General features: G+C 37.2%; 1 long non-coding RNA gene across 1 annotated transcript; it reads right to left on the bottom strand.

Annotated features, from left to right (window-relative positions):
* Positions 1-22,084: 22,084 nt before the first annotated feature.
* On the bottom strand, positions 22,085-50,361 carry LOC116714890 (uncharacterized). Its single transcript, XR_004338145.1, has 3 exons — positions 49,991-50,361; positions 37,855-37,860; positions 22,085-22,101 (listed from the first exon to the last, which is right to left on the bottom strand). It is a non-coding gene; the product is annotated as an uncharacterized LOC116714890 (long non-coding RNA).
* Between the last annotated feature and the right edge of the window lie 21,728 nt (positions 50,362-72,089).

Here is a 72,089-nt window from a genome sequence, read left to right as displayed (position 1 = left end):
CTCTTTGTAAAAGTATCTATATCTCTTAAACAATTTTTACATTTCGTCAGATTACAGCTACAAACTTAAGTGATTTGATTTAAATCTAGACTTTAAAATACTTTCAGTTCTACATGATTCCATTTTACCTCTGGTTTGGTTTGTGTTGCTGTGCTGCTGAAAGCTGAACATGGACACTCTTGCAACCTCTTAAAGGGTTTCTACCTGTGTACACACAGGTAAAGTCAACTTGTCAAAGTTTAGAGTGCATGGATTACTTATATCTAACTTCAATCATTTACCCATAAACTCTTGACCAGCCTGCTGAAGAAGACATCACAGCCTGATGTTGCCACCGCTACATGTCCCATTGTGGCAATGATGTTCAGCGCAAAGCGCTTGCTGAACAAAGCGATGTTCAGCAAGGTTTCCCCCAGAAAACTTGATAAGCCCGGTGGTTGGGTGCTACAGCAGTCATTCATCCAGCGGCCTGTTGTGATTTTAAGTTTAAAAATGTTTGAAGTTGACAGGAAATTTGAAAATATCACTTGATAATTGTGTGTTATTAAAAGATTGGGAATGTAATACCTGAGCACTAACTATAAAGTCTTAAAAAATGCAAACATTTTAAAAAGACTTAAATAAATAAGCAATGCTTAGCCTGGTGGGGGCACAAGTAAAGCCTGATGGCCCACCAGGCTTATGATACACTGGGGAAACCCTGTGCAGTTTTAGTATTCAGTCACACAGTGTTTTGCTTGTTGGCTAAAAACTTCAGGTCCACTAGAGTGGCAGATTTGGATAGCCATCTATCATTTTCCTTTTATGTTACAACTACAAGTACTTTTGTGTTTGTCTATTACATAAAATTTCCACAAATCACAATGAAAACGTGGAATAGTTCTAAAGGTATAGAACTATTACTTTGCAAGGAACTGTAAACCGTAAATAGTTTGAGTCTTCAGTTCATGCTTTAACCTGCCACTAGGGCAATTTTTGACACATTCCCATAAAAAATGGACTCAAGAGATGCAGAAAGAAGACAGTAGAAGAAGGACCTCATGGAAAGAAATTTAAGCGGTCGAGATCAAGGCTTCATGTTTGGTTGACATAGAAGTGTAAACACCCTTAGAGCTGGATGTGCTGAGCTGAAGACTTTTCATTAAAGAAGAAATTCCCCACAGGAGTATATTTCATATTAAATAAAATCTGTTTTTGAAGATCTCTGTTGCAGGTGTTATTTCCTGATGAAACAAACAGCTTCACTATAAATTACTAATACTCTTCTATAGTTAGATGTGGCAGAGTTTCCAAATAAAATGAGCAACATTCAGGACAGACTGTACTGTGGATAGAAAAAGGGATGAAGAAGAAAAGCAGTGGTCTGTGCTCTTTGTGTAATCTTTTGAATAACACAGTTGGACAAAGAATCTTGTTGTTATAGGCTGTCTGGTGGACAGGTGCAGAGATAAGCATATTTTTGATGATACAAACACATTACCTCATTTACCTCTTTCATTGTGAAGCTTTTCAATATGTAGAATATGCTATCTTTTTATACTGATTAAGCAGATTTGAACCTTTATGTTTGTAATTTCTTGCATTGTAATTCACATTTTTTTCAGGAACAACAACTTACTAGTATACTGTATGTTTGCTCCCCAAAGTTATGGAGCAAATCCATGCTTACTTTTAGAATACAAGAATGTAAAAGTAAGTAAAGGAGCAAAGATGGCAACTTTATTGAAAATAGGCGTGATCATTTTTTGCAGAAAAAAATTCTTAAAACTTAAAACTACCTAAATTTATACTGTTGTCAAATGAGGTCAGCAGTTAGCTGTAATTGGACACACTTTGTTCATCTATTCATAATTTATTAGAGCCTTACTCTTTCTCTCAGACTTTATGATCATCTGATCAGAAGATGGTTAGTGATTCTACAGACTCATTTTAAAACGAGTGGAAATCAGGCTTATCAGGTTGTGGCCTCAAGGCTCTGGAACTCTGTCCCTGCGCTCCATGAACTCCACCCTACTCCTTTAAGGAGCAGTTAAAGACTTTGCTATACTCACAGTTTCAACTAAACTGCCATTTTTAATGTCAACATTTACATTAGTGTTTTTATGTTTGTGATTTTAATATCTGAATAGGTGCTATTTAAATACATTTTACTTTCAGAAAAAGAAATTAAAGCTGCTGGAATGGCTCAGTCACTCTTTTGACCTGAATTCAATGGAAAGTCAATGGGAAAAAAAGTTAAGTTCATACTAGAAGCTCCCAGAATCTTCAAGATTTGGAGAAAATTTAAGTAAAAAGAATGGATCAAATTACCTGACCAATAAAATGGACAAGTTTGGTCATGGAGGAGCCATGTTGGAGGTATCCTTACCAACCAATCTGGTCATAAATATCGTGTAATAGCATGCTCTGTCTAAATGTTGGCTGCACTAGGTTCATGAACTAACTAAATATTTTATTGTTTATTTCAAATATTTACTATTCAGTTAAGGGTCAATCTGACTCCCCGAAAAGGCGAGGACGGCATATTGAAATCGATGGTACATTTTATTATTCATACATTGCTGTTTGAGTTTACTTTCTAAAGTTTGAGGCAAAACTTTTTAAAAGGGCGACATGAAGCACCTTATTTTGCCCTTAATAGTTCAGCACAGATAACAGGTTTGAATGTTGAAGTAAGCACTTCATGAACTACTATTGCTCATATTCACTCTTGTTGATTTTTTTTTTTGAAGCGTTCACACTGTTGTCAGTGAGGAGAAAAATCAATTTCTAAAGAAAAATCAATGTCAATTCCCTTCCCTCTCGGCTTGTCTCTGGCTTACAGTGTATGGAACAAGTGCAATGGAAATAATGATCTTGTTCTTCTGGTTACACTACCACAGTTTTTTGACCATCTGAAAGTGCTGTTGAGGTCTCCTGTGGAATAGGCTCTGAGATTTGAGTTCGCTCAAATTAGTGCAAATTACCCCAACTCTTTCCTTTCTTTGCAGAGTCTACAATCCCTCCATTCTGAAACTAGTATGAAGTTCTGCAGTCAGGGAGAACAAGACAACAATCTCACAACCTTGCAATGTGAACATTTCTTAGTGTTTATTGAGTTTAGTTGAAGATTATATTGAGCATTTTGCAACATAACTGGTTTCCAACTATGTGTACTGTGTTGAATCATTATTATTGTTATTTTCAGAATACTTTAACTCCTTAGCCATTTATTGTGCCACTATGCTAATTGAGGGGAAAGGTGATCTTTAGTGTCTTAATCATGTAAGATAGTAGCTGAAGTAAATTTATAATAAATATTCAGAGTTGTTGCTTGTGTTAATACTTGCTGGGTAATGGTAGGAGGTTGAGTCCTGTATGGAAATAAATTCCTCATGTGGATGTTTTTGAGACAACAGGGGGATAGAGGTCCCAGTTAAATAAAATTATATTTCATGTTTTCTTCCTGAACCTCCCAACAAATTAATAGATAATACGCATATGTTTTAATATGGGCTCTTGCCTGTGTCAAGCATTGTGGATAAAGCACATTGTTTCTGCAAAGGGCAGCTGTGAAAGCCGCAGGGAGCAAATAAACAGACTCGTGAACACAATGCATTCTCAAACAAATAACACCATCTTCTGAATACCAAAAACAGTGCCAACTATCTCCTACTTTGATTTACTACCACGATATATATAAATATATTTTTTTTATCATCCATTTGAAATCAGTTGCTTTGTACTCACTGCTGAGATATTTTTGTGCATCTTTTTCTAGTGTCAAATTACTGTTTTTGTTTTTTCTTGAAGTAATATACGTTATCTAGCTTGCAGCAGTATTTGAGTATTTTTGTTTGACAGCTTACAGATTGGACAAATCTAGAGATCGTTTAGGTTTAATTGAGATGAACACCTTTTGAAGGTTTGGTCACACTTATCTACCATGTTTTGAAGCAACAGTTGATATGTATCTTTATCCCAGCTTCTTCCGCTTGCTCTCCATGTATTCTTTCTCCCTCTCTCTCTCTCTTTTGGCCTCTTACTCCTTTAATCACAAGGGAAGCCGAAGGCAGAATCTGGTGTGCCATGGTTGTATTGCTGTCACACTGTCCCTTCTTCTACCCCGCACATTGGTGGCTCGGCCAAAGCAAGGACACAACTCCTTCAGGCAACCGCCCCCACCTACCCCCAAAACTGAGGGGATGAAGCACATGTTGCCACAGATAAACCACTGTGATCAATCTCATGGATGCACAGCGAATCAGTGAAGCGAAAGGCTTTGAAAATCAAGCCTTGTCCCTGATGTGCCCAGCAATGATTATGTGGTCAGTGGAGCCAAAGGCAACCAGCAAACATCAAGGAACTTGGAGCAGAAGGCCTGTCAGCTCTCAACACTAATTAAACATACACTAGTAAACCAGTGATATTACGCCAGAAGGGCAAAGGCAGACATCCCTGAGGTTTAATAAGTTAAAAATCTCAGTTGCCCATGACGTTATTTTGTTTGGTTATAAATTTAGAAAAAATTTCAATGTGGGAAGTGGAGGTTAGAAAATAGGTCAACTATGTAGGCTTTTGGGTTTTTATCATTTCAGTGATTTTTTTTCTTCCTGTTTTTATTCAAACTTTAGCCAGCATCTTTTTGGCATGTTTTGGTAGCTTAAGAAAACAGTGAATGTCCGAATGATGCAATAAAGGAACAAAAAATGTACTCTTTGATGACACGTGAGATTAAAAACTATTGTAATAAAACCAGTCAGCATTTTTGCTTTATAAAAATAACAAAGGGTTTTTGGCAATACTTAAAAATAATTTCACCAAAAGAATGCTATTAAGGGTGGAGGGAATATTTTTATTTTGTTTTGGTTCTTCTGAAAATATTACAACAATGTAAAAAAGTTCAATATTCGTTCTCATGTCAGAAAGTTAAATTCATGAATTATATGTATTCATTACACATCAAATGGAATATCTCAAACCTTTACCAGAAATTCTGTCTCTGACAAAAATTATTACATTAAGGTCAGTAAAAAAAGCTTTCTATGTCAGGCTTACGTGTTCATTTCTACGCACTCAATACATGGATGAGGCTCTTTTTGCATTAATTAGTTCATCAATGCAGCATGTTCATGTAGGCGATCAGTCTGTGGCATCACTGAGGTGTAAAAGAAGCTTCAGGTTCCTTTATATTGGCCCTCATGATATCCTGCAGTTGTTTCTGGTGTCTCTCATCTTCCCTTTGACAATACCTTATAGATACTCTCTGAGGTTCTGGTCAAATCAAGTTGCTAGCCAATCAAGCACAAAAGCACCATGTTTACTGAACCGGCTTTTGGTACCTTTGGCAGTGTGAGCAGGTCCCAAGCTAGAAAATGAAAAATTATTATTTTTTTATCATTATTATTTCATGTCACAAATTACATTAATCAAAACTATAGTTTATTCACTTTCTGCATTGACTTACTATAAAAACTCCAAGGGACCGACAATTTATTTAGTATTCTACAGCCTTTAATACTCACTGGAAGCCATCATTCAAACAGCAATGAGAAGTTGAGAGGCAATTGAAACAGTGTGAAAATTACCAGAACATTTATCCAAGAGGCTGTTGAATCCTTTAACAGTCTTCAAATCCCACTTAGATATTACAAAATGCTAATGGATCACTAATACTGGGCTAGACTGAAAATTTTGTGGAGAGACAAAAATCAAATTGTGTCTCCCTCTTTTAGGTTTTGAAAATCAACCATTGAAATCTTACTGTGTAAACCAGGCATAACAAACAAAAGGCAGACAGTAAATAGTGTTATGTAGTATAAAACAGTTGTACTGATACCAATCAGCATATCATATAACTATCTGAGCTCTTCACAACTTTGTGAGATTTACTTGATGAAAACAATCCCAAAATCAGAGAATGTTGACTCTGATACAAGCTATTATACCACATGGCTTTCAGTCTGTGCTGGTTCTTCTAAATACTGTTTTTCTCTGATATTTGAAACCTTCAGGTACTTTGAGTAAAGCTCTGTATGCTAATTCTATTTAAATTGCTCCTAACCTGTCAAAACTGGGTTTAGGTTTCTTTGGTCATTCTACCTTTCAACTTGGAGCCCCCTCAGAGGCAATAATAACTTGGACTCTACCATTATTATGATCCAATTTCATAATAATAGTCATAAAAATCATTATTAAATTACCCACATTTCCAGCGATTCAGTATAACCTACTCAGTACAACTACACAAGTTAAGACATTTACAGCACAATGATCAGAATTTAATTTTTTCATATTTTTTGACTTCAATTAAACTTATTTCATTTTTATTTGGGGTGACATTTGTTCTTCACATTTCCTGAACAGTTTTGCATGTCACTCAAAATCATTTAATGTGTGCACTAAGGTGACGCAAGGAAATCAAATTTAGAGACGAGTATTGCTTTAAGCAAAGTGACGCAATGTCATCAATCATCTTCATTTGCATTTTATCAGATGCTCACCTGTGCTGTGAACGAACCATTGTTAGAAGATGATGCTGACTTGGTGGTTAAGTAAAGCTAACATTTTTAGAAGTGTGTGTGGATTTTTTGGTTGTGCTACTGGCATAAATTAAGACTGTGTAGCATGACTCCTTCCAAGGCTCTAACGCTGGCAGACCTCCAACTCAATCACATTGATTTTCCATAACAATATGAAGAACACTGTTCACTGCTAAGGATTAATGAATTGCATCTTCAGAGTCACTTTGGCATTTCTAATGAAAGTAGATGAATGTCCCTGAGCAGGGCAGCTGTGTTTGAATTGGAGCCGAGTGTGCCAGGGCACATTTATGGTGAAGCAAAAGAAAAAAAAAAAAACAGAAATAACCCACAGACTCATAAATCTTCCCTTTGTCTGTCAGATAATTTTAGTAAAAACATATGATTCAAACTGTGAGATTTATCATCATCAAGCCCTGGGTTCTTGTTTCTTTTTCTTTCCTCCCCCATCTTAACCTGAAACGAACATCTTTGCATCTGTAGTCAATTCAGAAAACAATTTACATTTTTTTCTGTTCAGTCAGAGACAGGAAAACCTAATAATGAGGGGAAAAAATATATATATATACAGTATATATACTGTATATGTATATATGATTTTTTTATATTTTTTTTATTTACCGCAATTATTTGTTTAATTTATTTTATTACTCTAGCTTCGAGGTCACTAAAATGCACCTAACAGGAGATGTCCTATTATGTGACTTTATCTGATAATCTGATATTAAGTGATATAAATAGATATAGATTGTCAATGCCAACAAAAATGCATATAATTAATGTTTGTGTGTTTTTCCACAAGTACAATAAAGGTTTCATAAATTTCAAATCTGTTCACTATAGAATGTACACTAATTACATGAAATGTATGATGATGTGTTTTAGTCTTAAATATCCATGCGTTTCTCTAGTTTTTTATTTTATCACTACATTATCGTAATTAGCTAGTAGTTTGTCTATAATGTTGTACAGCTACAAATATTTTTTTTTCTTTTTTTTTGTCTGTTTGCAGCTGATGTTTGGTCTCAGTCTCTATTATTCACTGGCTGTCAGCAACATGTGTTTGTGGTTGGTTGCTAATCCTCTCACACACTTTCAGACTGTAGCCTTCACCCCACAATTTTTTCCCTGCATCTAGGTCAAAAATGTCTGCTTCTACAATTTAACACAACCAGAACTTCCAAACCATAATTTCAAATCACCAATAATAAAGAGATAATTTAACTGTTGGATACTGATAAGAAATACAGAATGTTTCCTTTGTTCTCCAGAATTTCTGTTTTTAATCAGTGGTAAGACACACTGTAGGGGTATTTTCATTTGCAGCATAATAGACATTCATTCCCCTTTCAGAATTAAAAATTTTTTTGACTTCAACTTTGGTGTTCATAGCATCCATCTTTTGATTCAGACTACCACAGTTTCAGAACATTTAACTGAGCAACCTATTACCAAGGGGTTCATGCATTTTTCTTTGTGATGAATAGATTAATGAAATGGAAATGAGAAAACTTTCAGTGGCAAGTTTTTATAATAAATTACCAAGAACTGGCAAGAAACTATTTTTTTTGTCTTGGTATCAAAGTACAAATTCATCCGACATATCAAATACTTTTCAAAGAGGCAGATATTAATCTATTTCTATATCTTAAGATATGTTCTCCACTCCTCCTCATTTCTTGCTGTAGCCCACATTTCAGCAGAGTGTTCTGGGTCCCCAACATCTGACATGCTAGTCTGGGCAACATCTCAGTCACTGTGATCTTATTATTATGTATCCTTCTATTTGTTTCTTAGTAAACATTGCTCGTTAGTAACCTTAGTAGGTTTTGAATTCATAACCTCCCAGGCCAAAGAAAGTACCTTTTAGCCAGTGCTCCAACTTGAGAACAAGGATGAAATAAAGCCTGACAAGGTTACAACAACAGTATCCAAGAATGCATGCTACGCAGAGATACCCCTGAACCAAAACATGATAGAGGGTAAAGTATTGGCAGGCAAACTGTATGCTAAACATCAAAACCCCGCAACTGCAACAATGTGCATGAACATTTTTGCTGAGCTCTATGTGGAAGCCCAAGTTAAAGACAGTGCCAAGAATGGTTGAGATGAATAGTAGATCTAAGATCCTGTACCATGAGCACATACCACTATGACATTGTGGTGAAGGAAAAGATAAAATAGGGGTCAGTAGGGAGAGACAAAGCAATACCTAGCAACATCAATATTACAAATAAGAAAAATGGCAAGCTGGAAATATACCAAGAGCTCAAAGACAAAATAGTAAGGTTGTGAAAAGTCAAGGTCTCTCATTTGTGCCAGGGGTCTTTGGTGCACTGGAAGCTGTGAGCACCAAAATGGAAGAGTGACAGTAGTTTATTTTTCAGAAGCAAACTCTGTTCTTAGGCTTTGTATGGACACTTTCCCTTTATTAGGTGTAATATTCAATTACTTGCTAACACAAATGGCAAATTCCCCATTTATTGCAGAAGCTCAAATTATTTAGGCATTCAGACATAATGAAAAAAACTTTCTGATATTCAAGCTGAGCATTAGAATTAGAAAGAAATAATATTTGACTAGCTTTGCATTAAGCATCATTAAGGGGGTCAGATGAGCTGGTCTGTGTATAAATTTCTGGTTCTGGTCAGAATTTTATGCACAAGTACTTTTTGGGTTTACAGAGGATGGCTGAATAACAGAAACTATCAGCAGCAGTTGAGCTGACTGGTTTGAGATGACTGAAGTAGCTCAAATAAGCTATTGTATATCTGTAGATATACAGATATATTGAGTTCTGTATATCTTGAAATGTATTTTCATTGAATACTTTGAGCCCCTATGGTACCGACTGAATACTTTAAATGCCACAGTCCACTTGTTGACCATGTCTGTCTCTTTATGCCTGCAGGTCTGTATGTGATCTGATGGCAACAGCAGATCTCAATCCAATAGAGCATCTTTGGGATGTGGTAAAATGGGAGATTTGTATCATGGATGGACAACTGATAAACCTGCAGGAATTGTGTGATGCTAACTTTTCAACATGGAGAAAAATCTCCAAGGAAAAATTAAAACACCCTGTTGAATATATACCATGAAGAAGGAAGTCAGCTTTAAAAACAAAAGGGTGTCCACCCTGACATCTACCAAGGTGTGGAGTAAAGTGACCGGTGAGTGCACGCCAACACTGTCTATGCTTGAAGGTCCTGTGGGAAGATTGAATTTCTGTACTACAAGACACTGATAAAATATATACTCTGAATCTACATCTCTGCCTCGACATCCTTTCCCATTTCCAACCGGCAGCTATGTGAACATTGACTCAGAAAAAAAAATCATTTGTTGAACTTTAACACTGGTCTTCCTGATAAGCAAACCTTTGAATTATTTTTCTGCTTGGCTGTACCTGTGAAATAGCTCTTGGCTAATGTAAGCCTGTTTCCAGATGCACAGAACTGGATCTGTTGCTACAGCTGCAACACTGGTTTGGAGACTTATATTGCAGTGCATTTCTTTTTACATCTTCAGAACTGTTATGAAAACAACCCTCACATTTGTTTTCTTAACAAAAAAAACATCACCAGTCACACAACCTTTTAGATGAGGCAGCAACACCGAGCATGGTTCAATCAAAACTCAAAATAGAAAAAGAACAGCAACTATTTAATGCATGGACCATATCAGTGTCTTGTCAGTGCTAAAAAATCCACAGGGCACTAATCTAACTCCCCCCCCCCCCCAAAAAAAAAAACAACAAACACATTTATAGTTATAACAGTCACACAAATAAAATTCAAAGAATATCCCCCCTAAATCTTGGTGTACTCATGTCTCAGTATGGATCAGATTATCCATGCAATGGGTGTTATATTGCACCCATTGCAATATAACTGTGTTGCTATCTATCTAACCTTCTTTTTGTTTTCTTCTGCTTGAAGGCAACCCTCCTTATGATTTCAAATTCTGTAGCAGAGGAGCTGAGAGTACAAGACAAAAAGAATCCAACTTTTAATCACACTTTTCTTGGAAAAAAATTGAAAGCCGGAAAAATGTGAAAATGGGTCTTGTTTGGGTGTGAATATAATTTTAATCCTAACAAGCATGACATCACTTGCAAACAGCTGAAATAAAATGGAGCAAATATGGAGGGGACCTGCACAGAAGCTATATCCCCAGACACCCAAGTCAGCTGCAAGCAGCGTGACACATCGCTCACAGGCAAACAACATGAGGCACTGTTGGAACTGAATGCAAACAAATTAACTTTCCACACTTGCATATGGTTTGTTTCTCTGCAGCAGACGTGGCATGCTCACGTGCACAAAATGTAGACAACAAGAAAGGAAACAAAGGGGCCCAGCGCTGCCTCAGGGCAACTACATGATACTCTGAGCCATGCAGAGCTCTTTGCGCCAACTTTGAAATGTCTAACATTCAGGTCAGAATGGGGAAGTGCATGCATGTTGTGAGTGTTGGGGGGGGGGGCAGCGTTGATGGATGACCCGGCCTGTTGAGTTGTGGTGGCCAGGTGACAGATCTCATTAATAAACAGATTGCAGGACTCTGCTCCTTTGTGTGCCATCATCAAGAGGTGCTGTTCTTTATTATTTCCACGCTGCAGACAATAAATACTCATAAACCTAATGATGCCTGATTACTGCTGCAATCTTTGGCTCATTAGGCTGATTAGCTGGAATCATGTAACTCTGTTGATGCAGGATGTTTAAATATACACTTCTGGAGCTTTGTGAGGATGCGTGTTTTGGGGGTTAATGGCAGATATGCTCTGAGGCCTGCCTGTCAGAACACTTGACATGCTTGTTTATTATGGTGGATATGACACCATTGTGTCAGAGTAGCTTTTTACAAAAGTTTGACCTTTTTAACCCTATGCTGGCTCTGCTAAGTACTTTACATGGGATTTTACTCTCCCATTTACACAAACACAAGACACTGTAGGTTTACTATATTGCCTGAAATTTATGCATTGCCTTGTTCTCTCAATCATCTACCTATAATTGTGTCATAGGCAGTGTGGGGCTCTGTATCATGCCCAAGGACATTTAGACATGTGGTAGGTCAGGAGATTAAACCTCACAATCTTTTCTTTGTAAGATGTCCCCTTTACCACACAGCACAAACACCCAGGGTAAATACCATTACAGTGTTTTTTTTATTTGTGTGTTTTGCATCAACAAGGGGGGTTATAGTTAAACACCTCAATCATGCTGCCGTCGCCTAAGCGACTCTGGTCCAGGCACGTCTCTAAATTTACAGTCCTTGGAAGTGGAAAAATGTCCTTCAATGTCAGTGTGAGCCTTCTGTGTCCACGGACAAATCAACAGAGCCGGTGCAGTCACTGACCCCAATAATTTAGAGCATTACTCTAGACATTTTCAGATGCTGTGAAAGTGCCCATTTTCCCCAAATCGAGCCTTGGCCCCTCCTGTTTATCACAGGTTTGTGACCCATGCTGGGCCCCGCTGAGCAGGGGTGGAGGGGGGAGGTAGTGTTACAGCAAACAGGGGTCGTAGCAATGACACTGTGCTCCTTCACATCAACCAAAATGGCATGAGAGCAGTTAAGGAAAGTAAAACTTCCTGAAGTCTCTCAGGGAAAGAGCTTTAGAATCAGTACATTTGTTTAGTATAACCAGGTGTTAGGTAAAAAAAGAATAAATTCAACAAGAAATAGTCCACCAGCAAAATGTATATTTAATTTTCTATTTAATAGCCTTTCTCTGTACTCACTGATCGAAATGGATTTCTGAAGGGAAATGTTACCTCCAGCTATTAAACATAAATATAAAAGACAGTTCAATCACACTGAACTGCGAACAGATTGTCAAATCTTTGACAATCTGTTCTTAAAGGTGCTGCCGTACTGTGTCCTATTTTACCATCTATGCTGAAGCATCTGAAAATTCATCTTACGTCAATCTAAATGTAAAGTAATGAAGCACACTTAAGCACCAGGTTCTAAAGGCAAAGTGTCTGAAAGAGTAGGAGCTTCTTAAAGAGATAGAGACCAATTTTATGGCATCAAAATTGCAAAGTCAAACTACGTTCACGTTATGCTTGATATATACAGCATTTTATATCAACTGAGGGTAGCATAGTTATTTGTGCTATAAAGTAGCACTATGAACCTTGAAAATACATACACTGCCCCTTATGGAAAATCCAATTTCCTACATATATTTATGTTTTGCTAAAAAGGAAAAATGACTAGCCAACTCTTTGCTAGCGTTGCAAAGCAATTTCATGGACAACAGCGGCTTTTTATTGTATGTTTCAGTGACAATGCTTTGGACATTTGTATTCGTCTATAGCAGAAGAGGAGAGCGAGTAGGGGATGGCAACATTGATCTAGGACCTCAAGGCTTCATTTTCCCGTGGAGACAGCATGGCTAATTAGGCTAGCATGTTGCCTGTTCCAGCACAGCTGCAGTGAGAGATTAGACAGACAGAAGCTGCCAGCTGTTACTCAGATGCAGTATCACTGACTAATTGAGACCAGAGAACGATTGTGGAGCAAGGCCCATTCCAGTCGTTCCCATCCTGTCGTTCATAATGCGTCTAAAGTATATCATCTGGTGATAAGGTTAATCAACGTGAAGGATGTGAAACACAGGACCTGATTAAAATGTAAATACTTTAAATGTTAATGATTCAGTTGTATCAGAAAATTACATCTGTTCTGGAGAGATCTGTCAGACTTACTGTGCCTTGCAAAAGTATTCACAATCCTTCTTTTTTTTTCCTCAAACACTTTCTCAAAGAATTATGAGTTACAAATTCTGTGAGTCTTTTTTTTTTTTTAGTTTAAAATTGAAATAAACACAATTTTGAAATCTAAACAATATCCACTTTAGTATTTTTTTAATAATATTGTGAAGTGGACCTAAGCAGAGTTTTGCTGTGATTTTAATACTATATTCATCCTTTTCTGAGTCTTGTTTGTGAGAAGTAATGGAACTATCAAATCCAAATCTTATTTAAAGCTTTTTGTACACTTTCTCCATAGCAGACTCAGGTAGAAAAGCCACACAGAAAGCAGAAACCTGAACTGGAGAACTTCAATCAACAGTTCTAACTAATGCACCTCTGTACCACTCAGGTTTTTCTTTTCTTTGATATAAAAAAGAGACGCAACACTACCTACAGTGTTTATTTTATATTCTGATGCACACAGAGACTCTGAACCCTGCACAATACATCATGAGGACAGCAGAAAGCTCAGCTGTTATTTAGCTCCCTGTTGGATAAATGATCCTTCATACTATAGCCACATGTAGCGAGCACTCCAGTCAGTAGAACACGTGTGTACACACATACACATTTAGATCAAACCTCTCCAAGCAAACGTCCCTGTCTCAGGAAAAACATTTTTGCACAATCCTGCAACTGTATAGTACTGTCAGAAACCTGCCAAAATAATCTCTTCTGAAGGAGAATTTAACTCCATACCTTCTGGCACAGTTCAGTGATGCAAGTTAATGCCTCCTGTGATAACTAATGGGAGAAACTCTTAAAACTTCTGAGCTTATAATAAGCTTGTCAGCTTATCATATTAGGCATGTGAGCTTATAACATTAGCATTTAAATGTTCTCGGGTTTACAGTAATGTGATTGGAGGCTTTGCCATTCTGACTTTTGCATTGAGACGAGGCGGGTGGAGAGAGACATACAAAAAGACTATTGATAGCGTTTTAAGAAATAGATAAAGATTGTTGGCTCAAGTGTCACCTTTGGATATGAGTCTTAGTGTGAGATTCACAACTGTTTGAATGAGCATTGAATTGGTTAAGACACAAACACCGACAACACTTTTGTTCTTGTGCCCTTACCACCACAAAGTCTTAGCAATTTCTACCTCTCCAGTTCTACCATATTAAAAAGGTACTTCAGATAACTTGTAGTATGTGAGTTCTATGGAGTTGTTATCAGGAGTGAAAAAAATTCACTGAAAACTTAAATGTTGAGGTCAGACAGTCCACCTAACATCTAGTCAGTCAGGAAATTTTTAAACCAGTCCCTAAAAGTAATCAAATCTCAGAACTTAAATAGTGGTTCAAGCAAGCATTGGTTCCTAATCTTTTACACGGTGACAGTTGCCTTTAACATTATTAAATCCCAAGATGCCTTTCCACCATTTGTCTCTAAACATGTAGAAATAAACATTTTAACCGCGGCATAGTGAGAAACCTCAGTTTAAAAGTAGAGTAGGACACGGCCGTCATAAGTTCGAGTTACAGTCCGATGACCTTTGCTGCATGTCTTCCCTCTCCCTCACAACACACTTTCCTGTCTGGCCACTGTCACATGAACGCCACTAGAGCCAGAAAAAGTTTATAAAATAATAAAATTAAAAAAAAACAACAAAAAAAACAGTAGGAGAAACAATAACCCCTTCAAGAGGAACTAACATGGAAATATACGCTTAGGAACAGGCTCAACAGGCTCGCAGGAAATAGTTAAAAATGAAAAATGGCTAAATCTGAAATAACAGCCCATATGAAAAAGAAAATTCAAATTGAAAGGAAAATATTGCACACTATTGCAACACAGTTGAATTTCAAATCTTTGATTAAATTAAACAGATTAAATATAGCTTCTAATTTGTATAATCTATAACCAAATGATTCTGAATTCAATGTAGAATAACTTGTTTTAAATGGGACTGTATTTAACTGGCTTTGTATTTGATTGAATTAAATTCAAATAATTCTGATCAAGTTGGTTTTGAAAATGAATGGAATTAAAATTTCTTGAGACAATATTTGACTTTATTCCTCCTTTCACAAATTTTTTTTTTCGTATAAACCTTTTTCTGAACTGAAGTGACTATGTGGAGTTTCTAATTTTGTGCGTAGCCTGTGAGTTTAAACTTTACAAAAGCAAAACACCACAATAGAGCTTCTTACAAAATTATACTTTTATGTAGTTGATAATACTCTGTATATATACGTAAGTGGATTGGAATTACTTTTAATAGATTTATTGATTCTGCTAGTGATTCCTTCCTGCATATTCATTCATTTTCCACTAAACAGGCCCGTTTTGTGAATCTCAAAAGAAAGAAATTTCCACAATAATTTACTGTTGTTCATGTGTGCAATCACAATTACCTGGTTGATTAAAGGAATTTACACTAGAGGTTTATTTTTATTGATATGCAACTGATCAATTTTAGTTCATGGGATTATCAAGTGTCAATGCTAAAATGTAATTCACCGGACTTATCGGTTGCTACAATGTTTTTTAGAGCCTCTGACATGAATGCTGCACTCAGATTATTATCTTAACCCCATGATACCACAAATGTAATGCCTGTTTTGCTAGGAGTAAACAGGAGGAACATAAGAAAACAAATTAACATTGAAATGACAGACCCAGATGAGTTTTTCATGATATTCCTGTCTCTCCTCAAACTCTAAACTTAAAACGACTTCTTTGTAGTTTTAATCTGCTTTTTTAAAAGTGAACCAATCCTTGATGAAACCAGTAGAGAAACAGATTTAATTTTTAATTAAATGACAAAGAGGAAAAAGTAAATCAATCAATTGCTCATGATTTTTTATTTCAAAGGAGTCCGATTTCTAGCCCTCATTATACCACTGCATGTAGCTTGTTAAAAAGAAACATGCAAAGTGCATGTTTATTTTCTCTCACACGTAACTAGCTAATCACTTAACCTGTTCATGGGCAGTTTTCATCCCACCCTGCTGTGAAGACTGTAAATTAATGACCCTCCATGCAAAAAGCAAGTGAGCAATTTTAGGATTGACAGAGATTATTAAACAAAACTAATTATAGTCATTGGTACAGAACAATAATATCCTGCATACTAAAGTATTAATATGGGAGATTAAAATAGGCCTATCCATTAAAAGACATAATATTTTATTCCATCTACAAGAGGGAAATAGGTCGACCAGACCTTTTTATCTGCACGGAAATGGGAACCAGTAGTGGGGAATCAGTTAATCACTGAACATGCTTTCCCATCAGATAGAGAACCAATTGTGTGCTTTCCACCGAGCAAAAACAACTGATACAATGCTATGGTGGTTTTATTTTTGGGTGTCAGACAGATTGAAATGTGCAGTTTCAAGATTTAGTTCAACATTTTCTTGATAAAAGCCTAATTGCAAAATAAAATTAATAATTATGAGTCATGACTTAATAAGATTAATTACCTGATTCCAAGAGTAGATCAATCTATCTTCTCCAGCAATTATCAAAAAATGATAACAAGCTTTCCCCATAGCCCTGCAAGTTTCATAAAAAAACATCACTTGTTATATAAAAACCCACATTGCTGTAAATAAATAGATCAATATAAATGTAATTATTCCAAAGAAAAAAAAAATCTTAAACAGAATACACACTTTTAATAAACAGTCGTGTTTATTACAAGTGTTTATTCTGTTTAACAATTTTGTATAACACTTAAATATAAAATGTAACATGTTTTGTCTCCCGATGGTACTGTTTTGTCAACTAAAAAAATTAAACAGTGATTAGTCACATTAAGAACTAAAAATATAAAAAGGAAATATTATTTCAATAAGTTGTCAATTAATTTTTGTCAAATTAATTTGACAAAATTAATTGTCAAATTAATTTTGTCAAATAATTAGATCATTTTCTTCTTGTACAATGATCTAAGAGAACACAAATTACCTTTGAGAATATGAGCACATATTTGGCTGTCATTATTAATCAAAACTTTAAGTCCATGAACACAGATGAATATTTTACTTTAAGTCCAAAAGCAAAACAAACCAGGTTTGTAGATCTATGACTAAAAATGTAAATGATTTAGCTTTAGTCTTCTTAAATATAGGACTGGAGATATATGATGAAAAGAAAGAGAGAACTAAATGTAACATTTGTGGAGCGTAGTTTTGATGAACTGAAAGTCAGTTTCCCTGCAGCAGCATTAGCAGGCGTCAGCTGCATCTCTGCACACAGCGCGCAAAGATGAAGATGAATGAAGCCACTTTACCTCCAACCAGCAACAACTTTTTTGACATGTTCAGGTAATTAGTTAACAAGATAGATAATTTGCTGTTGACGCTAGGGAAGCACTTCATGCGTATTAGCTGACATTTGGATGCGGGCTGCCTGAAAACATGCATACCAGACTTACATGACTCTGTCATGTAAATCATAATAAGTTTTTCTTATAACAGAGAGGCTACCAGTTTGGTATTAAACTGTAAACTAAGAAATGCTATTGTCTTTAAGAACCTAAAAACAACTGCAAACCAATTATACAACTGGTACAAAGACAGAGTTATTATACTTTCAAAATTCAGGGGATAATCCGAACTCCCAAAAATTGTGTTGTTCAGCCTTGAATGTAGGTCATTCTTTGCACTCATTAATAAGATGGCTGCACAATTAAGATGAAAAATCACTTCTTAATATAATATTGAATAGGTTGTTTTTGAACCCTAATCCCTTATGCTACATTAAAGTGTTAATTTAATGTGCCCATTCAATCAGGTTCAACTAATTTTCAGGCACTATTGTTCAGTAAGTACCAATTAGGTCATTAATTAGCTGGACTTAATGAGTATTCACTTGCATACTGTGTTGAATGTAATTTTTAGGTTTGGAAAAAAAATGCTTTTAAAATAGCTTTAAATTATAATTCAACTTCAGATGGCAGATTTATATAACAGTGTCTTATTATAGATGTGTCTAAAGTTGGCAGAGGCAAATAAATATGTAATTCTGTCTGACTTTTTAACTGTACTTGAATGTACTACGGGGGTATAGATAATAGCATTTGTTGACAGTTTCTGTTCTCTGTCCTACAACCTGCAGTTTAAATTGTGATGTCCGGGTGCTCCTGGCCAGCTGCTTTTATCAACTGTTGATAAAAATCAAGCAAATATGAATGACAACAGACAACTGGGACTTAGATGGGACTAGTCCATATAGTGCTTTTCAAAAACTTATCCCTGTCCTATGCAGAATTTTTGTAAGAAAGTGGAAAAATACATACATGCAAAGAAAAAAAAAAAATTCCAGATTCTTGTGTTTTTGTCGTAAGCCAAAAACCAGATAAGCAAATGAGTTTGCACTATAAGAAAAAAAATGTGCTACCACTCATGCATTACATGATATCTTTAAGACTTCTCCTTACCCATTTTAAGGAACATTTGTAATAAATATTAATGATCAAATATCAAATAAGCACTCCTCTGTTGTAGAGCAGTGCTTATTAAATTATGCATGCATCAATGGGCTAGGGAGTGAGTCATCAATAGTTAAAAACAGACTATACACTTCTCGTCCTGCAGAATGTCTGGAGCCCTATCATATAATGAGCTACCAAATTGCTCTCATGTCTCTTGCAAGTCTTCTGACCAACCAACGTGCATATGAAAACAACAAAATATCATTAATTTGTAACAAGTTAAATTTACCTGGCAGCAGTCCTAATTTATGCTCAATAATTGAAAATTATGCTTTACCTGCTTTTTAAAGAATTTTAACATCACAAAATAGACACACTATCAATTTTTATGGGAAAGTGGTTCATACATTTTGACTGTCAGCTACTGTAAACATCTGGTCAATAGTAGTTAATAATATGTTACAAACAATTTTTACTAGTGTCTAACAAAAGTAATTTGCTTCAGGCCTTCACATAATTTGAAATTATTTTTACTCATGCCTTCCTTCTCAATACCTGTATTGATAGATAATTTAAACACTTAAGCGTATTCATACCTATTAGGGCTTTAACAACTATTTTACTAATCGATTTCAATTATTCTTATTTGGGTAAAAAAGTACTGGCACGTTCTGCAGATTTTTCATTGTACTACTTAAGCTTATTTTATAAAATATTACAAATGCATTAAATTATGACAAAAAATTACAATAAAACACTTGTTCCAACCATCCAAATCACAAAAGAATATGATAGATTTCACAACTACAATATGATATTTAAATTCAGATTTAGTCGACCACACAGGCGTTAATGAGCCGCTGGCTAGGCTAAAGCTAATCCAGAATGTAGGCAATCAGCAGTAGGATCTCACAATAATACAGTCTCTGCCTTACCGGCTGCCTCTCTGCTTGTTTGTAGATGCATCCAGCTCCGCACAGGCCCGTCACACAAACAGATCATTGTTCAAAAGTGATACAAAATTCCCCTTTGCTGTGTGGTACCTTATCTGCCGCTTCTAATTTTTTCGTCATTGTCCGTCCCTCTTTATGGTCCGTGTAGTACAATCACTTTTCCGCCATGTTTTCGTCTGATTGTCCATTCCTTACAGCTAGTGCATCAGTGTCTTTACTTTATTTTTTTCCCCATTCTTTTCACTTCATTTCTTTTCTTTCTTTTTCCCTCTTCTCTTTTTCATTATCTTCCTTGCCTTCCAGAGCACCTTTTTCTACTTGTTTATGTTGTCATATATGTGGCTTGGAGTAGCCTGCAAGCTGGACATGTTGTGGCTTCCTTTCAATAAGGAGCTTCTTCTCGCTGTGCAAAGGCAAGTGGAGTGCATCACTAATAGCTTTTTTGTCAACAAACAACAACTCGCCTGAGCATTTCCTTTAAAAAAAATACCAAGGGTCACAAGGCTGTTTCTATGATTAATGCTTTCCATGCCTGTCAATTTAAGTAGACAGCCATGTCTTGGTAGATTTGTGCCATAGCCTTTTCTTTTTTAGATGAAGCATTGAACAGTAATGTGAAGTGTTTGAAGCTCAGGAAATTGTTTTAAAACCTAACCCTGTTTTATTCTTCTCAGATGAAGCAACATCCTTTTTTCCCAAGTCAGACCCAGAGTTCACGCAGGTAAGATGAGAGCCCCATGGCGCTTGTAAGCCATATCATCCTGGACGAATCAGGTGGGTATTCAAATCAAAATGACATACAAAAATTCTAAAGCTCGTTGACATTTTGCCAACCTTTGATATTGTGGCTGGGTTTTATACCTTCAGGGATCCAAACACAAACCTCAAGGGTATTTCACTGTTTCTGAGTCACAGAGCATAGAGGCTATAAAGCTTCTTTCTGGCCTTTTATCCAACCATTCACATCATGTCATTGTTTTTGGCACTAATTAGCTCTTATACATCTGTAGAAAAATGCAGAAAACATATATCAAAATATACAATACAACAGAAACAGTCTCTTGTAATAATTCCCATTGTTTACATTTGTTTAATTATAGCTTAGCAGTGCATGCTTTTATGTATTTACTTTATTACTGAAAGCATGGACATCTGGACTGACCTTACAGATAGGCTTAAGTGGCAATGATTGATTAATAATAAGGTCTTCAAGGATGATTTGGATTAAATTAAAGCCAAATTTAATCAACTTTTATACACTGATTTTCAAACTTTTATGAACTTAGAAAAGAAATAGAATGACAGAAATAAATAGAGCAGGAAAAATACACATTAAAGATATGAGACACTTTAAAGAATTATTGAAACTATTCTTTTGTTTAGTCAGGTGTGGAGCCCTGTGGTGATCAGGCACTCATATGGCAGCTATGGCTGCTGGAAGCCATGCAGAACTAACAATAAGCTTGATCTCCATGGGCCAATTAGCCTTTGGAGTTCCCATGTAAAACCTTTCATCAAGAGCCTGTGAATTTAGGCCATTACAGACAGAGAGCTGTGCCAGAGGAGCCGCTGTGTCTCCGCGGATATCTTCTTCCCTGTCCAGTCAAGCCTGCACTTGCGACAAGCAGCCCTGTCCTCAAACCGTACACAGAGGCTACCGCAGAACAGAAAAATTGACACTAGACGCTGCTGGAAACCAATTATAGCTCCTAAATCATAGCCTCATTGTCCATTACAGTGGGCAGATGGGGTTGATTGAGCCATCATTATAAATGTAATTTGGCAATATGGTAGCGATTGACGTGCTAATTGTAAATCTTTTTATAGGACAGGATGGGAAGCCTTTTAAAGTATGAAAAAAGTTTAACGTTTGCCAAATTTAACTCTGAAATGATATGCATGTTTTAAACTGACTTGAACTTTGCAGTATTTTCTCAAATCACTTTAAAGTGTATAAAGAAATAACTTTTTCATTACCAGACACAGAGGAAAGAAACCAGGAGGTGACACAAAATAAGTTTTGCACAAAAAAAGGCTGTTTGGATATGACAGATTGTAGTTTTAATCATCACAGCTATTTCAGGGAACTCAAATTCAAATTACTCATTGTACATTCATTTGCAAAAATCTGGTATGACTCGAAGGCATTGTTGAGTCCTAAGTCACCTAAATTAATTATGGTTTGTTGACAGATTAACAGATCTGTCCCATTGGCTTTTCCATGTACCAACAGATGTCTCCGTGAGTTTCAGTTGTCCAGCAGATTCACAGATGTTGCCTTACAGTGCATATAACACAGGCTGCTCTCAATAACTACAAGCCAAACAGCAGCAAAGAACTCCTGTCTTCAAGTGATGCATAGAAGAACTGAAATTCCTTGTCCCGTTATCTGGCTCAGTCAATCCTGGTTCAGGGCCCCAGGAGATGAGAGGACACAGGGCACCCTCTGCCACTTTAAAAGTAGTAATCTGAGAGACCAACAATACTGTATTTAAAAATATAAATATTTATATATATGTATATACTATATATATATATATATATATATATATATATATATATATATATATATATATATATATATATATATATAAATATTTATATTTAGATATAGATTCAACAATGTGTTTTCAATAGCAGAAAATCAACATTTTCTTTAGAGGGCATGTAGACAGGGTTGTGCAAAACTCATCTTTTCAGTTCTCTCTTTGTGTGCTGTGTTTATGTGCATGAAGTGACCGATTTCCTTCTCTGAATGCAGGTGTTAATGGTTGTGCGCTCACACCGTGTGGGGGCATGAACAAGTCTGATGGCCACTCACTGATATGTTTACGTCTTCCAACAACTGCCCACCTCCTTAATCACAGCAGAGGATGAGGGTCAGCCTCATTCTGGATTCTCCTCACAGCCTGGCTGTAGCTTTCAGTCACGTTCAGACCGTGAGGTTAGCAACATCCGACTTTTCAGAAAAAACAAGAGCTAAAGCCCAAACAACACGAAAGGAAATAATTTCTAACACTTTGCTTTTCACATTAGCTCTGCTCTCCCTAGGCACTGAACCCTGAAGAACAGTTGGGGTAACATCCTCAAAGCTTGGCATTTCCAGTGAGGATTAAATACCTGGAATCTGAAGGTAGCAGAAAATGAAAAACTGTCTCGCCTGCATCAAAGAGCAAGCTTGTCATTATTAGCTACAGAGGAAGAAATATGCAACTTGACAGAGGTGAAGATTGTCTTCAACTTTTTTATTTCAAGGGTCCTTCTTCTTTCTGTCAGGATGCTGAACTGTACCAGCCTTGAAGTGTATTAATGTTACCATTTTAATTGGGATTTTGTTAGATGTGGTGTGCCATTAGCACCGCAGGAGTTAGCTTCTCATGATGGAAGCTGTCAGATTACTCACATTACTTGAAAGCAATCCCCAACTGGCATTTCTGTTTTTTGAACCTTTTAGCAAAGGATACAAAGATGTTGTGTTTTGTCCCAGTCACTTTGTTAACACCAGGCTCTTTTGTCTTCTCACAAAGTGAACAAAAAAAATCCATGTCAAACTTTGCTGAACTGCTATGATAAATGATCAAATTAAATTTGAGGATAGTTCTCATCGATGATGTCCTATGTTAAATGCTGCATTAATCTACTCTGTCTTAGCAATACTTCTACTTACTGTTCAACAGAGCCCTTCAGAAACATACAGTAGCTATCTACTGACCAGAAGTCTAGCAGCTTCAAAGTCTTCACAGCTGAATATTTTAATTGGCATAAATTTAGAGCTGAGCATTTTGAAAACATGTATTTAAATTCTACATCATAGAAGGAGGATATATATAATATGCAGGTTGTTAGTTGGGTGTGTCTGAATGGGTGAATGTGGGATTAACTGCCAGGATTTGTATTTGTATTATTTTTTTTAACATCAAGCTGCTTAGGAACTGCTGATATAAATTGGTTCTACCTACGGTCAATCATCACATGTAAATCTCTTATTATTGTTTGGTATCAGATATTTGGTACAGATAAATTAAATAAAGTAAGTAAGTGAAATGTTTGGACTCTTTTCAAATTAAACCAAAATGGAGAAATAGAAGCAGCAGGCATGTCAGTGACAAAGAATGCACTGTTCTCAAAAGATGTCATGTGCATTAAGTTTTTTTAGTCACTGATAGCTTTTGTGTGCACAATGTTTTTTGGCAAATGTTCAACTCCACCAAATGAAGATACTGTGACATGATCAATTATGGCAGGAGCATAGACTTTCTTTCGCAACACATTGCTCCTTTGTGGACGGCACATAGAGACAAATGTTTGCGTCAGTCAGATTGAACTTCAAAAGGCCCGTGTTTTTGAGTGCAGGTGCAGGTTTGTGTGCGTCGGCCGCCTATCTTAAAATGAAGACAAGCGACCTGTACTGAGAATTGCCCCATCCCCCCAGTCTAAAGGCAAAGAAAAAAAGTGAAAGAAAAATCATCTGGCTGTGTTTGATAGATTTCACCACAATATTTTTAGTTTTACATGAAAATTGCAGCCATTCAGCTCAAGTGATATCCAAGGGTTTATGATTTGCTCTGTGGATACACGGACACCTCTGCAATTCCATATGTCCCCAGTAGCTGACAGGAATGGATAGGCTCTATTAACATAGATACAGGGGGCCAAAGGCTGGGTTGTAACTAGTGCTATTAATCCATATAGTTGGTGTATCAAGGTGCTACACTACATGGGATCAAAAGAAGTAGCCTGCTGTCATGGAAACACCTCCTGAATCTAAAAGGAGTGTTTGAATAAAGTTTTTAGCAATTCTCTTGATCAGACTGAATTTCTTTTCTGTTTCATACAGGCACAACTACGGTATATAATCTTGATCATTTTTTACTGTTGGACTTTGACAATTTTGTGTGCTTGTTTGTTACACGCTTGCTTTTTCGGGGGGGGGGTTGTGTTGTTTGAGTGGAGCAAGTAGAAGAAATAGCCATATTTCATGCGTCTTAACAACTCCCCAGTGTCTCAAGGCTGGGCTCTTTGATCAACACCATCAGGTTCATGTCTTGAAAGGGACATGCTGGGCTTATATACTATGTACATTTGCAATTTAGATTCAACATGAAGAATATTGTTTGAGCATTTGCATGTCAAAGGAAGAATTTTAATTTTTGAAAATGGTCTGGAGTGGCGGTAGTTTGATTTTCTTTCTTTTCTTCATTGTTCATTCTTTCCTTCCTTCCGTTCTGTGCCCTGGGGATCATGTTTTAGAAAAAAAATAAAGCTAAAATTAAATAAAGCAAAAATGATGATCTCTCCCTGGAAGTGTGGCATTCTTGGTATAATTTATTAAAGGGGTTATATTCACACTCCTATTGATGCCAAAACAAAGGTATGGTAATGTAATTTTAATTTATTTGATGTTGCTGCTATTTGAATATAAATCTATTTCTTCTTGATTGTTAAGAATATAAATGAATTATAAAGCTCAACAAATACAGAATGAATTTCTGCTTTTGCTACATCTTTATGCTTCCATACAATTCCCTTCATTTCCTGCAAAGTGTATGTCCATCTGAACAAAGCTTGTTATAAGTTAAATTACATGACAATTGCAGTTAAAGATCATATTCACAAATATACTAATCACTGTGATCTTTACACCATTGAATTCTGACTGACACCTTGTATTCTTGTAAGAGCTTCTGTAAAAATGGAACTGGTTTAGTGAATGTTCTCAATGTTAATCATTACTGATCTTAGACATCTGGTTTTTCACTGTTAAATTAGCAATATTGTATAATATTTACCAACAGCTGCTCCATAGCTACTCCCATGGGAGGCTGAGAAGAGAAGATTAATATTACCAGTATTTTTCCTTATGGCTGGAAAAATAAATCTTCTTCTATATTTACAAAAACAAGATGATACTGCAAAATAAAAGGAACCATAAATTTTGGCTCTATAAATTCAAAAGCAATGGCTGACTGTATGCAATAAGAAACACTAAAATATCATCTTTTATGTCATGTTTTAGTCCTTGTCTAAATTACCCAGTTTCCAACTTCCTTAACATGCACCAGAGGGACCAGAGGGAAAGCTGAGAATGGTGATAAATATTGTTCTTATTTATGAAATGTAATAATGAATTTATTATGTTTCTTTATTCCGTTAGAGAAGTAGGACACATTAAAATGATCCGGTCTCTGGAGCAAAACAAACCTATAACCGGAGGAAAGACTTTGGAATTTCTGTCATTGCTGGAGACATGAAAAGCCAGATAACGTAGCAAAAAGTAGCGCAGTTCATCAAGGAAGGAGGTAGAGGAGAATGGAGACTGGCGTGCCAATGCAATAGAAGCTGCTCGCATAATTGCTTCGTTAAAAACCAGTTGCTTTGTGTGTCCTAGAGTAATTAAGCAGTTGGAATTTTACATTACACTAGTGAAAATTAACAAAGAGCACATCTGGGTGTCCCATAGGTTTAGTCATTAAAAAGCCCATTATTTTTCAAATTACTTTTTCAATCTTTCAGCCCCCCTAATCCGGAGGTATTTCCCAGTAGACAAGTTCCCGTTCTTGTTTTGAATGACTCCTAAAGGGAAGTTAAACATTTAGCGGATAGTGTGGCCCACGTTGACTGCTCCTTATAGCCAAACTCTGTGTCCAAGGAAAATACAGCTGGGGACGAACATGACGCAAAAAAAAAAAAAGATTGCAAGAGGCAAACAGCTCTGTCACTGTTGGTATTAAAACAGAAAAAAAGAAATCTAAATTGCTACTTAAATGTACCAAATCCCTTAATACTTTTGAGTTTGCAGTTTATGTAGTTTCCAGACTGACCACAGTCTCTTGTGGAAAGCAGTGATTATTGAAGCAATGTTGTCACATGATCATACTTACTACTCTTAATCACAATGTAATGATGGTCCAGCAGGAAAAAGCTGACATTGAAAAGTGTCAGTAAAACTAATAGGGCTAAGTGTTTGATTTTCTTTTCTTATAGAGATTTTTTTCATACCGTTCAAATGAGTTTTACAAGGGACATGAAGAAATATTTTTTGTATTTTTACAAATGGCTAATGATCAGACAGTAATGTCTAGGTGCAGGATAGTAGGCAGAAACAGTGAAGCATTGAATTGTTACAGTTTCCTGATCGGCTTAAAGCATGCACAGAACTTTGATCATGTTATTGTAATGGTTGCTTTATTTAAATTAGAATTTTAATGTAGAATCATAATAAAATTGTAAAAGATCATTATGCAAGTATTCTACAGTTTCTTTTGTTATTGAAAAGGAACATTAAATTGTTTCATAGCAATATATCAGGGGTCGCATTAAAAGAACATTTTCCGTATTTGACTGTTAAACCGGTCTGTCATTTTGACAGATTACAATTCACACCCCTGACAAAACTTATAGATAGATAGATAGATAGATAGATAGATAGATAGATAGATAGATAGATAGATAGATAGATAGATAGATAGATAGATAGATAGATAGATAGATAGATAGATAGATAGATAGATAGATAGATAGATAGATAGATAGATAGATAGATAGATAGATAGATATCTATTGACGTGTGTACACAGACAAACAAAGCCATAAAAACTTTGTAGGCCATTGCATGCATAAATATCTAAAACAAGAGAGTCAGCTATGAAAGGCTTCAAACTGAAAAAAACAAACATGCATGGCTAGCATATCAACAATGTTTTTTTTCTCCTCTTTGGGGCCACTGCTGCTTGAACATCACAGGGATCCTGCTGTATATATTTCAAGATTGTTTGCAATGCCACTGTGTTTCTGTAAAATATCAAATCCATACAGCTGAACTACAATATAACAGTTAGTACATTGATAAAGATGTATTTTAATTAATTTCAGTGTATCTTAAAAATGTATTTTCATTATGCTTACATTTGTGACATCATTTTTTTATGTCACAGAGCATTTTTCTTTACAAATTCTGTAGAGCAGAGTTTAAAGACAGACACACATATGCTTTAAATTAATGAAAGTATATTTGTAGAAATCCATCAACACAAAAGTTGGACTACAGCCAAAATTTGACATGTGGACGGAAGAGAATAAAAGCAGTATTTTTATCACGATCCCGACATAATTACTGGCTGTGCCTATCTTTGGATTTACCACCTTTTTTCTTAGTAGCAGTCTCTTTGTAGGGAACATGACATGATGCATTCACACGTCGTCAAAAAATTCTCAAAGAGTACAAAATATTGGGGGATGAATTATTTACTGACATCGAAATATTTCTGGAGGTGGAGAGTGGCCAGCACTTTTATCCATGTGAGACTCTTGACAGTGTTTGCTGCTGTAACAGGCAGAGCCTGAGATAAGAGAGCACTTTGACCAGTCTTGCCTCCCCATGATAAATCTTTATCATTTTAGGTGATGGTCTGACCTCTAAGATGGGCCCTGGCCAAGGGGGTCCTCATTAATACAACTTGAAATCCTCTCGGCTCATTTCTTCTATTTCCTTGATGCCCGTGACCTTTCTGGGACTGCCAGTATCAAATGAAACCCCCTTTTAAGGTTCAAGTTTGATGAGCGGATTTCATGATTCTGTTTGGTCAAAAAAGGTAGAGAAGAGAAGCAGAGGTAGGAGTTATGTTTTCTCCAGTGCCAGAATCTGATGTGTTGTTTGTGAATATCTTCTGACAGAAATGAGATGAAATTTATAACCTGCATCTGTTTATTTATTTATGTATTTTTGTTGTTGGTGGTGGTGGGCAAATGACACAACAAAAACTTGTCTGTACTGGGTTTTCACAACGTTTCATTGACTCTTCAAACATTAGTGGCTTACTGGAAAACAGCTTCCTAAAATGACATCAAAATCATAGAGCAAGTAGTGAGAGGATGTCAGATTAAGCTCTGCACTTACTCAGTTATCAGCTGGGTTTTTTTTTTATTTCACCAATGTTTTAAAGTTGCTCTTCTATTTAGATATTGTTGTCTACTAAGAGGCTAAATGTAAAAGTAGAAAGCTATGTAAATTGTAATAAGTACAACACCATCTATGGCAACAGATCTTCCCTTAATGATAATGTTTTTATATATTTTAAATATAGTGAGTTTCAGATAAGCTAAATGAACTGGAAAAAAATACAATTAAAAATTAGACAAACTTTACAAAAACAAAGTCATTTCAAATCAATCACAGGTACAATCCAATTAATTATTGGTATAAACATAATTCTCAGCATAACAACTGTCTATAAGGAAACCCAGGAGTTTGCATTGACAGTGTGTATATGTGTAACTGGATCCTTTCTGCGTTGTGCTGGTTTTATTGAGTGATCAGGCCGTGACACGGTTTGTCTTTAAAAAGGATGATTTCTCGATTTATTCTGACAAGAACAACATACAGAAAACAACCGTATTATAAGCTGCCCGCTCCAAGTCCTACACTAAACAGAAGTGCATAACAGAACTTAACTTAATAAATCTATAAATAAACTGGATGTATTTAGATGAAAAATAAACAGCACAAACCTCATGTTGTCCCACAGGACAACATGACAAAAAGGGAAAAAGGGGGGAAAAACAATTTAAAGACAATACCACAGAAGAAGAAATAAAAAGGAGGGAGCTTCCGATCTTAACCTCCTGACTACCAGGGAAAAAAATATTGTCCAATCACAATTTTTTTTAAATTCCGCAATCTTTGTAAGGTAAATAGAATACTGAAAAAAAATTTTTAAAAAAAAAAGTTTTTATTTTTGAAATATCATGTGTCCACTACAGTGGACATCGGAACTCCATACATTTGAAATTGAACCTTGATGGCAACCAGTTTGTCCCAAAGAAAATATCCAAACATCAACATAAGAATGAATTTCACATTGACAAAACTGTCCATCATCACACTAATATTAAAGTCCCCACAAATAAAATAGTTCTTTGAATTTATAGCTGTATATGTTTTCTCAAACCATTCTATGAAGAGGTTCATGTTAGAACCAGGAGCCCTATATATACAGCTAACAATTATATTTTTATTTTTTTCCATATATATTTCAACTGTTAGATATTCAAAATGATCCTTAACCACATTAGTCATGTTTTCAATTAACTTATATCTGAAATTGTTGTCCACATATACAGCAACTCCTCCACCAATCTTTCCTTCTCTATTAATATAACTAAATTCATAACCCTCTAATTCAAAATCGGCTCCCTTATTCGAAGTAAGCCAGGTTTCTGAGATAGTAATGACACTAAAAGGCTGTTTAAATTGATTTAAACAATCCTTGATGTGGTTAAAGTTTGCATATAAACTTCTACTGTTGAAATGTATTATGGAGAATTTATTGTCTGTTTTAACTGTAATATTATATTGTTGAGTCGAGTAGTAGCAGCAATTATTCCCATTATTATAGAAAAAGTTGTTTTCTGGGTCCAAGTCCTTTTCCTTATCCTGGCTTTTATATTCAGTATAGTCAAAAGTTTTCAGTTCAGGGTAGTCTGCTTTAGTTCGAGGTGCTAATGTTGTATCCATAGCCGATGAGGACAACATGTTGTTTAACTGAGACATGGTGATTGAGTGTCATATGCAATCATCTAAGATCCCTGATATAACATAAAACATTCAATTGTACTTATGCAGGTCAGAAATATTAGTGTGAGTATCATAGCAATTCCTGTGCTGAATTGCTATGATACTTCAAAAAGCAATTCCCCTTCTTGGAAACACAAAGGAACACTTTGCACTTTGTGCACATCACATACGTTTTGCTTGTGCAGCCAGATCTGCGACATCTTGACGCATGTGTTTCGTCCACCATCTCTGGAAGATGGATGGCACCGTAGTGTCTCAGAGCTGCATTTGGCTGTGGTTTCCACTTTTGACGTGGAGGAGTGTAGTCATCTTCACTGTCACTTCCAATTCCTGCTTGGGCCCAAGTAATTAACTCCTCACCAAGGAGCAGTTTGAAGTTAAGCAACTTCAGTGGTTTCTTCCCCAGAAACTGGCAGTCACTCTTATACTGAAGCCATGAGTTGGTAATTGCCAGGTCAAAAAAGTGGAAAACTGCACGCACTGTCCATTTCAGAGTGCGAGAAGCCATCCTGTAGAAACTCAACATTCGGTCAACCAAGTCCACGCCACCCATGTTGGTGTTGTACTCAGCAATTGCTAGTGGCCTTGACACCTGGACAAGTCTTTTGTCTTTCTTGGACCATCTTCTGCGTGTGTCCTGAGGTTCAATGCCATAGGCAGATGACAACTGGCTTGTTGTCCAACCATTTTATGACAGCAACTTCAGAAGGGCTTCGTCTGACAACCATCTCTGCTTCACCTCTTCCTTTCTTTTTGAAGGTCTTGTCCTCTATGATCTTACAGTCCTTTGGAATCCTGTTACTCATGAGCGTTCCAGTTCCTGTTAACCCTTTTGTCATCAGGGTATCAAGGAGGTTGATTGTTGTAAAGAACCTGTCAAAGAACAGGTGGGTTCCTTGAGGAACAGACTCTGCCAAATGAAGAACAGCATGTTCTCCAATGCCTTTTCCTCCTGTAACTTGGAAGGTAGTCTTACCTTGGTAGACTACAAAGTCCAAGACCAGACCAGTTGGTGCAGCCAAGACAAACACTTTCAATCCAGTTGGATGTGGTTTGCCTGGTACATACCGGCGCACTGGGCATCGACCAGTAAATGGAACCATTTGTTCATCAATGCACAATTTCCCTGTTCTAGGCAGACTCAAACATCCTTGCCTTACTTTGGTCAAGAGGGGCCTGATTCTCCACAAGAGATCACTTCTTTATTCATCATCTGAGACATCAAGGTCATTGACGATCTTGATGGAGTTTCTAAGCTTGTAAAACCGATTTCTGGTCATAGATTCTGCCACAATTTGAACTCTGGTATTCGAGGCCCAATACATTTGAATGTTTGGGTATCCTAGACAGCCCATGTAAATAGAATTCCCAAAGAATGTCTTCAGTTCATCAGGAGTGGTATTTAATGTTGCTCCAGACACAAGGACTTCACACTGATTTGTGCACAGGGCCATCACTTCAAACACAGAGTCATCAATGTACTGCTTAAAATAATCCATTGGGGTCCAGTTTTGGCGTGTCATGGCATCATTGCTCTGAATGATGGGAGAATCACTGTGTTGGAATTGGAATCTTAAAAAAAAAACAATAAAGGAAAATAAAACAAAATTAGAATGAGTCTCAATTTTTAGAGAATAAATAAGTTTTTTTAGAATACAAACTCAAGGTGTACTTCGTATTCTGGCTCCACAGAGGACACCTACTGGACTGAGATGTGGACTGTCTTGCTTCATCTGACTCTGCATCTGCTTGCCCTGCCTGAATTTCATCCTCAGAGCTCTCTGAATCAACTTCCTCTGCTTCTGCCTGAAACATTGCATCTTCACCTTCTTCATCAATAATCCGCAGTAAAATTCTCTCTGCATCTGAGAACTACTCCCTTTCTTGTCATTTAAAAAAATCAACAAAAAAAACAAAAGAACAGAGGAAATAACTACAAATGTCCACTACAGAGGACAATTTTTCAACTTTTAAATACTACGATAAAATACAGTCAAAATACTTCATAGAATGTTTTAATATGCTGCTAAGAGACTTATTTAGAATATGCCAACAAAATTTTAAACCAAAATTTGCACAATAAGAAGTATTATGCACTTACTTTTTCTCTTCCCATAAAATGTGCTTGTACTGACGGACGCCATTTTCTGAATGAGGAAAAGGAAGGTTCAAAAGCCCCACCCCTTCACATTTGGTATCATTGAAAAGCCCTAAATGTCCTCTGTAGACAGCAAAAGGAATTAATTCAGTAGTATGCAGTGGGTGGGAGATATTCAAGTTTACAAATGTCCTCTACAGAGGACAAATTTCAATGACAGAGTTATTTAGAGGTGTTTCAGTCAGGAAAGAAACAGTACAAATAACCAAAAAAATGACATTTTGTGTAATTGTAACAAAAGAGAAATACAACCAGGTTACATACAGTATGTCTCCATCGTGAATCAGTCGGTATTACTGTTGCCTTCCAGCTATAAGGTACTGGGTTCAAATCCCACCTCAAGGTATCTTCTGCATGTGTTGCAGATTAACTACATTACTTTGAGTGATACTTCGAATTCCATCAAATAGGTCATAATTTGTCATGTAGATTAGGTTTTTTATTAGTACCTGATTGAACTGAACAGTGAGTATTTCCCATTGCATTTGAACGCAGCTCACTCAGAGTTTCTCATGGGAGGGCCCCGAGCGCTATCTGTGGCCAATTCCGCTAATGCCTGCAGAGATACTCAATAATGGAAAATCTCGTCTGATTAAATAAACCCAGGTATTTCATTTTGTCCAAATGAAAATTTATATCACACCAAATTAATTGTATGTAGTCCCGGTGTTTCACACAAACTGAAGCTCCGACAGAACTCTGACCAGAGCTGCACAGTTTCTTTTTTATTGCTGTCAGTTCTTCTGAGACTGCTGCTTGCAGCGCTGCTAAATCACGGTTATCCTACTGCAAAACTTAACACGTGTTCCTGGTGCGGGCCCTACTTAAACTCATAACTACGCTCCTTCAGCCGTCTGCAACTCTGATAGCAGACGGCGTGTCCGCGGTATTTGAAGCTTTCTTGAGGTAATCAATTAATGCAGTCAGCTGTCCTTCAAATTGCTTCCACGCAGTACTGGGCTTGGTACCCCTGAAGTATTCCTGAAACAGGAGGTAAAACGTGCAACTCAGGGGTCTCAAACTCCAGTCCTCGAGGGCCTGCAGTCCTGCAACTTTTAGATGTGCCTCTGCTGCACCACACCTGAACAGAATAATTAGGTCATTAAGGCTCTGGAAAACTGATCTACACAAGGAGGAGGTAATTAAGTCATTTCATTCCAGTGTTTTGTACCTGTGGCACATCTAAAAACTGCAGGACTGCGGCCCTCGAGGCCTGGAGTTTGAGACCCGTGGTAGACGCTTTTCTTGGTTGACTCACATTTCATAAGTTATCTCTGTGATGGACTGATGACCTGTCCAGAGTGTTACCCACCTCTAGCCCGTTGACCACTGGTGGAGATGGGCACCAGCACCCCTCCTGGATGGATCGATATTTGTTCCTGTGTTTGAACAGATATGTCTATTCTTTGAAGGTGGATTGTTTTCTGGCCTATTTGAGCCGCAATGAATGTCTGGCAAGCTAGTACACGTTTCTGTGTTATTTTAGAGGGGTGAAAATCCAACATTTTTATTTTCATATACTTAATTTCTCGTTGTACTAAGATATGTAGTGTTTTCAGTTATTCAGTGGAATTCCACAAACAGCCGATAGGGGGCGCCAGTCGCATTGGTGGCTTAGAGAAGGTTGGACGCAAAGAAGAAGAATAAACCGTGTTAAACGCTAAAGGAAGCTCAACGTGTGTCTCGTGTTTGTTTTTTATCACAGGTCAGTAAAATGTATTTCGATGCATATATGTTAGTTATCTTTAAGAGTAAAAGAGGTTATTAAGTTGAGTGTCAGTAGTGAGTCACGTTATTTAGTTTGTGACTAGTATCGTGGAGAAACCGGGACATATTTCTGAAAGCTAATTAAAAGCTAATGCTAGCGGACTTTGTGTATGTGTGTGACCTAGCAGAGGGGCAGCTGACGAACTGTTGAGTTTACTTTGAATCTATTGTGTTTTGCACAGTCTAAGACGGTTCTCACACAAAAGGATATTATTTTGGTCTTTTTATTTGTAAAATTGGCTCTTCTTTATGGGTAATTGCAAAAAACCCCATAATGACATTATGACATTCGGTGAGTAAATGGTCGCCTATACGTGAAGCTTAGTAAAGACACACTGCTTTAAAAGAGCATTACAGCCGTTTGTGAGGTACTCAATCTAAGGGCTAGCTTATTGCAGTTACCCAGTGATACCTGAAGTATTGCATATAATGTGTTGTATATGGAGTATGTTCATGACACAGAAAATAATAAACCTTCCTGTTAAATTCAGAAAACTCAACATGTGTGTCTCGTCTTTTCTATATCCTGGCATAGCCCTGAGCCCATCCAAGGTTGCTGGGTAACATTATACCATAGTTATGTAAATATGATCTACCTTAGCAGTTGTGGCTGGGTTTTTATGTTTTTGTTTTTACAAAGTTTTTTATTTTATTTTGTGTGTTATTCTCTTTTAAAGGGAGGTGTTTTAGACCAGATTATTTGGAGTATTCACTTATGTCTTTTGATATCTCTAACAGGTATGGGTTATACAAAATATAATAAATATATTTAAAATTTTGTTTTGGTTTGTCTTTACCGTTTCATTATAACAAGTCTGAATGTTTTTGTGTAATCTACTGTAAATAATGTCCATATGTCCAAAAATGTATAAATGCTGTGCTGGGCTAGCAGGATGCAAGTGTTGAAGACCGGATTATTTGGAGTACTCACTGCTGTCTCTTTTGCTATATCTAACAGATGGAATAAGACAGTAATCCAGATCTGTTTTCCTGAATGCACCACGTCAAAGAAACAACGCAGAGTTTGAGGCTGGACCTGTCACACATGCTGTGGTTCTCTCCGGGTACTCTGACTTCCTCCCAAAGATCAAAAATATGACTGTAAGTTTAATCGGTCTGTTTAAATTGCGCTGAGGTATGAGTGCGTGTGACCATGGTTGTTTGTCCTGTTTGGCGATCTGTCCAGGTGTACCCCGCCTCTAGCCTCGTTCTGGAGATTGGCACCAGAAAAGTTTCATACCACAAATTTATTTGTATTTTGCTTCCAATGACCCAGACTTTCTTGTAGACTTTAAAGTCGTTTCAATTTGCTCTCTGAAGCTTTCTTTTTGAATTTGAGTGCTTTTTCACTCATTCTCTTGCTAGACTTTATGCTTGATCTTAAATGCATATTGTGCAATGTCTGCTTTAAAAAAAGACTAAAAAGACTTTCCACATTACATGAATAGCATTTGAAAGATTTGCTTTAGAAATAGTAGTGCTTTATCTTTTAGCTACCATCTAATCCATGCAACATTTTACACAAACAACTGTTTGGGAATTACCTTTATGTTTGTGAAACCACTTTTCCATAGATTCAACTAAATAAATTGGAATGAAGTGTAACTTTTCTCTTACACAAAGTGTCTGAAGATCAGATTTTAAATGTGGTTTTTTGCTTAGTAATGTAGAGACACAGTCTTTCAATGTATAATTTATAATTGAAGTAACAGCAAACAAACAATTCCCCCTTTTACTAATCAGGAATTATACTAAAATGAGTAAAAACAAAGTAGAAAAGAGAGATTTTCTTAAAGTTTGTAGAAACATTTATCAGAACTACTTAAAAAATATATACAAAATTATACAAAAGTTATTGAAAGCACAGCATAAAGAAATGAGAATTCAATGAATTCTTTTGCAAAGGGCTGTCTCAGTACACATTCACTCAGTTCAAATGACCTGTGTCGCCCCTTAAAATAGATATAAAATTCATGAGATACTTTTTTCCTAATATAAAATGACATCGATATTATTAATTCATTTAGGAAATAGAGGTTTTGTGTCACAGTCAAGCCGTGGACTCTAATTATAGTGTGATTAATAGTATGGCAATTGCGATCCCTCCCTAAGACAGATTCACTTGCTCAAAATAAATCACAACGACTAAAATTTCTCGAATCCCTGTGATCAAATATCCATTGTCAAGGCTTAAACCATTTTTATACATAGAGTGGTAGTTTTTAGTGCTTAAATAGTTAGCCTGGCAGAAACCTCTTTGGTGGATTTAAAAAAAAATCTAATATTGAAAAGAATGTCACACTTAGTCTGAATCTACTGTCACACTTCACTCAGCAGACTATGCGAAACACTGTAAATACATTATGCTGTTATATTTTAAATGAAATGTTTTCCCAGCAAGTTGTTTTAATTGGAGACAGCAAAGGTAAAGCTTTTCATTTATATTGTCTCAACATTTAAACAATCTTCTAAGAAGAACTTTAAGAGTAGAGTAGAACCTTTAAAGCTGAAAGGCTCTGCTTTAATTAATGCACACAGCATTAGCTGCTCTGAAGGGGAAAGAGCCAAGACAAATTGATCTTAAAAGACACAAACTAGTGTAGACTGCCCCTCAGACATTTGTTTGGTTGTAGTGTTTATCCCACCACACAGCACCTGTAATTTCTCCCATATGGTGTCTAACTGATATGGATTAAACAATTAAGACTATTTTCTCTGCATGACTTCTGGCTTCTCTCCCTTCCTCACAGAGCTGCATTTCAAATTAAATTGCCCCCAAAAGACGAGTTTGCTTTACTTCCCCTGAACAATGAAATATGGCAGGCCCTATCTCTAATTCAAGCAAAAGGGTTGTTTTGGTGACCGTTTAAATGTGAATCTACTGGTTTTTTGTTGTTTTTTTTTTTAGTCATAAACCAACTTTTCACTTTGATTTTGTTTTCATAGTTTCCCATCTCTCATAGTAAACATTAGTAATGATAGTGACACTTTAAAATTAATTTTAAGTGTTTACATTAAGAGTCAAAAAAGTTGTTTTAATATTCAGTCTATACTGCATTGCAAACAAATTCATGCTTCTTTTAATTGTTTCCAGTTTTTTCCAAATGTTGATGCATTTGTTAGGTTAATTCAAACTAGTGCATAATGTTCAAGAAGCAAAGGAAATGATGCATGATTTAAAAATTTTTTTGTCTGTATTTGTACTTCCTGCCTCCCTGAATTAATACTGCACTTTGTAGAACCGTAGTTCACTGCAAGACTTTTGGGTATGTCTCCACCAGTTTAGCACATCTAATCAATTATAGTCTTGCCCATTCTACTTTGACAAAATACAAAATAGTTTAAGCACTACGTTTTCCCAGAAGTTCTCCACATGATTTGTTTAAAATTTTACTGAGTCATTATAACACAATGGATCTAATGAGCTAAACCATTCTACTGCGTCGTTGACAGAATGCTTAGAACATCAACTTTTGGACCAGTTTCAAGTGTTTGCAGCCACTAACAGGTTTCCTTTCAGGAATGTTGGCCAGTATTTAGCTATTTCCTGTCAACTGTGACCTGTTTTCCTGTCCGAATAAATTCATCCTCACAACACGATGTTGTGAGGATGTCATGTGTCACTTGGCAGATATTGTGTTAAGGTTAATATAAAAGTTGCACTCTAGTTTCATCTGAACAGTACACATTCTCCTATATGTTTGCTGTGTCTTTAAATAGGACTAATGACTGTCATTCATCAGTGCCTTTCTTTTTCTCACTCTGTGATAAAAGTCAGATTTATTGTCTGTACAATTAAGAGTTATTCTGTTAGCTTATATCCCGACTTAAGCTGTGGATCTCTGCAGTTCCTCCAGTTACCACTGGCCTTTTGACTGCTTCTCTTTGATGCTCTCTGTGCTCGACCTGTCAGTGTAAGTGTTTAACCATGCGTTACGACTGAAGTTGTACCACATTCTTTCCATTTTCAGATGATAGACTGAACAGCTCTATGTGAAATGTCCCAAGCTTAAGATATACTTATAGAATTAGGTTTATAACCTAACTCTAAACATCTTCACCAATATATCCTCCATCTATTTGTTGTGGGCTTTTTTGTCTTTATGATGCTGTTAAGCACCTTATGTGTTTAAAGTTTGTAAAGTAAATATTTGCTTCAGTACTCATAAAAGAAGTACATAATAAAATACTTTTGAGTTCGTTACTGACAGGTGCAGGGGAATTATGTGATTAAAAATAACCGCCCAGCACTAAAGCATCAGTGTTCCTGAACTGGCAAAAAGTGTTTTATTTCAGTTCAACTAAGATAAATTATTGTTCAAATTTAATTAAAGACCATCACAAGTTTTACTTCAACAGCAAATAATTATGTTGCCACCATACATCTTAGCAAAAGAGCTGTCCTGTCACATCTTATTGTGGAAAGGACTAAAAACAGACAGGTGGCAGAAAAAGCTGTCTTTTGATTTAGAAAGCTCAACCCAATTAAACTTTATAAATACAGAGAAGACAGGTGTTTTTTCTGTAGTGACTTAAAGATTTGCAACAATACCCCAAAGCAATAGCTTCAACTGCACAAAGGACACCCAAGTGTGTTGAGGTTAATTGGATGACCCAATCCATCTCAATTAAAGATTTTAAGGCGCACATCCCCTGGTGTGTGTGTGGAAATTGAAAACGGCTGCAGATGGTTCTTCCTAAGGGGTTTGCTGCAAATAACTGCTGGCAGATATCACCACTGTTTGAAACGTGGGGGGAAACATTTGCTTGGGTTAAAATTAGTTTTGAGTAGTATCATTTTAGGACATTGACTCAAATGCCACAATAGTCTAGGTGATTTCTGTTGCAATCTGGATGAGGCCCAGAATCAAAAATGTGATTTTGTCTAAGATTATGCTGCTGCTGTGAATACACAAAGTCCACATGAATTGAAATTACATGGTCCATATTTCAATCTGCCCATTTTGTATCTGCTTAATCTTTGCAGGGCCAAATAAATTCTCACCCAACAAAGCAAACTGGATTGAACTATATTTACTTAGTTTATCTCTGTCTGATTCTAAAAAATTCTGAGCTGAAACATTTATGCAGGACATGAAAAGCAAAAACTAAAGATATTTGTAAAGTGGATAACTTTTTCACAGCACAGTATTATATTTAATTTCAACATCGTACCACTTGGAGGCAAAATAAAAATACACTGTGAAAGTACATTTGACAGATATGCATGTGCTGCAGGCACATGCATATTTGCCTGCAGCATTGTGACATATTTCTTCATGTCACATTCTTTATGTGAGATAAATAATCCATTTTTAAATGAAAACCATAGTCCAGCTGCTGAAAAGGAAATTCACTTTTGGCCATTTAACTTAAATAAAGCTTTGTATTTTTACAGATTTTATCCTTTATCATTGTGTTATTTTTGTCATACAACTACTATCTATTGACTAATATTATAATCGAACTCAAAATCAAGTTTAGCAGCATTAATTCAAAAAAATAGGCAAATTTACACGTTCAAGATTCAGATCTTTGCACACACATTCTTCCATTCCCACATCACAAAAGCCATCTCGGCTGTTTGTGTTGACACTAATAGAGTTGATTTCCCATGGCATTGTGGTACATCTATTGCCACACACATTGGCGGGGCTGAAGTCGCATCATGTTTACACTGAACACAATGACTTCTGCTTGCCTACGCTGCTTCTGTCTCATACACGCGCACACTCACACAGTCAAGGAATTGACAATGTCCAGAGGGATGCAATGTGACATCTCCAAGGTTCAATGTTAACCTCATTTTGTCATTAATGCTGTGATGTTACTGCCAGCACAACAGACAAGAAGGAGAGCACCTAATCAAAGACGTGCACACCCAAACACACATTACAGAGTGTAACGTCATTAAAAAAAAACAAAAAAAAACCATCAAATTTTGGGTTAGATTCAGGGTGAATCTGGAGATTTAGGTTCCTTTGATCGTTTTGACCTTATAATCCCTCAAACATTTCCAAACTCTATTGTGATCTACCTGTTTTTTTTGGGGGGGGGGTAAGTTAACAGTTTCAATGTATTAACCTGACACAATGACACAACAAAATGCACATTTAATAATATGCATTAGAATCATATTATCTCTGCCAAGTAAAATGTGAATACCAAAGAGGAAGAGGGAAACATAACAATGATGGTCAATCTTTATTTCTAATTGCATAGTTGTGCAAATATTGAATACATATACAGCATTGAGTAATTTCTTTCACCATCAGGCACCAGTGTTTAATTAAAAAGTATGAGGCATTTAGCCACATTTTAGTTGCTGGTGTTACAATATGTTTAGGCAAAATTCTTTGTTTTGGCTAAGGGTCATTCATATTTATAATTTTGCTAAATATGCAGGCTAACAGCATTTCTGTTAAAATATTATGAAATAATTATTTTTAGCATTATCATCCTTTTTATAAATAAGTTTTTCCACATTTAGACTACTTTTGATTCACTTTGCTATTCGGAGGTCTGACAAAAATATCAGCCTGCTGCATACATTTGTCAGCTGTATGAAAATGAACTCTGATTTTGGAGGCAGAGCATTTATTGATTTTCTCCTTTAAGCAATTTACTGAAACACCAGAAAAAGCAGATTTCTTTTTGTCTGAGAGTCATTGAATATTGATATTTCATTATACTAAGGTGTGACTCTTATTGATGTTTTGCTTAGATAATAGATTCAGCCAATATTATTTGACATATGTCCTACAGGTAATTACAAAGCTAATTGGGTTACGGTAGGCTAGTCAAGGATTTAATTTTTCGCATGAAGCAATTTGCTTGACCAAACATCGGCCCAATTAAATCCTTACTCTAGAAGTGGCTCAGACTAGAGGGTTTCAGCCATGGGGTGGGGCATATATAGTGTGAATATTCACAGGGTAATTGTTAAACAGTGTTTGTTAGAAGATTTAAATGAGAATATAAGTTAAGACTTCCACTGATACAGTGAGTAGACTGAATGTAGTGGCATTTTTTTATACTGACTGAGGCAGGTTTGTGATGAAAATGTTTTCTGAAAGAGGCTTATCTGTCATATTAAGAGATCCACCCACCACAGCAATGAATCTCTGAGGCTCCTTCAGAGTTCGCTTGGTTTTCTTTGCCTTAACCAGTATGTCTGATTAGGTGGATGGCTGTGTTTTGTGTTTAGTTCTTTTTATTTTCAGATGATGAGAAGTTCAAAGCTTCTTTCTTTCATGACCAAAACATGTTTTGAACTTGTCCATAATTTTATCTCTGACCTTTCTGCTGTTATCGTTGGTCGTCATGATGTTGTTCTTCACTAATTTTCTATTTAACAACCCTCAAATGCTTTTTAAGAACAGATATTGATAGATTGATACAGAGACAGTTGAAACTAGAAGTTCACATACACTAAAAAAGGACATTTTTTCCCCTCATTGTCTGAAGTTCTCTTGTTTGAATTCAGTTAGAATGATCAAAATTATTTTATTTGCTAAATGTGGCAATAATGGATAGAAATTTAATTTATTTAATTTCCCTTTAGGATCAATAAAGTATTTTTTGAATTTGGAAATATGTTAAAGATTTATTTATAATTGTCTTTAAAATTAGTAGTTCTTGGTTCAACCTATGGAGATAATGTAGCAAAGAAGGATTCCTAATAAAATTAAATTATTGACAACCCTGATCATCCTCTTAAAAAATGTTTGTAAAACAAATGTGTCTTCAGTTAAAGGTTTATTCAGTATCATTATATTTCAGATGGCTACAGGAGAGGAGATCCTTCCTGCAAACAGCCAACAGCCTCTACAACAACTCTTTGAAGAAACTTGGATGAGATAGACTAACTTTTAAACTCCCTTTGGAATTAATAACATTTTTTAACTGAGTCTATAATGCCTGATAAAGCCTACCTCCCTGTTAATCCACAGCTATGCGACTCTAACATTCTGTGTTGGTTACAAAAAATAATTCATGCATTTATCACTCTACCTTGGACTATTCTAATTCTCCATTATAAGCTGATCTAAAACATTTTTTTTTATAAAACTGCCATGATATATATATACCTTAGGTTTCTCCTAAATCTAAAACTGACAGTATAATTTAAAAATCTGTCAGAAAAAAAATATTCTTTTGTATTTGAAATGAAAAATAATTGTTATCTTTGAGAGACAATAAATCCACTCTATTTTTAACAGAAGCTTCACTGAGACTCCATAGTTGCAGTTAGTTTAGTGAGAGCTAGACTCATACTGCAGTGAATTCACAAGGTAGGGAGTATCTCCAGCTTAAGATTAAGCTTAAAATGCTCCTTTTTGATAAATCTTATAGTAGGCTTGGCTTAGGTGACATTGAAGTATCCCTTTAGTCATGCTGTTGAAGTCTTATGGTACTGCCAATATGTTGGCCACCTCTCGTCAGTCTGCTGTCTTTAATCTCTTTCTTTTACATCTATGTATGTATCGTAATCACATTGCTGTGATTAACCTTTGTGTTTGTGTTTTCTCCCCCTTTTTTCCCTTTTCCATTACAGATTTTGCTGATTTGGCATTTCCCTGTTTGTCTTCCCTGTTCTCTCACCCTCCACACTGCTGCCTCCCAGCTAGTCAAGGGAAATGCAGCTGTCTGTCTTAATTCTTGTACTGCTGAAGGCCTCTTTCAGTAAAGAGGGAGTTCTCTGCTTCACTGTCACGCATCACATTGTGCATGCACAGGGTGGGGAAATGAATTAAATATTCAATGCAATCTGCTGTAAGGGCATTGAAATTTTTTTGTTACAAATAGTAATTTTCTAATGATTTTGTCATTATAGAGTGATTTAGTCAGTCTCTGCTGAATTGAAATAATATGTAATTGTATTGAATTTTGTAGAATGGGGGTGCACAATCATGTAGTTAGCACTTTTACCTGATGGCAGCAAAATTTAATTTACACACTCAACAAAGTTAGTTACCATAGGGACAAACAAAGTGCCTTGTCTGCAGAGATAGACCCATTCATTCCTTACCAGTCTCCCATTGAACAGAAAACAGCAGGAACACTGCTTGCTGATGGAAGGAGGTGTCATCAGAAATCGTGGAGGTCCTGTTTGACTGATGATGGTCAAAGTGCATACAGGAAATGGAATATAGACTCCATGTAGTCTGCCTGCCACTAGATTCTGAAATATAGCAATTTTTGAGGGAACATTTTGTTGATAATGTTAGAGCTGCAGTTTTGGTCTTCTGAATGGCATATTATTTTACTTGTCATATAAAACTAGTAGATGAATTTGCATATTTTATACTCAATTTTAGATCAAAATTATGGGTGATTGCATGGGTAGAAGAGGACTTTGTTGCAGTGATACCAATGACTAATTATTAATACTATAATACACTTGATGTGTTTCTATGCACGGACTAACTATTGCTTATGGTTGCATACAGTGGTGCAATAGCGATGGGAACAAATGTGGGGTGTTTTTGTTGTGGAATTTAAATGTTTTCCTTATGCATGTTACTCTTTTGTTTTTGTTTGTAATACATGTTCGTCCACTAGGGGCACTGTTATGCGAGCAGTATATGTTTTTGCGTTTGTGCTCTTCTTCTGCTCTTGTCGTCTCTTCGTGAGTTGTACTTGGCAGAATAAAGGGGTGCAAAGAAACAAGTTATTTTTACTGACTAACAATGCATGTATGGGTTTTCTCCAAGAAAGCTTTAGACTACACACAGTCCAAAGCTTTCCAAGAGTAATTCTAAACTTCCCCAAGAAATTAGTTTTGTATGTGTGATGTTTATGTTTTTGCTAGGTATTGACTTTTAACCTGTCAAAAATGTATATCTGTCTATAAATGCATACATATATATAAGTGTACAAATATATGTGTGTGTGTGTGGAAATTCCAACTTCCAGATGTCAGTGAAGTTTAAAGTGCATATTAATTTAATGATTATGATTTTCTCACTCGAGCTCATCAGTGAACTGCAGCACAGCAACACAAATGTTGAAATGCATAATTTCTTTCAAAGGTTGTAAGACCTCATGCAGCCTCAGATGTATGGCTCCAAGGAGAAGAGATCTGTACTATATGTTCTACTTGGTCAGAAAATGTACATTAAAAGAAGCAAAACAAGATAAAACAAGCCTATGATGATGAAGATTTTTCAAAACTACAAAAAACATCCCTAAGAAGGCTTTCAAAATACCCGTAGAGCGCTAAGATCTCTTCTTGAAATAAGCTGAGTTTCACTCATATGTTTTTAGAAATATATTAAACATAGATGGAATGTAAAAATATAAATGTAACCCATCTACTGACATTTAACCAAACATGCCATCAAGGTTCAGTTTTAAGGTAGATTTGTTCAACTGCTTCTTAGGACAAACGGTAAATCTGTGTATCACATGGAAGCAACACTGTGCATTTTTTAATTAGAAGTGGTAAAGACGACTTAAAGTGATTTTAAGTGACTTTGGATCAGCTATAATTGTTAATACCAGACAGGCTGCTATTCTCTGATTATTTTAATAATTGGAGATCAACTGTCCATTTCATGCACAGGCATGTCTCAAGTTTACAAAGCATGATGTGAAAAAGAAAAAAATATCCATTGAATTATAGTTATGTCAGTGAAAGTTTATCAGAGAATGGGTAGGCTTGTTGAGGTGATAGAAAAGCAACAGTAACTCAAATATATATCTGTTACAAACAAGGACTTTCAAAATATAATCTAAAAAAAATGTCCAACATTAAAGCAGATACAGCAGCCATAGCAGCAGGAAATCACAACCAGTGCCATGCCTGTGATCTAAGAACAAATATCTGATCCACCAAGTTAAAAATTGGACAGTAACACTTCAGAAAAATTTGTTTGGTCTAGAGAGCATTGACTTCTTCTGGACATACTGATGTTAAGGGTAAGAATTTGGCATAGACAACCTGGAATTTTCTCCATTCAGCTCCAAGTGTCTGACTTGGTGTTCACTCCTAAGGAGGAGTGTTCAAAAAATCTACGTCATCTAAACAATGACGTAGATTTTTAGGATCTTTTTACAACTGTAGCTAGCCTATGATTGTAGCTTGACAATGGCAGCGGTGAAAGTTGATGTCCATGTTGCCCACAGACATCTATTAATATCAACAGCTGTCTTGTTTGGCTTTGCACTTCTCTCTGTTGTTTAAGGTGCACACAATTTCTGGTAAGCTTTATAGCATCCAACTGGCCCATTACAAAAGACACAGCCAAACATTGGCGACTGGATAAAATTTTAAATTTCAGCAGAGCCCATGCCTTCAGCAGGCCAAGTCAATAACTGGGTTTCCCAGATCCTCAATCATAGACCACATATGACTATAGACCAAGGGGATGGTTTTTACTAGACAAGTATAAATCCATCCTTCTTTCTATTAAAAATTTAGGCTGATGGTTATTTTGCAAGGCACATTTTCTGAGCACACTTTAGAAATCATATTAATTGAGCGTCAAAGTCCACAGAATACATGAGTATAGTTGCTGAGCATGTCAATACCTTTACATCAACGGTGTACCCAGCTGCTGATGTGTCCACCTAAATGATGCACCATGTTACAAAGCTAAAATTTTCTTAAAACTGACAGTGGCCTACGATATGACCAGATCTCAGTCCAGTAGAACGTCAAAATCTCTAAGAATGTTTCTCACACCTTGTTGAATATATGCTACGAAGAATTTAATTCAGTTAATTCAGGCAAAAGGTGGTTTACGTAAGCATATAGTGACAAGTTGTCCCTAAAAAAAATGGTGGATAAGTAAAATGTGAATAGGTTTTTCTTTTACTTAAAATGAACATCATCTTGAAACATGCAAAAATCCTAAAACACTGTTCAAAAAATTATGTTTGAGTTTCAAATAGAATTACATGAGTAATGACCTTCACTGGTTTATTGCTATAACATAAACATGTGAGCAGTTATTTTCCATTAGTGAGAAGTCTAATATTGTCAGGTGTTGTAAATATTAGGGAGTCATATTTACAGAACACTGTAATTAGCAGCAGATTTTCAAGAGCCAGAACAGCACAGCTTGTGGTGATGCATAAGCGCTGTGCCACACATAAACCAACCTGGAATCCCTGCAGATGGACACTGTGCAAAAGACTAATACAAGAAAAAACATTGCCTTTCTGCTCCTGCCTATCGGTTACCAGAGGTGAAGGCTTTCTTGACGGTTTTGACAGCAAGATATCACTTTGGCACATTTGAGTAATAAGCCTCACAAGTTTAAGCAGAGGACAGCACTCTACAGTCTTTCTTTTCTGCTCACACGGTTCAGTCTCAAAACACATCCACACACACACCCCAACTTGCCAGTTTCTCCAAGCCTACCACCCAATTAAAGCTGGTCCTTGCAGCTCCAGTTCCAGAGAGGACTGTATTTCCTATCTCCTTCAAGGCAGTCCAATACAGTGGTTGTATTTTAAAAGCACGTTGTTAACTGTAGTGCCATATTTTTAGGGTGAACACCTGCGTGTTAGACATCTTGTGCCGTCTGATACTGCTTCTCTTAAATGGCTCAAGAAGTGTGGTAACTTCTAACAAGATGTAACATGGCATCAAATCAAACCCAATAGAGCTTTTGAAACATGTTTTTAATCACATAGGCCTCCCATGCAATCATACTCAATATTTTAAAGCTGTAGCCTAGTTTCATGGCCAACCATTAATCCAATTACAAGTGTGTAGTACAACGATAAAGACACGTATGCTTGCATTTAATATCATCGGAACACAGTATGATTGTGCTCCAGTGAGCATTGACCATTTAATGTGCACATCCTCTTTTATTCCAGTACTCAGGCTTCTATGATCAGCCACATTTGCATATTAATTGTTTACCATACCCTCATTGAAGTATATAAGGTGTTGCCAAGGAGATGCAGCATGTTTCTGAGCACTTTGCCTGTTTGACCTGTGGGTGTATGTGTGTTTTTGAAGATTGGTTGAAGAAAGAGAGAGAAGGATGTTTTAATGCACACATGGTGAAGCACAACATTGTTGTTCTAGTCTGTGCCTACTGGTACATGAGCATGTGGACAAGGATGGGTAATCAGAGCTGCTTTGGAACTTTACAAGAAGTCATTAACAGTCAGGACTATTGTGCAGACACCGTGATTTCAAAGGTGCTCCACAACAGCTTGTGCGGCGAGGGCTGATTGAACCAGAGCACTTGAAAGGGGGAGAGAGACGTCAGGTTCGTAGCATCCTGTCGCGGCCCATCTGCCTCTCTCTCTGCTCTTGCCGTCATTCTCCTTTGTGAGAAGGAAAGGGTTTGAACATCAAAGAGCAGCCATGCTACCTTGGAGACAGAAACAATTAGTAAGTGATCTGGTAAAAGGTGGGGTTTGGGAGAACCCAAGCCATGATAGTTATAAAGAAAAAGAAGAGAGGCATGGACGTCTTTAAAGACTGAGGATAGTTCTGTATCCCAAACACTGAACTCTACTGAGAAACACTCCAGTAGGTGACGTAGGGATGTAGCCACTGCTAGTTTTAACAGTTACAATAACAAAAATTTCAACAAATGATACTACTAAAGTGGAATTATAATTTCAACAAGACTTTTCATTATCATGCTAATAAAAAAAAACTGAGCTGTTTGTCTATCAGATTCATTGTTTCATGACTATTACAATCACAAAAGAGAACCAAGAGTTAAGTATATCTTGAATTTTATAATTCACAAGGAAAACTTTTTGAACATGTTTTTTTCTTCACTGCTAATGAAAGAAAATGCTTCAAGTAGTCCTTTGCCTTCAGTAGTCATAAAAGCATAGGCAAACTATGTTACCTTTTAGAAGGGTTTGTGAATTCTTAAACACATCTATTTCTTCTTTTCCAACTGGCTATCTTTTCCAGTATCGACTTGTTTTAGTGCTAGAAATAATCCTGACCTGTGTGTACCATGAGTGATGCTAAACAGACACAAATTAAGCAGTTACTTGCTTGTTGCTGAAGTCCTTCTGAGTTTTGTTTTGGTAGGAAAGACTTTTTTTTTCACATGTCTCTTTCATTTTACTAGAATTTTACTGGTTACTATAATACAGAAACAGTATGTGTGCAAATCTAGGTGTTAAGTTCTGAATATTATATTCTTGTTTATATTTTGAGACACTGTACAATTTTCAAACTTTGCCAGATGAAATTATGTGAATATGTAAAAGAGTGAATATGAGACTGATAATAATTCTAAATTGATGACAGCATTGTGCTGGAGGAAAATTGAGTGATATTGGCTCTATCTCAAAAGCATTAAGTTTGTATAATAGTTTTTGCATATTTCCAACACATTTCAATAAAAAAAAAAAAGACATAGTAATAATGTTTACCATAATGACATTTTACATAATAATAATGATCCTAAATTATCATCCTTTGGGTGATATGAGAACCATCTTAAATAAATCACAAGACTTTGCAACTGTAAAATATGTGTCTTATTTTAATGCTGCCCCACACAACAATAAACTGTGTACATATAGCACTATTTCAGGGATAAGCAATGCACAACACCTCTGGCTGTGAAAAGCGTTGTCTCATTAGTAGTTGTATCCAACAATATCTCCACAGTAGCCTGGCCTGAGTTCAGATCAAATCTCACGGGGACGTTCCTCATATAGAATACCCTTGAGCTGTTTCATAGCTATCTAAACCCCCTTAGATATCTTTGCTGGCTAGCTAAGCAACTCCTCCTACTTTCACCCCAGCATGCACTTCCATTCCATTATGAATGGAAGTTTCACTTGGCTTAACTGTTGTGTTATAATACATTTGTCATCTATGACCAGGCCAGATAATAGGGTTGGAAAAAACAAACACAAATTAGGTCAATATCACCTAGTCCTAACCATTGAGGTCAAGTTAAAGGACAGCTGAAGGTAAGCAGTTGATGCAATTTATATAATAAAAAAATGCTTTCACTTCATAAACAAATACGCTAATTTTTGCGTTTGCAAGAATTATGCTTAAAATTAAATTGGCTTAATTGTTGAACCTAATTTATATTTGGATTCCAACATACAATTACATACCATTCAACAGTAGTAATGTGGTTCATATAAAATAAATCCACTTTGCAGAATAAAATAGAATTAAAACTACACAGAGCTATAATTATGTGACCACTACCAGATGTAGTGATTAACATAAGTTATTTCAATGATTTCATTCAATTATTAGCCAGAGAAATGTAAAAAGAAAAAACAATCAGATGAAAGAGCAAAAAGCCTGCAAGTATTGCAGGCTTTTTTTATATATATATATATTACAGTGTGTCAGATAAATTCATATAAACAATGAAGCTGTCTTAGTCAAAGTAGAATACACCAGTCACACAGCTGACCCTTCTTAATTTCTTCATGGGGTGTAAGCAAGATATTGTCTTTGGGCACACAGTATTAACAAAGACCGCGATCTGCAAAAATATTCACACCCCTGGAACCTTATCACATTGTTACTTTACAACCACAAACTTTATTGTATTTATGTAGCTGAGATACAAAGTAATACATATTTTTAAAAATAGAATTAATATGCTACATTCATCAGAGTTGTTACGCAAATAATCTTAACACACAACAATTTTGCACTCATTAATGCAAGTCTTTTGATGTACACCTACATGTGTTATCTAGGTGTACATTTCATTTTCAAATACAACAATGATGACAATGACAATATCTTTTTACAATATCCAACTGAGAATCTGTGGCAAGACTAGGATATGTACTGTATGTTCACAGACAACCTCTTCAGCAAAGAAACGGTCAGAATCTTGATCTGCACAGCTGTTCCAGACATACATCAATCTTTTTTAACATACCGTATTTTCCACACTATAAGGCACACGTAAAAACCTTTAGTTTTCTCAAAAGCCGACAGTGCGCCTTAAAATCCGGTGCGCCATATATATGGACCAATATTGAGCCGGAACTACGGTAAGCAGCCGCCGACTTCATTTTCCCCGTAGAAGAAGAAGCGCGCGGTGCATTCTGGGATATATGACTGAGCAAAGCGTGCCATTTCCATTTGTATTTGTGTAAAGACCCCAAAATGGCTCCTAAGAAAAGACACGCTTACCAGGCAGAGTTCAAACTCAAGGCTATCAGTCACGCAAAAGAACATGGGAATAGAGCAGCAGCGAGAGAATTTAATATTAATGAATCAATGGTGCGGAAGTGGAGGAAGCAAGAAGATGACCTGCGCCAAGTAAAAAAAGACTAAAAAGAGTTTCCGAGGGAACAAAGCGAGATGGCTAGAGTTGGAGGACAAACTCGAACAGTGGGTTGTTGAACAGAGAGCAGCAAGTAGAAGTGTCAGTACAATCACTATTCGAATCAAGGCAACAGCGCTAGCACGCGAACTTAACATTAACGAATTTAGAGGCGGTCCTTCTTGGTGCTTTAGGTTTATGAAAAGACGTAATCTCTCCATCCGCACACGAACTACTGTTTCACAGCAACTGCCAGAAGACTACCAAGAAAAGTTGGCCACTTTCCGCGCATATTGCAACAACAATATTACTGAAAAAAAGATCCGACCAGAGCACATCATTAACATGGACGAGGTTCCACTCACCTTTGATATTCCTGTGAACCGCACTGTGGATAAAACGGGAACACGTACGGTAAATGTTCGCACCACAGGGAATGAGAAGTCATCCTTCACTGTAGTTCTTGCTTGCCAGGCTAATGGCCAGAAACTTCCACCCATGGTTATTTTCAAGAGGAAGACCTTGCCAAAAGAAAACTTTCCAGCTGGCGTTGTCATCAAAGCTAACTCGAAGGGATGGATGGATGAAGAAAAGATGAGTGAGTGGTTGAGAGAAATTTACGTGAAGAGACCGGGTGGCTTTTTTCACACAGCTCCGTCCCTATTGATCTACGACTCCATGTGCTCCCATATCACCGATGGTGTCAAAAAACAAGTGAAGCACACTAATTCAGTACTCGCCGTCATTCCGGGTGGATTGACAAAAGAACTCCAGCCGCTAGATATCGGTGTCAACAGGGCATTCAAAGCTAGACTGCGAACTGCGTGGGAACAGTGGATGACAGAAGGCGAACACACGTTCACCAAGACGGGGAGACAGCGCCGGACGACATACGCCACTATCTGCCAGTGGATCGTAAATGCCTGGGCTGATATATTATTCTCAACTGTGGTCCGAGCTTTCAGGAAGGCAGGAATTGTCACTGAACCGCTAGACAACAGCAGCGACACTGACTCGATTAATGAGGACTTTGACGAAGCGGAGCCGGGCATGTTGGATGCCGCATTAGCCCAACTGTTTAATTCGGACACTGAAGAAGAAGAATTCGAGGGATTCGTGGATGAGTAATGAATTAGTAAGGTGAGCTTTGCATGTTTATTGTGTGTGTTTACAGCTGAACTGCTGTTTACAGTTTACAGCTACGTCACTGACTCGGGGAAAATAATAAAACAGCTGTTTTTTCATTTTGGGAGTTAACGGAGTTGTCTGGTTTGTAATTTATCAATAAAGGTTTGTAATTTATTAATAAAGTTTGACTGACTTATCGGACTGTTGACATTCCCTTTAGCGCAGCTCCATCTAATGGATGCATAAGGTAACCCCAGCCTCTACTGTAGCGTCTATTCTATCAACACATTCTCACTCCCGACTCTAGTTGGGACGATTTCGGACCATGCGTTGCATATTATGCAACGACTTGGGCAGGGTCCTTCAGCTTCACATGTTGACGATTTTTGAAGGTTACCTGTTTTTTTTTTTTCTTTTTTTTTTTTTTCTCCGAAGAGTTTTTGCGGCGCTAGTGGCTCGTATTTTTTCCACAGTAGGCAGACAGGAAGGAGGGTGAGGAGAGGGGGGAAGACATGCGGTAAAGGTCATCGGGACCGGGAGTCCAACCGCGACGTCCGCATCGAGGACTAAGGCCTCCAAACATGGGGCGTGCTAACCCCCTGCGCCACCACAGCACGGGTTCTCGCAACCGCTGCCGAACCTTCAAAACCCTTACGTAAGGCATAGGGTAAAACCCCTCACTTCACATATTGATATGTGATGAGGACAGACCATCCCATGCGTCAATATATGACGACTTGGGAGTGAGAATGGGTTGATTCTATGCGCCTTATAATGCGGTGCGCCTTATATATGAAAAAAGTTTTAAAATAGGCCATTCATTGAAGGTGCGCCTTATAATGCGGTGCGCCTTATAGTGCGGAAAATACGGTACTTTAAATAGAGATTTCGATGAAACAGGTTTATTATTTTACCTGAAACATTCTACCAGTATTCAAAGCTGCCCTTTTAGTTATCCACAATCATTTTTCTACTTCAGGGCTTCACTATTGCATATCTCTAGGTATCTTTTTGTGCATAATAGTTTGTTCCTCTATATTTAACACTTTTATTTCTGCTGCTGCTTTTTGTTATTTGATCAGTAAACCTATTTCCAGTAGAGACCTCATTGGTACCTATTGTGTGAGCTACACACTAACAAACTGCTGGGTTAGCTGGCAGTTGTTTTGCTTATAGAAGATCTATTAGCAAAGGGGCGTTTTGTTACTGTTTTACCTGTAAATATGGTAAAATTTATCAAGGTAAAACACCACTAGATGGCCACAGTTATCTCTTCTTGCTTAGTTAAAAATGACCATCCTGAAATTAAACCAAAATCTCAAATCCTCTCATTTAAATATAAATTTATAAATTTAATGATTTATAAATTTATATTTAAATATAAATTAAATATATATCAATTAATTGATATCAATTAAAACTTTCCATATTATTTCATTACTCATAAATCATTTGCTTACTTAAACAACCCACTCTAAGGAGGAAATTGTTTCCTGAATTTAGGAAACTAAAACTACATCAAAATCCTGCGTTATGCGATGATAATGACTTCTCTACAACTTCCTATAACCCGTTTCCAAGCAAAACCCAAAGGGTTAAAAAGCCTATTTCTATGTTCCTTAGGAAAAAGGTTCATTGGATCCTTTGCGATTTTAGATTTCACAATTTATGTTTAAGGTTACTCCACTAGCCTGAGTTATCTCTATTGTCAGATGGACCACAAAACAAACCCACTCCCCCCTTCATGAACCTCCTCTCACCTCTTGCAGGGGCAGGAAAAAGAGCTGATAAGGATTTCAAGAGAAACTCCTAATTCTTCTGCTGCTTCATTAGCATTTGTCTCTTGTATCATGAGATATGTTTTAGTTTCATCTCATTTTAAAATTTGGGAGTCTTCTGTTGCTTTACTTCTAAAGTTGTAACTTTGTTATCATGCACTAGTGTTTTGCCAGGGGGCTTCATATGGTGGTCAGTTGGACCTGGTGGGGGTCGGAGTTGCAGCACCGCTGCAGCTTCTGCCTGTTCTCCCCTGCTGAGCTGCTGCAAGCTGCTGTGAGCAGGAGTTGCAACTCCTCCCTGGTGCTTCATTGTTCTCTAGTCTAAATAAACATACTTGTTGCTTCCTCCTGCTTATTTTTATTTGCAACACTCTCTTCTTTCTGTAGTTGCTTTTAATCATGTCTTATTACAGTTTAGTGTTGATTCTCTACAAGTAGTTCCTCATGCACCAGTGTCACACAAAAAGATCTTTTTCCCAATAACCAATAGTTATTTCAGGCTTAATGTTAACCATTGACAGCAAATCGTGTAAATTTAGCAAAACTTCCTTCCACCAGCCTTTCTGAATGGTCGCCATTGAGATTAATCCTTGGTTAGCGAGTATGTATTTGGATTATTTTAGTCCCCGAGTGTCATGTCAGGACCCTTTTCTTAGGAAGAAGCCCAAGCCCGAAAGAAGTACTGTGTTCAGATGAAGAAATACACACAGTTCACCTCCCAGGAGATTTTTTTTTTCCTTCTACATAACTGAACAAGACAGAATATGTACAGAAACGGTGATGAGTTACGACTATCCATCACGAGTGACAGACGGATTATGGACTCAAATGTCATGTTTTTCACTGAAACATGGCTAAACAACAGCTGCCCGGACAATGCTATCCAGCTAATTGGGCGCCACACACACCGAGCCAACAGGACAGCAGATGACTCCGGCAAGACCAGAGGTGGAGGTTTGTGCATTTATATTAACAAAGCTTGGTGCACAGACTCTGCTACTCCTGAGAGTCACTGCTCACAGAATGTGGAGTTTTTAATGGTCAAATGCAGACCTTATTACCTCCCAAGGGAATTCACCTCGATCATCCTCACTGCCGTGTAACCCCCCCCGGATGCTAATGCCAAGCTAGCCATGAAAGAACTCTATGCGGCTATTAGCAAACACCAAACCAAATACCCCGAGGCTGCTTTTATTGTCGCGGGTGATTTCAATCACTCCAACTTGAAGACAGTTCTTCCCAGATTCCACCAACATGTCTCCTGCCACACCAGAGGAGACAAGACCCTGGACCATGTCTACTCCAATCTGGCTGGAGCCTACAATGTGACACCCTCCCCAACATCGGACAATCAGACCATCTCTCCCTGTTCCTCACACCTCTGTACTTACCACTCATCCAACGTGTGAAACCTACCGTGAGGACAGTAAAGGTGTGGCCAGAGGGCTCAGACGCTGTGCTCCAGGACCGGTTCAGGAATACAGATTGGACTATTTTCCACCATACAGACTTGGATCAGTACGCCTCATCTGTACTGAACCATATTTCCACCACCATAGAATGTGTCACCACCTGCAAACACATTACCATGTACCCCAACCACAAACCCTGGATGAACCGAGACGTTCGTCTCCTGCTGAAGGCCCGCAACATCGCCTTCAGGTCAGGGGATGCACAGACTTACAGTGCAGCCAGGGCTGAGCTGAAGAAGGGAATCAAGAAGGCCAAACACCACTACAAAAGGAAGGTGGAGGATCATTTTTCTAACTCCAACCCCCGACGTATGTGGCAAGGCCTTCAGATTCTCACAGACTACAAGAACCCCAATACCACCCCCGCTTCTACTGATGTCTCCTTCCTCAACGAACTTAACAACTTCTATGCTCGTTTTGAGAGAGGGAATACCACAACTGCAACCAAAGCAGCTACCACCCCAGGCCAACAGCCACTGACTTTGCTCCCCACTGACGTAGGAGCGGCTCTGAGCAGGATTAAGTCCCGCAAGGCTGCGGGTCGTGATGGCATACCTGGATGTGTCCTCAGAACGTGCTCTGGGGAGCTGGCAGGAGTGCTGACGGACATCTTCAACCTGTCCCTGGCCCGTGCTGTGGTACCGACCTGCTTCAAGTCTACCTCCATCTTCCCAATCCCCAAGAATCCCAACCCAACCAGACTCAATGACTACCGCCCGGTAGCCCTTACCCCCATCATTACCAAGTGCTTGGAGCGGCTGGTCCTAGCACACCTCAGATCCTGTCTCCCCCCCACACTAGACCCCCACCAATTTGCATACAGGCAGAACAGGAGCACAGAGGATGCAGTCTCTATAGCGCTGCACTCTGTCCTTTCTCACCTGGACAGTAAGAGCACTTATGCCAGACTGCTGTTCTTAGATTTTAGTTCAGCATTCAACACTGTCATCCCATCACAGCTCATTACCAAACTCACAGACCTCGGCATCAGTTCACTCATGTGTAACTGGTTGCTCGACTTCCTGACCAGTCGACCTCAACATGTCCGGCTGGACAACCACTTCTCATCCACCATCATCATAAACACCGGAGTGCCACAAGGCTGTGTGATGAGTCCCTTCCTCTACTCCCTCTTCACCTACGACTGCAGACCTGTCCATGGCTCTAACGCCATCATCAAGTTTGCAGACGACACCACGGTGATCGGCCTCATCAGAGATAATGACGAGGCCGCTTACAGGGAGGAGGTGGCTGAGTGGTGCGACAAAACAACCTGCAGCTGAACACCGAGAAGACCAAGGAGCTTATCGTGGACTTCAGGAGGAACGCTGACCCACATCCACCCATCCACATTAAGGGGACAGTGGTGGAGAGTGTGGACACCTTTAAGTTCCTGGGAGTCCACATCTCCGAGGACCTGACTTGGACGACCAGCTGCTCCAAACTCATTAAGAAGGCGCATCGGCGCCTCTTCTTCATGAGGACCCTGAGGAAGAACCACCTGTCCTCAGAGATCCTCACAAACTTCTACCGCTGCACCATTGAGAGCATCCTCACCAACTGTATTACAGCTTGGTACGGGAACTGCTCTGTCTCCGACCGGCAGGCGCTGCAGAGGGTGGTGAAAACTGCCCAGTATATCGCCGGGGCACTGCTCCCTGTTTGAAAAGGGCCAGGAAAATCACAAAGGACTCCACTCACCCAGCACACACACTCTTTTCCCTCCTGCCCTCTGGGAGGCGTTACAGAAGCCTAGGGACCAGAACCACCAGGCACCGGAACAGCTTCTTTCCCACAGCTGTCACGCTTTTGAACGCCTCCTGACATAAAACATAAACTATAAAGACTGTACTCCCCTATCCTCTCATACAACAATAACACATGGACTATCCTCACACACACACACATCACGGACTGTTTTCTTCACACACACATACAACCTGTAAATTTTATCTGCCGTTATTTATCTTGTATTATATTATATACATATATAATCTATTCCCTAACATTCTTGAATAATCTGTATATTCTGTATAATCTGTGCATGTAGCTCCCATATTTATATTTATACACAATATCTATATCTCTTTGCTATAACCCCTTATAGTCCATACATACATACTGTAGTCTTGTACATCTGTAAATAAATATTTATATCTCGTAGAGCACTTCTGGGTAGATGCAAACTACATCTCGTTGCTTGTACTTGTGACAGTGCAATGACAATAAAGTTGAATTCTATTCTATTCTATACTATTCTATTCTAAGGTAACATGTTGTAAAAAGTTCAATAAGCTGTTTTTCTGCTACCTATGTATGAGTATGGGTAGCTAAAAAATTAGGTAGTTAAAAGCTACATTATGTAGCTTTTACAAAAATAGATCTTTATATATATTTGTCACCATGTTGTGATGATAAAATATGAGATAATCTGTGAAAAGATTGAGCTTCTCCAACTCCTCCATGAGCTACTATTGCCATCTGAAGAAACGTTCTGCTCTCGACCAAAAACAGCCAATCAGAACCAGGAGGAGGGTCTTAGCGCTGTCAGTTAACCTTGTGTACGAGCTGCTAAATGTGCTAATGGTGAAGAAACAACTTACCGTTCCAGTAAAACTGTTTATCCGTCGTCATCGGTGGCTATGCTAATTTACATTTAGCCAACAGCTGATAAAAGAGGTGAGAAAACAAAACCCAGCTGCTAACACACAGTCATAAATCTTCTCTATACAATGAATCTCCTGTCGAGGTCTCAAAGCAGTTCCTGTGTCTCTCTGGGTCACAAGCTTTGATCCTTGAGCCTTTTGGGGTTTTTACTAAGAGCAGCTCTTAGTTTTGTCTCCAGAGTGGCTGGTACCTGCTTCCAATCTGGCTCACTTATCAGTTTCCTGCAGACATGTCTCACAAAGCAGGCATTCCAGAAACAGACATAGATTCTAACAGTCCTCAAATATAATGATTAGTATTTATATAGGTTATTATTTTAATTCTATCATTTCTCCCCTGAATAACATATATAAATACCCAAATTCTCACAACGCTTCTCTTTAGATTTTCAACTGAAAAATCATAGTTGAGAGCTCAAACATTATTACATTCAGAGGAAAAAAGCTAAGTAAAACACATGTAATCATTTACTGTTCAGGAAACATTTCAGACAAGCAAACATTTTTCACAGTGTTTGGATCTTACTGGTTATTTAACTAAAGTATTTGATATAATTTCCTAAACAAAGTTTCAAAAAGAATTAGACCTTGGGTAATTATAATGTTAATGTAGAACTTAACCAAATCCAGACATTTTCTAGATACATCACTTTTTCTCTAGGCCTTTTACTGCTAGTAGAATTTTAATTTTTATTCACAGTCATTTTAAATGGATGTAAATCAAAAATCTAGATTAGAAAAATCTTTATAATCCCGCATCTCGGACCCACTTGGGTGTCATTTTATTGTTTCGTGAACCTCATGTTTCTCTCCCACTAATGCAGCACTCTGAGGGTGGTCGGCACAATGATGTTTTAAATCAATACTATGTTGTTGTTTTTTACAAGTTGGTTAACAAATGTACCCCATTATCACTATAAATTCATTCAGGTTTTCCATATCTGGGAATTATCTCTTTGCAAAATACTTTTGCCACCAGATCATCTTTTAGTGGAGAACAACTCTATCTATTTAGAGTAGGCATCTATTATAACCAGACAATATTTTTCCCTTCACTTTGATTTAGTTCTATGAAATCCATATGAATCATTTGAAAAGGATTTTTAGGTTCTGGAAACTTTCTTCTTCTTCTTGGTCTTAAGTTTCCCTGTTTCCCTGTGGGTTATGTTTAGCACAGATCAGACATGTTCTTCAAATTTTCTTTTTGTTTTAAGTAATATAAGTTTCAGTAATCTAATTAAGTAATATAAAAGGTCAAACTGTAATGTATTATCCCCCCTAATGATGCATTACATGCTAATGTATCACAATTTGTACTACGGTACCTAAAAAAGATTAAATCTTGTAAAAAAATTATATTTTTCAAAAAAGTCTTTTTAAAAATATAATTTTGATCATTTTGACCTGGATAACATGGATGACTAAAATTCAGTTTCCTGTAATATTTGGATACTATGAGATGAATAAATATGGACATTTTAAATCAGAAGTGTTGTAATTCAGAAAACAATGTTTTTTTTCTCTGCATTTGCTACTTAATTGGGCCTCTTTTTGCATGAGTTACTGAATCAATGAATCAGCTTATGGCCATGCTGAAATGTAATGGATGCCAAAGTTGCTTTAAAGGGGCAGTATTATGTGTTTTCCAGGTACATAGTGTCATTCTAAAGTATAATCAAGTAACTGTTACCTTCAGTTATTAAAATGCTATACATATTAAATATGACTTAAAGCAATATATACTTCCTGATTTGACCCCTTGAAAGTGGCCTTTGTCTCTTTAAAAACTCCTTCTCTTTCTGAAACTCCGTTTTCAGGAAGTCATCACAACAGCGCTCCTCTGTTAACCCTTTTCATAAACTCGTAAAATGAGCTCAGTAGATGCACAGTTTCACCAGGTGTTTGCTTATTACTGCTAGATAGTCTGAAGGAGCTGAGTGGGGGAACTGCAGGAGAGGGCTGCTCTGTGAGGCAGAAGTTCTAAAGCTTGGAAACTGCAGCTCTGAGGAGGCGCTGTGCCTTGAAGGTGGTGCTAGGTTCAACCAAGTATTTTGGACAGCTGAATAGTTGTCTTTGGAGATTAAATGATTTCTCAAACATTCATAAAAGAATCAAAGCAACACTCCAGGTATGAGCAGAATGACATTCTAGCATGACATAAATCTCAAAAATGTTTGATTTTACAATACTTCCCCTCTAATAGTGGCTTTCAGGTCATCTGCATTTTTGGGTGTGTCAACAATTGTAGATACCAACAATTTGGTCTATGTATAAGTTCATTTGAAGTTTGTTTAGGGCTGTCAGAGTAAAGTAGGTTGCATGCTGCAGTTTTCAAATTATTTGTTAGAAAAAATAAGCGGTTGCTGGACATTTTTTCCTGAAATGTTGCTGGACGTTCTGTTGAGGGTTTTTTAAAATTATTTTTGTGGCTATTGTTGATTATTAAGAAACATAGTAAGAAGCAGAAGATCTTGCTTCAATCATTTTTGATAATGCAGTCCTGAAATGAAGAGTCAGGGACCAACAATCAGGACAAGACATGAGACAACCGCCAAGTTTTTCTGGGCTTGTAGGCATATGAACAGCAGAGGCGGCATCAGTCCCTGGAATGAAGACGGTGACCAATTCCAATTCAGGGCTACATCAAAGACTGTGAATGCAGCAGCACTAACAGGGATGCTGGAGGTCAGGGACACTGGTTGAGGGATTTAGTCATTTCAGAGCTTATGTGAAGCACCATGGAGAGCAGCCATAAAAGGACAATGTCACTTTGTGACCTCCAGTTGGAGGGATACAAACCTGGAGCAATGTGCGCTGCATGGGACTGTTGCACTGTTTTGACACACTGTATCATGCAGGGCTGAATTGGACTTACACATGTACCAAAAAACAGAAGGAAGTACTGAGATCTTTTTGGTTTTGCTCATATTTTTGTCTGCCAGTTAACATATTGCTGACATTCTTTTAATCATTAATTTTCATGTGTGACATTTTCTCAGATGGAGACAGGGAAACATGCAGGTTCATGTGTAATTCAGTATATATGCATAAATCCACAGCAATAATCTTTAAAGACAATGACAATAGGTGACATTGGTCATTTCTGACAGTGAATTTAGCATCAATGTCTAGTAAAACAGCCTTTCTTTTTTGCTTTAATGCGGCTCTGCAAGGCAGTCACATATCTACTACCCCTGTGACATTTACAAGGTGCAACAATACTCAGAGGAGACATTAAGATCTGGCTCATCTGCATGCAGCTCTCCTAGCGGATAAAGATGATCAGCTGCTTTTTTTTATATTTTTTTAAACGGTTATCAAAAAAGCTTATTGTTATAGTGCTGGCAAAAAACCAAATGGGCAAGGTGCCTTCGTTCAAGCAGTGCATTTTACTGAGTATTCAATACTCTTCACAGCAATTGTGTTTTCCTGTTCTCTATGTTTTGTATAGCCTGGGTTAAAATCTACCAGAGCACCATGCCGTTTCCAACACTTCTCTTTCAAATTACATTTTTTTGGCACTAAGATAAAACAAATTGAACCCATTTAGATCATGGCTAATGGTTGTTGTCTCAAAGTACTTGATTGTGAAAACAGTGTTTGAGTGTGTACCGCAGCTGGATAAGTGGAAACAAGAAGCAGCAGTGAGGATTAGTACGATAAATGATGTCCTGCACTCCTGTGATTACAATATAAAGAATCAGTCCATGGCACAATGAATTATGAGATACATCAAATATTTTGCAGATGGAAATCTTCTTTGAGCGTAATACACATCCATCCTACTTACATGCTTATCCCTAGTGGGGTCGCCAGGGGTGCTAGTTTTTATCTCCAGCAGTCAACATACAATGAACAACAATTTAAATGTGCTTTTGGTTTTCAGTAGAACTGTACAAGATAAATGTCACAATAAAGCTGGAAAAAACTTTGGAATTATTTGTCATGGTATCATTGTTTAGAGAAAACAAAACAAAAAAACGAAAGGGTTTCTCCGCACATTTAAGAAGAAAGATAATTTTGTTTTCTCCTCAAAAAGCTTAAGACTAATGTCCCTTTTCTTCTGAGTTTGTTTACCTAATAGTTTTAACAGTTCTATTCAACATGATGCTTATTCTCCTCCAAAGGACACCAGGACTGTGTTAAGCATTTCACAATGATCAGACAATTCTAAACTGCATGACAATTTCCTAAAAATAGTTACTGCTAGATGGCTGACTTAAAGCTGTCTAAAACATCCTATTCATGTCCCCAAGGGTTTGTGTTTTGTGATATATTTGTACTAACTTATAGGTTTTCATTCTGCTTTGTTGGCATTGTGAACATCTACCCAAACTACTTACCAAAACAGATTTTCAATTGGATATAATTCTTTTATGACATTTTATATTCCATAGTAAAAATGCTGAGGAAATTCCACTCGTCTGTTTAATGCAGTAAAGTTATAATCATTATATTAAAAATGCCAGAAATATTGAAAATTTAAATAACCTGTTAGATCTTATCTATAACCTTTACATTACTATGTAACAGGTTATATCCTATTGTAGGAAAGGACCCTAGGGTTATATCCTTAAGCTTAACTTGAATATTTATTTTCACCAAAATGGTTTTAATAGTTCAGAGGCAGCATTTACCTACCATTTATTTTTATTTAGAACACCAAAGTACAAAGCCTAGAGCTAAAAGAAAAAGATCAACATTTGTTGTAATGCCACAGAATGGAATCACATTCGTTAACTCAGAGCTTTGACTAGAGGAGGGATACAGAAGCCTAAAACAAACTAAAATCTTTTAACTTTAATCTATTTAAATCCACAATAAATTTCAGTGAAGATTTTGTGTCCAAATGGGATTTTGACTGTTTGTCGAATTCAATAAGCCCTCACAAAGCAAGATTTGTCAATCAAATAATGTCTGTCTATGATTCTGTTTGACCACATGTGTATAATGCATTTACTGGAAAATCTGCCCACAGGATAAACAACAAAACAGGGTTTTCAAAGACCTGTGCTGTTTGTGAAAAAACTAAAACTTTAACCTGCCTCCTGAAGGTTAAGCTTTAGTGTCTCCTGAAAGCTGCTGTTGTTTCAAGGCTAAAGGAGAAATTGGGAGAAAACAAAACCAAAAAATAAATAAAAAATCCTGTTTTGCAATACCCTTTTACAAAAAACAGGGGCAAGAATGTGCCAGAAATAAATTCTGTCTCACAGTAAAGAATGCCTGTGATTGCATTGAAATATTTGGATAATCTACAAATAAATGATGAAAACAGGTGAAAAATGAATGCCTCTCTTCTATTTGGAATACAAACTTGATAGGTGTCAAATCAACATTACTGACATAAAATACACGTTTGCCAAGGCAGTTCTGGCACACATAAAAATCTAGTTATATGTCACAGGGAATGAAGTGTTTGTATAGTCTGAATGAAATGTAGCAATTGAATGAATTTTTGACTTCAATCAATGCTTTCTATCTGTAAATTTATCAGGTTAAGGATTGAATCATTGCACTGTCATTTACAACCTGTCACGTTGAATTAAACACATCTGTTGTACTTTCAAACTTGTTTCTATCATGACATGTGGTTCTGACAGGATCTTGGCTCATCATCCATCACAATCATGGAGCTGGCTGTGAGGGGGAAAAAAAATCTGCTGTCTCTCTGTCTCTTTTGGGACTGCCCTTTTTCTGGTGAAGCTGACATTTTCTGTGAACCAAGGACAGTGACAACCTGATCCAAAGACATTGCAAACTGCTCATTGCTGTTGTACTTGATGGGTTTGGTTGTGTCTATGCATCATCTGAACTATTTGTTTTGTGAATTGATTGTTGGGATGAAGCAAAAACTGGGTAGAAAAGAAGAAAAAAATGAGTTGATATATAGTCTTTTACCAATAGAATGTGTTAATGCGGTGGTCTCTAACTCTCAGGACCCACTCTTCTGCATGTTTTAGATATTTCCCCTCTCTAGTACTTAACTTTTTTGCATGCCTGCAATTGCTACAGAAGCCCATTAATCACCCGTTCATTTAAGCAATGTGTTCCATAAAACATGCAAGGCATGGGGCCCTGAGGAGCAGGGTTGGGGGGACCTTCATGTCAATAGGCTAGGATATCCCAGGTCAGTGCAAAGTAAGTCAAAACTGCTTTTCAATTCAAAACTAAAAATAAGTTACATCTCTGCATTAATATAAGATCAAGATGGAATTTAGATTATATGAGGTCCAAGTTTTTTACCGATTCACTTTTTGCGATTTTGCCTCCAGTTGTGTTGGGAATAACAGAACTTTATTTTTTTATTTAAGAATCCATACACTGAAGCTGGATTTCTAAGCATTATCAGGGCATTCAGTGTCACTAGTCACTACTTATAAAATAAGCTTGAATGAATTGTTGCACAAACCCTGTTTGAAGAAGATTATTTAGTTATATAATTGATGATTGAAAAGACTGGAATTATAACTACAATGAGTACAGAAGGAGGAGAAAAAAGAACAGAAAAACTTTTGAAGATTATGACAAAACTGTAGTGGCTTTCTCATTTCAAAAATAATTTCACTTATGAGTTGCTTTTCTTTCTTTCTTTCTTTCTTTTTTTTTGTAAATCTTACTCATCTTATTCTTTTGCTTTAATAACAAACCTGAACTACCAGTAGGACCACTTTAGCAGAGAGAATGTGTTAGAAAATCTGAAAATATCTGTGAGATTATGTTTTGGTTTTCTGAAACAAAGAGTAACATATTTTGATTCTCCATTTGTTTTTTTTTACCCCATGGAATGAATGACGAGTTGGCTCTTGCCCTAAACCTGAACTATCAATGAAAAAAACTTTAGTAGAAAAAATACATAAAAAAACATCCCAAAATAATTTAATTTGAAGTTTCAAGAATAAAAAAGTTACTTATTTGAGTTCCGTTGCTATCAGGTTCACAACCCACAATATTTGTGCCACAGAGAAACCAGACTGTGCAAGTAAACATATAGGACACCACAGTTGATCTAGCAGTCAACAGAGTTGAGGTGCTAAAAGGTAGAAAAAGTATTATTTTTGTCAGGAGTGACTGTGACACACATCTCTTCATGAATGAGGGGGTCAAATAAACAGGTGGTCAAATATGGACATGTTCAGGTTGAATTTTACTAAACTGTTTATAAGCTATTTACCAAAGTCATAGCTGAATCTTGGCAGGGATCATTGCCTGCACATCCATATACCAGAAAGGCATAAAGGGACTTTTGATAATGTATGTTTTTATTTTTCTGACTTTCTGTCTTCAGTTGCCAAAACCATCATAGATTGCCTGGAGGAATCCAAATCAGTAGAAGACTGATCCTATTTCTTATCCATCTGGCATTATATCCTTGCTTTACATCAGGCAAGAGTCCAGTTTCATCAAATCTGTCAAGGTCTAATAAATTTTTGTACTTTGTCATGAATAACCATACACCGTCTTGCAAAAATATTCATAGCCCTGACATTTTTTGCATTTTACCATACAACCTCAAATTTTAATGTAATAGGATTTTATCTGAGATCAAACAAAATCACAATTAACTGTGAAGTGGAGTGAAAAGGACACTTGGCTTACCATTTAAAAGTCTGTAAAAAAAGAAAAAGTGACATGTATCTCAATTTAGCTCTGTTTAAGCTGATACTCCTAAATAAAATTCAGTGAGACCAACTTTTTCAGAAGTGATGTAGTCCAGAAATAGAGTCAACCTGTAAGTAAACATGACTGTTTGGTGAAGGAGACAGAGGTTTTTTAGGAAAATCTTGTAAACAAACAGCATTATGGAGACCGAGGAACACAACAGACAGTTCAATTATGAAGTTGTGGAAAAGTCTAAAGCAGAGTTAATTCAGAGAACAATGACCAGAGCATTAACCATTGGACTGATCGTTCCATCATCTGGAAGATTAATTGCACAACTGCAAATCTATTAAGATATAGTTGCCCACCTAAACTGACTGACTGACCTAAGACAGCACTAACAAGAGAAGTGGCCAAGATACCAATGGTAAATCTGGTAGGAGATGCAGAGATCCCCAGCTCAAGTGGAACAATCTTTTGGGTCTCTAAGTTTTGTTTTTACACGCTACACATCTGACCAAGATGAAAGTCAGTTGAAAGACAGCAATCTGAAGTCCTAATTCCCAAGCTACCTTGGGAAGATAGCAAGCATGTGGAAGGGAGTGTTCTGATCAAATGAGGCAAAACTTAAACTGTCAGGCCTAAGTAAAAATATACAAAAAATGTATGGTGAAAGAATAATCATGTAGGGATGCCTTTCTTCAGTAGGTACAGTGAAGCTCAGACTTGATGGAAAAATGAATGGAGGTAAATGATTGATTTAATTGGTGTATTTGATTAAATAATTACATTAATTTAGTTAAGTACACCGTGACTGTGTTTAAATAACAGATCTAAACACAGCTAGAGCTACAATAGCTACAGCAGTGGTTTGGATCAAAGCATCATGTGTTGGAATGATTCAATCAAATGCCAGTCCTAAACACTGGTAAGAATTTGTTTTGAGGATGTATTTATGTACTCTGTCCATCTTGTATGACTGAGCCAGATTGCAGGTTGCCTGAAAGGGGTCTCAAGGAGTTTCATGTGTGTAAACGCCTATAGACTCCTGTGTGGAGATTTCTAGTTGTGACTTTGCCTTTATCAGTTCCAGATGTCAGAAGTTTTACATCTCTTATTTACTTACTTGTTTCAGTTATTTGTTTTAATTAGTTTTGACTTATGCTTTTGTTCACATCTGATATAATTATCTAATAACAAACTGTGAGTCAACCAACCTTACCCTTCACTGAGACAGTGAGACACTTGAGAGAATGCCATTTCCTTCCATGTAACTCATGAAAAGTGGTTGAATGCCAATAGGGAAACTGACGAGTTTTATTTTCTTTTTGTGTCAAAATTATTTACGTTGGGCGTGCTGTGGTGGCGTAGGGGTTGGCGCGACCCATATTTGGAGGCCTTCAGTCCTCGACGCGGCCGTCGCGGGTTCGACTCCCGGACCCGACGACATTTGCCGCATGTCTTCCCCCCTCTCCTTCCCCGTTTCCTGTCAGCCCACTGTCATATAAGGGACGCTAGAGCCCACAAAAGACCCCCTGGAGGGGTAAAAAAAAAAAAAATTATTTACGTTAACTTGAAATGTAAATTGGGTAGTAAGATTATTACATTAATAGAGAGAAATGTATAAGTGCATCTTGAGATAATAAACTGCACTGATATTCAAATATTTTGCTCAAATAAAACCATGGTATGATTGCAGTGTAAATGCACATGGAATCATGAATAAGTTTGGTGGATTTTTAACTAATAAAGTTTCCTCAGTTTGTTGCATGTTAGTTTGTTTTATATAATACGTTACTCACTTTGTTGGAATTTTTTATCTGCTTAGCTAAATCTGAGTCTTTTAAGTTTGTATTAAGTTTATGAGGCAATGCTGCCCCCTAGTACATGCATGCTGCTAGGAGCAAACAAAAAAGGGACGGGATCAGTGGTTTATCCTTTAAAATCCAGTACACCCATTTTAATAGTTTCAAGTTGATGTGCAAGGTAAGTGACACAATTTGTTTGTACCTTTTACATAATGCAACAGAAGCATTCCAGTTTCGCTTGCAACCCACAGAGAAGTTCAGAGGAAAAAGAAAAGGCTTGAGACAGTGTCATTGCCTGAGTCAGCACGGCAGTGATTTTGCAGCTTTAGATGTGGAGCTGGCATATGTCCAAGAGTATGCCAACCCCCTCATTCTTCAAAGTGCATTTATATTACTAGCACTTTTGGCAGGCAGGCCTCTCTTGTGGTTAAAGCTGAAGCGCCTCCCAGACTGAGGATGATTACGATGGCCATAACATAAAAACTGTTATTGGCCTTGTTTGGTGATGGTTATTACAAGTGTATCAAAAACCAACAGATATGTCTTCCTCTACCCTCCTCTTTCTAAGCTGTGGTGGTACAGCATGTAGGCCCTAATGAATAGGTGATTTAAGTAATTTGACATGTATCATAAATATTAAATGGCTCTCTGCCCTTGGTTACCTTTGCTGCCAGCCAGTGCCTTTGTCATGTATGCTGTAGCTGTTTAGTGGTTTTGTTATTGACAGCAGTGACAGTAGCGGACATTTCAAAGAGAAGCCTCAGAAGTTCAACTCTCTAAGGTAAAATTGTCCTTTGATGTGTATCACTGCTTAGGTTGTATCTCTGTTTGAGAGCTTAACCTTTGTAGAGCAGTCATCATTGTTGTTTTGAAAGGTGATTTTAACAACATGGCAAAGCTTGGAAATGATAAACTAAATGCCATATTTTCAAAAAGTTTCACATGCCCTCAGTCTATGTTTATACAAGACGGCTGCCAGGAAACTGCCTGTATTTTCAGATGTTGATTTGGGAAAAGTTCCATGTTTAGACTTTACTGCCAAGAGCCAAGACGCTTTGAGTCAGCTGTAGTTGTAATGCCAGGCCACTATGTAACGCTATGACTTTATCAAGTCATCAAATGCATGCACTTTGGACCCTTAGCTACCCCCTCACTAGCTTCCACCTTATAGTAAACAGTAACCCGTCTCCAACTTCGATGAACAAAGTGCTTATTTAAGACATATATTCCTTATCAGAAATTGTGTTAAACTGAACAGGTGAAGGAGCACCACACGGCACAGCGCTATCCGCAATAGTTTTTGATGTTATCAGCCAGTGTATGCGTAGAATAAACCTTACAGTCATGCGTTCTGTAAATGCACGCTTTCACACCCGTGGAGTACTTAACACCTCTGTTACAGAAAAGTTTCACTCTCAGACATGGTTTCAAAAAGTGCCGATGTGAGATCCTCCGGTCATTGGTGTCATATAAACTAACAGCTGGATCACCACAAAAATGTTACTGTTAGCTAAATAGAGGCTCTGAGTAAAACACACACACACACACACACCCAACCAAGATCCTGACAGTGACAAAAGTGTTTTTTTCTTCTGATTATTTAAGACATCTTTAAAAAAAAAAACCTGTTATCCTTTTAGTTAATACAAACTATATCTTTCCAGATGTCTGTAAATATATTTTTATTTGTTTAAAATGCTCCAGGCCCACCAGAATAAAAACCACAACTGAGACAGACAGAGCAGGGGTTCAACTTTTCTTCCCAAAGTCATATTCAGTCAGATTCATAAACTAAAGTATGTTGATTCTAAATATTTGTTTTCATTCCTTACTTTATAGTGAACATGATTGGAAAATAAGAGTAAAAGAAACAAACGTGATATATATATATATATGTATAGCTTTGATAATGGGCAGAATGCTAAACTCCAATATCCTGAAGGTTACAAGTGAAATACAGTCTAGTTTGTTAGTATTCCTCATTGGCAGATACTGAGATGTTCATTTACTTGCCAGCTGAAAAGTGTGAATATGAGCTTTAAATGGGTGTGAAGGACATGTTTTGGAGAAGAAGCACGTGTTTTCAGTAGATATCTTCTTGGAAAAAATTGTTTTACACAATGTTTTACTCTTCCTACAAAACATCCAAGTAAAGAGCACCACTTCAGTTATGTTGCTTAAGATTTTCTGGTTTCCTAAGCAGCTGAATGATTTTTGCATAAAAGACATTACTTACTCCTTGGTTTTATGTGCAATAAACCCCCTGAGCCAAGTGCAATACCGAGATACAAGACTTAATTTATAACAAAATAGTTCCAATGCAATATAACCCCTCACTTGTGGAAAATGTGTTTTCCTTGTTGGGTTGTTGGATAAATTCCCTATCCAACAGATGTGCCCCTGCCATTCTAGCACCTCAAAAAATCATACAGCGTTTGCCTGAGATCCAACACAGTAAGGAGTTGAATAAATACTCCCCCAGATTTCTCATGCCAAGAAAGCCTGAGCTGTAAAATGCCCTGATTGATGGAGCAATGTTCAATTCCTCCCTTGAGTCAGAAGTTCAAATTCCTGTGGTGTACCTGCATCAACCGTGCCCTCCCAGCATCTCTGCACTGGAGATAAACTGTTGCTGACAACAATGCCTCATCAGTGGCAGCAGCAATGGGGCTCTCTTTTATTGCCAGAGCTCTGATGTTAAATAATTAATGGCTCACCATGGTCCCTAGCAAAAAGTACTAGAATGGGCAACTGAGCGTAGTCTCTCTCCTTCACTTCCTCTTGTTCTCACTGCCATAGCCACCCCTCCTATTACCAAACCTCAGCCCCCAGTCTTAGCAAAACATCTCTCATTGCTCTCTGTTCAATAAATTACCAACAGTGCGAAAAGGCAGATACAAATAAAGGTGATTTAGCCCAAAGAGATGCTGAGCGATGACTCTCATTAGTCCAGAGTGGAGACCAAAGTCAAGATTTAACTGAGAGAAATTCCTGGCCATTAGCACACTGGCAGTGGGTGTATTGATAGGGTTTTAATAAGATGCTACATTAATGGTTACTATGAGTGAGTGGGTTTATGCTAATGGAATAAGGCAGAGGAGGGGAGAGGAAGTCTCCTATGTGTTTTCTGTCAAATTCAGTCTAGGCTTGGCGACCGCTACTGCCAGCTTTAACATATGCCTCTGCAGCTGACAACTCATGTAGCGCAAACTTTCTCCATCGTCCACATATAGCAGATTCAAAAATAGAGGTTTTCTTTTTCTTTTTTTAGAAATCAGAAATGCTAATTTGGAGATGGTGATGTCAATGATGAATGACGCCAGAGGCAGGTCTCCTGTGAGAACAGAAGTCATTTCCTGCTGTTAATCAGCTGGACTAATTCTCCCTATTCCATTTTTAACCCTACAGTGTCACCGCCTTTAGTTGATCTAATTGAAATATTAGCAGCTAGTTAACTAAATGAATGAAATGTAATCAGCACCCTCCTTATTCCATCTCCGCTGTTCACTACTGTTGTCTGTTTCCCATGTGACGATGATCTTTCTATTAAAGAGAGAAGTTGAGAGATCAGTTTAGTCATTTTCTTTATAGCTAGACTGACATCTCTATTGAGGCAATGGATTACAATTAAGTTTTTAGAATAGAGGTGGAATATCCTGGCAATAACTTTTTTTTTAATCTTCCCATATTTGTCCGTTAATTCATGAGATCTTGCATGAGTCAAAGATGAACAAATAATTTAAACGATTTGGGTTTTACAATTATAACATTATTCTAAATTAACTTCACAGTGGCTATTAGATCTCTTTGGTAGGAAAAACAAAGCTGTGGAGAGAATTAGACTAATCCTCTTTTGGTCAGTTGATGGTGAACAAGTCTTGTCATGACTTCTGTCTTGCAATTGTGCACAAACAAAAATTAATTTAAGTTAATCCAAGTGGGTTGTTAAAACAGGCTTAGGCACTGCTAAGCTTCACTTTGTTACAGTAATGATGTTGCTTGTTTAGGCGGATATTTACAAGTAGTCAAATCAATAAACCAGTGTAATTGAGTGGGACTAATAGATACTGATCTAGTAGAACTGTTTACAGCTACAGCTGATACATGTGTGATTTCAGATATAATGTGGTTAGACTGTAATAACGATCTAATTGGGGGTTCATTTCCACATGAGATACCCAACCCTTTAAGAAGTTAATTCTTTTGCTCTCATAAATGGACATTTAAAACACTTTTTTGCTTCTTATGCTGTGTTGGTTAGGTAATGGTAAGCCACTCTTAGAGAGCTTGCTTAAAAGCCTGCAGCTAATGGCTTTATTAGTAATTCAATTACCAGAAGGTATTTTTACGGCTGGCCATGTATTAGTCTTTTATGCTTACAGTGGTCAAATTGTTCAGATAATGTGGTTTTTAAGTCAACTACTGAAGGCCAGAGGTGGATTGTTGCAGCAATCAGCACAGTTGCCTCAAATTAATAATATTGGTTTGAACATGAGCTGCTACGTATATGGAAGCTGCTTACTTCCCCAGTATCAGTCTGGGTTTTCTATGGTGCTCTAAATTTTCCACAGCCCAAAGGCATTTAGATAAACATGGTGGTTCCAAATGGGTGCAATGGTTTGGGTGAAAACCTTCATGGTTGTCTGTTTCTCTTATTTAAGTTCTACAATTGATTGTTGAGCTGTAGAGACTGCACCTTTAAATTTGGTTTGCGCCAATATTTGTTGTTACAATTGACACATGATAAGAAAAAGCAAGCCAAATGAGTTTATTGTTCAGCAGAAATTGGGCTAGTTGCCCAACTAGCTCATCACACTTATTATTATCCATTTGGATTGTGGGAAATGAAGGAATTTGTTACAAGAAATGTAGGCACTTGGTACTCTCAACTATGACATCTCAGCTGTTGGCAAACAGCTGCGCACAGAGTCCATGTGTCTCACAGAATATGCACAGCACGCCCGGGTATTGATTGATGATCATGTGTGGGGAAAAAAAAAAAGAAAACAGTTTTTTAGAGCACTACGTTTCTTTCAGGAATTTAAATGTTGCATTTCTGGTTTCTTTTCTGAACAACTATTACTAATTTGATCCTGCACTCCAATATCTACCACTAACTTTGTTGCCATAATAGGCCTGGTTTATTTTGCAAGATGGCAGTTGGTAGGAATATTACCTTGCAGCAAGAAGGTCCTGGATTTGAATCCCAGCCTGTGGTCGTCTGCATGGAGTTTGTATGCCCTCCCATGGATAT

Source organism: Xiphophorus hellerii, chromosome 23 (genome assembly GCF_003331165.1).
Source record: "Xiphophorus hellerii strain 12219 chromosome 23, Xiphophorus_hellerii-4.1, whole genome shotgun sequence".
Taxonomy (NCBI): domain Eukaryota; kingdom Metazoa; phylum Chordata; class Actinopteri; order Cyprinodontiformes; family Poeciliidae; genus Xiphophorus; species Xiphophorus hellerii.
Note: the sequence above shows the minus strand (reverse complement) of the source record. Positions and strands in the feature narration are given on the sequence as shown.